This window comes from Barbatula barbatula (genome assembly GCF_947034865.1).
Source record: "Barbatula barbatula genome assembly, chromosome: 21".
Classification (NCBI taxonomy): Eukaryota; Metazoa; Chordata; class Actinopteri; order Cypriniformes; family Nemacheilidae; genus Barbatula; species Barbatula barbatula.
Genome location: NC_136784.1, coordinates 2334590 through 2405444, shown reverse-complemented (window position 1 = coordinate 2405444; position 70855 = coordinate 2334590). Strand labels below are relative to the sequence as shown.

The following is a 70855-nucleotide window of genomic DNA, read 5'->3' as shown; positions in this document are numbered from 1 at the left end:
CCAGGACATCTGTAAAAATAAATCTGCATGGCTCCTCGGAGATAAATCTCATGCATTCAGACAAACATAAATTCAAGGTTTAGGTGTGAGTTTGTAAGGCCGCCAACCTAAAGAAAATGCACTCATCACGTGCTCAGTCAATATCGAATGTTTTCCTGTTTTTCTTGTCTACTTTCTGTTCTTGTCATCTCCCTCTCTGTGAAGTGAAGCAGCGATCCTGATCTATCGGTCAAGTTAGCTAGAACTTATGTGTTTGTATATGTTGTGTGTGTCTATATTGAAACTTATTAACATATAGACACACAGAGGTGTCATGCCCATCAGTTTTGCATGATCAGTTTTGCATGCATCCTCTAAATGACACGATTGAAGAAACTGTATCAGTTACATCAATCTTCATTTTAGGCTTTGATGAAATATATTTCTAAACATACATCAATAAATACATAAAGAATTGACACTTTTCATCATGTAATATATTGCATTATATATTTTTGTTTGATAATAGAATGAATTTTATAATCGATAATAAATCTGAATTAAAAGCAGTTTAACAAAGGGTAAGCTTTTACTTTTGTGCTTGTATGCAAACAATGACGCAGGCTGATGATTCAAAGGACCCGCGGTCAGGACCCAATTATAATAATATGAACGCAGTCCAGTGGGTGCAATCGAACTAAATGTGAAACCGACCTTACAAAACTTATTTTGCATTTAACCTCTGTTATAAACTCAGAGATGTGGATTCGGATGGCAATTTTTCAGTGGGTGTTGGGAGAATAAGACAGACATTCTGGATACGGACGGCAATAAAACCACCATTTACCAAATATCTTAAGATGCCCATTTTGATATAACAATTTGTGTTATCATTATCTGTCCCAGTTTTTCTTAAAGAACTGACTGATTCTTTTAAACCTGCATCAGTAAAACACCCATACAGCCTCCTTCGGTATCAGTAAATCTTTATTTTACTCACAAAAGTATAAATGAAATGCAGAACAGAGGTCAAAGCAATCTCAGAAGACCTTCACTATTCTCAACAACTCTCAATGCTGTGACTGTCAAGAGCACAAAGTATCTCAACGTATCTCTCACTAGTTCAACAAAGTACCTGTTCAATAAGTTCAACAAAGTACCTGTTCAATATCAACTGTATATCAACAATATATTTTTTGTTTATTTATTTATTTTCACCGAACACATTGCCCTGGGCCTGTCCCATGAAGAAATGTCAGTCTATGAACACATTTTTTTTAAAAGGGATATAAACACGCGTGACAAAAAAGACAAACTTTGTAGGATTTCTGTGAAATAAAATGCATAATCCTGACGCAATAATACGCAATTAATGAAGAAGGGATGCCTCTTTATAGAACATACTTTATGTTCATTGTCATGTGTCCATTTATGAGGCGTTATAGATGTGACAGTCCTTAAAATAGCCCTTAGCTGACAAAGAAAAAATCATGCACAAATAAAACAAAAAGATCTCACGTGGGTAGGCTATTTCTACCACCAAATGTTCATATCTGTGCTGTAACCATAGTAAAAACCGTTGGTAAAAACATGATTTTTTCATGGTAAGGTTGACACGAAATTGTCCGTTTTTGTTGTTGGGTGTGTGTGTGTGTGCGTGTGTGTGTGTGCGTCCGCCGCTCGCTGCCGCAGCCACTGTCAAGCAGGAAGCACCAAAAAGATGATTGACATGTGCTTGCAATGCAGACATGTTGTATCCACCTAGACATGTGACGCAGGTATCGTGCCTGTCTGGCTCGAAGATGGGGTGGTCCTATATGGTATCCTATAACCATGAGTTTGTTCAGCTATGTTCATGGTACAGGCCCCTTGTTTGGCTCAAAACTTGAACATTATGTTGCTGTCTGCTTGTATTGTATTTGGATATTGATGAACATTAAAACAATGTTCTGCGTGTTCAAAATTGGAGAGAGGCCAGTTAAGAAAATGTTGAAATTTATTGATCAGAAGTCTCAAACAATACAGCTGCTGGGTGAGTTCTCAGACGTAAAGTCTTACACAAAGAACCGACCACGAAAAACAGTTTCACAGCTTTTTATATTTCACGACGGGTCTCTTCTCCGGTTAGGACTCATCCAATCAGCTTTCTCTTCTTTGTCCTGTCTCAGCCAACCAGGTCACACTGCTTTGCTCTCGAATCATCTGCAACACATTATATAGAGGCCACCACATTCCATGGGGCTTCGTGTGTAATCTAATCTATACATACCGTTTCCTGTGGAAAAATACACTCAAAGTCACCCTAACTCTTGGCTAACACAACTCACACACTTGGTTATATTTTCAACATATTATGCACAGTTAGTAATCAATAATGAAATCATAAAGCATATTAAATGTAAAATCACGTTTAAACCACAATAAAAATCACAATAAAAATCCTACAATATCTGTATGCTAAGTTGGCAAACTCAAAACTTGACAAATAACTGAGAAGACCTTCAAGCCCGAGACACGTTCGTAATTTGCTACAATTCGGTGATGCTTTATATTTATTGTGTGTTTTAACTAATGTGTGTCTGGCGGGTTTAAGCCAACTCGAAGGCGAGTGAACGAACGTCTTGCTGTCAAGGTGGATTATGGGACTTGGGACGGACAACTGAAGCGTACTGGCATGCGCATCAGAGGTGTTGCCGAGTTTCGAGATACCCTGACTGCAGATCGAGGCGTGGCTACCCATAGGGAGGGGCTACCTGTGTTACTCCGCCCACATGCCTTTTCATTGTTAAGTGACATTGATATTCTGATCCACACAGTAGGTGGCGGTAATGCACCTTAACGTTGGATGCCACCTGCCATAAAACAAGAAGATAAGAATAAGAACAACGTGACTTTTCAATTAGTTTCCATGGTTACGTTGTTCCTGTTCGGCGAGTACATCTTTCATTTATCTATTTAAATATAACGCTTAATTTTAAAGTTGCGCTTTTAGGGTGTTGCGGGAAAGGGGAAGCGCCGCCGTCTTGAAGGATTTTATGGCTGCACAGAGGACCTAGACTGCTGCATAACATGCCAGGGGGGAGTGATGGGGGATGAATTATGTACAATCAAATGAACAGCAATCAAATCAGTATTAAATAAATATCAATGACATAATCATATCGTTGCATGTTATTTACAAACAACTCTAATATTGATACAATAACCCTTGTCATTATCTAGTAAATTCATAATTTAATAGCTTCTAAAGACTTGACACTCTTGATAAAAACACTCATCTTTTATTTAGATATTACTAACATGAGTAACCTTAAAACATTGTAAATAAACAATAACCTCATTGACATGATGATTTATATTTCATAATTGCTAAAAATGTGACGATTTATAAGCGGTTAGTTAATTCTTACATGTGAATGAAACGTTTTCCAAACACAATTATCAAATTCAAAGTGATAAAATGCACTTGTGTGACTGGAAAAATCATGCACTAAAAAAAACTCATGCTTTAACATCTCGAGGAGAGACATCACGTGGGTCTCTGTACCACCAAATGTTAATCGCTGTGCTGTTTGTATAATTTCCCGTTTGCCGTGGCATTACTTTGCCACTAACCAATGAAAAAGCATGTGGACAGAGCAACGCATTTAGCCCCTCCCTAGGTGTAGTCAAGCCTCGATCTGCAGTCTGCAGACATGGAGTTTTCTGTGCAGAAACACAACAGGCAAATGGCTGGGGACAATGGATAGTAGTGTTGCAAGTTAAGAAAACGGATCCATTCCTTATTATTTCTAAGGTAATATTGTTGCTCCACACTCCAGTCCGGTAGTGGGAATTAAAATGTATTTCTAAATCCCTTTTCACAAAAGTGCATCGTTCTTTTTTTACTATACACTCTAAATGTGGTGTTTTCCTTTTCAGCTGTTGGGTTCTGAACCATCCAGCGACAGTACAGGAGAAAATATGACCAACTACGAAAAAGTGATTTCATCCGCAATCCTTTTCAGCATCATCTTTCTTTTCGTGTTTTTCCAAAACGCTGTGATATTCAATTCCCTGCAAACATCTGATGATGATGATGATGGAGGAGGTCTGTGCGCTTGTGATCAATGTGTCAGAGATCTGAATGATGATGACTGGTTCTTTATGCGCTACAACCCAACAATTCCAACAATGCTGAACAAAAAGAATAGCGTGTTAAAGAAAGATGTCTATAGATGGTGGAAAGTAAGCAAATTCCCTTTTATCTCTAATATAAAATATGATGTATGTATTTTGTGTTTCGGATAATTGTAGGGTTTAAATAGACAAACTCTCAGTCAAGTGATCTAAAAATCTAAAATGTCTAGCCGCATCCACAAGAACTGCTGCTAAACTTGATGATGTCTTTATACATCTGTAGGGTCTGCAAATTGACGGATCTAAACACGTGTTCATGGATTTGGTGGACACATTGTTTGCTCTCTTCCCAGATGAAGAACATTATTCGGACGCTAGTCTGGATCGCTGCAGAACCTGTGCCGTGGTCGGAAACTCTGGGAATCTTTTGAAATCCCATTACGGTGAACAAATAGACAGCCATGACTTTGTCATAAGGTAACAGCTACTTCTTTAAAACATTTACATCAATCCATATTTAATCCAGTTGTGCTTTACAAGAATGACAAAAAACACATTTTAGAACAAACAGTTGATTGACAGAATTGATGATGTGGGGGTGAATTTTAAACCCTTTGAAAGAAATGTATCCTTGTCAAAAAATACATGTCATTGTAGATAAAGCTTCCTTGTAGGTTACAGTCAGTGGTGGACGAAGTATACACAAACCATGTACTTGAGTAAAAGTAGAAATACCCAGGTAAAATATTACTCAAGTAAAAGAAGAAGTGCTGCCTTAAACTTTCATTTGAGTTAAAGTAGAAAAGTATTTGCCTTCAAATGTACTCCAGTATCCAAGTACTATGATTTGTTTTTATGGCTATAATGTCCTATTATCACTTTTGTCACAAGACTCTTGCTTAACTCTAATTTCATTAAAGACTCTAGCCTCTAATGTCACTCTTGGCACACCAATCTACTAATAAAATTACATTCATTAGTCAGACAGACACTGATGTCTATTTACATTTTCATAAGCCCAAAACCTTGAAGCCAAACAATTTCCTTTAGAACAAAATTAAATAACAGGACTTGAGAGCAGTTTCGGTTTAACATTTATTTGTAACAGTAATCCAAGTTTTTATTTAAACTTAAACTTGCAATGGAACAAACGGATCGTAAAAACAAATATGTACTTATCTAAGGGGATTCACTGAACCGTACAGCACATTCTCGCTAAGAGATTAGACATTTCTCCACTTTGAATTCTTGAAAGCAGACTGTTGGTTATGTAAGTATCAAGCCCATCTTCATTCCTGATAAATGAGACAGGTGTATTCCTCCTCTCTCATTCTTTTTACTCAGAGAAGGCACTTTTAAATGAAAGACTCGTTCTTCTTTTCAAGAAAAATCGCTTTAGGTCATGGGTGTTGTGGCAAGTTAGATTCGGTAGTTTCTTCCATGATTTAACTTATAAAGACATTGGCAGTCAAAATGTTATACTGTTGCAGAGAGTTGCACTGAATCTGATGTGATGTTGAATCGTATGTTCGCGCTAAGTAGATAACATTATCAAGGCGACAACAGGGGCAAAACAAGCTAAAAACAAAGAGTGCGCTGTGATTGGTGGCTCGTTTTACCAGTTAAGTTTTTATTGACTTATAAATAAAAACGAACGAATGAATTTGAAAATGTAGTAGAGTAAAAAGTAAGATATTTGACTTTGAAATGTAGTGGAGTTAAAGTAAAAGTCTCCCAAAATTGAAATACTTGAGTAAAGTACAGATACACAAAAAACTACTTAAGTACAGTGACGAATTACATTTACTTCGTTACAGTTTACTACTGAAATAGCTGAGCTTTATGACAGTATGATTTGAGAAATGTGCCATTCTGGTTTTTAGGTTGTGGCCCTCGATTAAAGAGAATTGGAACAAAGTGTCAGTGGAAATTGTTAAATATTTATCTCCTCCTTTTTCACAGGATAAACAAGGGTCCAACGAAAGGTTATGAGCGGGACGTGGGGTCTAGGACCACCCACAGGATTATGTACCCTGAAAGCAGTGTGGACATTGATAAATCCACCCATCTGGTTCTTGTGCCCTTTAAGATCCTTGATCTGCGCTGGCTCATCAGCATCTTCACCACTAAACACATCAAACGGTTAGACAATAAATACCACAAAAAAAAAACCTTGAAAATATGGCTTTCTAAAAACAAACATGTGGAAATTTTCCTTAACCACAACTTTTGAGAAACAGAACAACAAAAGAACTGGGACACCCCTAATTATTTCAGTTTTTCTCAATTTGGCATTTGTACGTGTTTGAGTAAGACTGTCATTTTTGTTTCATTTTCTGAACAAGTAAAAACATCTGGGGTAAAGCAGGACGAGACAAACGTGCAGACCTAGTGATGTTAGACTCTTGAATGAATGAACAAAATAATGGCATAGTCATACTCTGCACGTTTTGCTGTGTTTGCTTAGTGCAAAAGACTAGCTATGCAAATACTGTAAATGACAAAAACTTATCGGCCACTTCTGGGAAAAGTCAACAGGCAGAGGAAACCTACATTGTTTGGTTTTTGAAAAGCCGAGGTGATCGTTTCATTGCCTCTATGTGGCAGTTATGCAGCTTATTTTGTTCAGTCCAGAAAAATCACCAGCTCAGTCATAGACGATGGGGTTTGTTCCCTATGGTAACTGCTACTACACGCACAATTGAGGCAGCAAACAGCTCCTCGTGGGACCCCAGGGGCGTGGTCAGGAGTCGTAGCACGCTCAGAGAACGTAAACGTTGGTGGCCGACTCGATTCTAAAGCAGTGATGGCACAATATTTGAGCAACGGCTGGCTCGTCTGCCACTACTTCGGGTAATGTACATAGCAGAAACCCTAATAAATCCTCAGTTTTACCAACGTCTGTACTTTCGTAAGGACAGCGTCACTATGAATCTGAGGGGTCATGTCTCCCCTTCCGTAGTGCCATCTGCTCGCCTGCATGTGCTCACAATTAAACAAAAACATCAACACAGAGAGAAAGCAAAGACACGCTAGAAATGAACCCTGACATTAGGATGGAATAAAACCTGTTTTTTTTTCTTTGGCATTGCTGTAGAAGTTCGTTGAAGGCCAACTATGTGTATGTGGCTTGAAGCGACAGTTCGCACAAAAAGAAAAATAATTTGTTCAATCATGTCTTTCAAAAGATGACTGAAGGGTACCAAGAATATGATACAAAAGAATGTGTTTTGAGAAATGTCTCCAAAATGCGGTTTTGTGTTCAAAGGTCAACAGGGTTGTTGGGTTGCCATCGTTCTTTAAAATATCTTCTTTTGTCTTCTGCAGAAGTCATACAGGTTTAGAATGACAAGAGGATTTCATTCATTTCTGGGTCAACTATACCTTTTATATTTTTACCTTTCGTTTGAGACAGAACACCTGCTAAAATCATATTTCAGCCTTTATCTTTGATGCTTAAGTTGTTTTAACCGAATGATCTTCGTGTTCTGCAGCACGTACACTAATGTGAAGAGTACTCTAAATGCTGACACGGACATGGTATGTACCCTTAAAATCAGTCTTATGCTTTAGATTCATCTTATTTTTATTGAATAACTACTCCATTATTCTTTAAGGTGATGATTCTCCATCCCGCATTTATAAAATACGTTTATGATAACTGGTCACAAAGGGACGGCAGATATCCATCTACAGGCTTCATTACACTAATACTGGCCCTTCACATCTGTGATGAGGTAAAATCCCTTTCCCTCTCTGATATTTGATTCACAGAGTCTAATGTTTGCTTTGGCGAACTCTGAACCTCTCTTGAACCAATTAGATTAAAATAGATGATCGGAGTATCTCTCACACAGGTTAACGTTTTTGGATTTGGAGCAAGAAGGGATGGAAACTGGCATCATTATTTTGACAAGACTTTGGCTCACTTTTCCAGAGGTAGCCATGGTGGAGACTTTGAAAATAAAACCATGCATGAGCTTCAGTGGAGAAACAAGATATTCCTGTATAAAGGGTTATAAAATATATTCGTAATTAAAATGGGGTGGGCTAGTATTGTGTTCACCGTTTCAAAAAAGATGTGCCAAATGGTATTAGATCATTTTAGTTTGTTTCAGGGTGTCCGCGAGGTCTTAAAGTATTAAAACTTGATAAAAAAATTGAGAATATCAAGTCCCTTAAAAAGTATTAAAGTCTTAAATGCCATATCCAAGTTATTAAATTGTGTATCAACTTTTCATACTTGTCCAATGAGGTCACATAAGTTTGCCTGAATTGTAGGCGAATGGGAGGTTCATTTGCACCCGGTAGTTAAACAACATTGTTGACTAATGGGGACATGCAAGGTTTCGTGCAAATGGTTGTAGGTTAAGGAGTTGGTTCCATGGCCGAGGGCAAATGCTGGGAACAACCGTGAGGTGTAGCATGTTGATGAATTATGAAAAAAGCTTTTAGTCTGCTGTTTGACATTCAGTTGACACAGTGGATTTCTTTCTTTGTGGCATGTTGTCACATGCTAACCCAACAACTATAGGTGGATTTACATGGATAAGGGTGAATAAGCAGCTTGGAGAATTATATTTACAGTATATGATTTTAGTGTTCGTTCAGTCCTGTGGTGTTTGGTTGGGTATTCAAATTAAACCTTAATGCCATTTTATGATCATCCAGCTTGTAGTTGTTGCACGTTTCTCAATGATTATTAATGTCTATTCTACATTCTTGGCACTCGTTTTGTTTAACTTTTTGTCTAATAAGTCTCTTTGTGATGATGTCACACAGGATTTTGTCTTGTGACCCTTTGCTTTAGTGTAGGCTAGTGTCCAATAATCACACGACATAGATGTAAGAGAATAACAATCTAATTGTTTTTCAGAGATTTTGCTGCCACATCTTATGCACCAATGACACCCTCCAATGTTAATTGAACAAAATGAGCTGACATGAAATCATTAATAATGGATTTTAAAAACAAGACCCATACACATTTAAACTGCTTTAAATGGCGTGACACAACGTTATCGATGTATCTTTTCCATTATACGGTATATACTGTTTTTGTTTAATAAAAATGTTTCTGAAATGGATGCTGAAAAAGCAGCCGGTACCAGAATAAAATAGATGTTCCTATATAAAAAGCATTGAAGTTGCTTGAACTCAACATTTCAGCAAATTTGGTTTATTTTGATTACATTTGTGTTATACGATGGGTTTTTTCATCTTTTTAAATGTGGACGAAATGTAAGTGACGGATGTGTATTTACTGTATAGACACACACTATGCATACAGACTTTGTCTCTGAGTTCTTGAATAATTGGCCATTGTGTGTGTTTCTGTAATATTGTATTTGTCTGCATGTGTAGGTGGGTAAACATTCAGTAACACAATTATTAAACAAATCTCAAATATCTCTCTGTGTGTGTACACGCATACACCGGCGAAGAAAATAGGAGAACATTCAAGAGACCATTTTTCAGATTTTGAAATGTAGACTATATGTAGGTATGTGTATAGATAAAATGATAATTTTTGTCTAATTCTGTGAACTCAAAATATTAGAAAAGATACTCTGTATATTTTCAGACATCAAATACTGCAAAGAAAACAAGTTAATATTAACTTTAAAAGTTTTTTCTACGTATTTTACACGTTCCAAAATTAGTATGTGATAACCTGGATTTTTATCACAGTTCATCATGTGCCTTATGCTTTCAGTATTTTACATTTCTGTAGGGTTACCTTTTCACTCCTGAGGTTTGATTTTAATGAAATTCAACAGACACTAGATTGGAATGCTGATGTGAAAAGAAATTTTGGAATGCTCTCTTAATTTTTTTTCCACTGATTCGGTCAAATGAATCCATGTAAGATCAATAACAATGTTTTAGCATGACATTTGATCCAATAGATGTGTCAATGTATATATGAAATCACGGGGGTGGTTGATGACATTCAGATTAATTTACATTTACATTTAGTCATTTAGCAGAGATTTTTTTCCAAAGCGACTTACAAATGAGGTAAACAATGGAAGCAGTTGGCACAATTTAAGAACAACAAAAGCCTAAATGCAGATTATTCCACACACATGGAACCGATCCAGAGAAGGTACCATATTGTTTAGGGCGAATCTACAGGACCGGGTGGTGCTGATAACATGATCCGGGAAGTTTACACCACTCCCAGGTTCTTGGCTGTTCTGGAAGATGTGATGGTTGATGAGCCCAGTTGAGTGGAGAGGTTGTAATGAATCCCGGTCAGTCGGGATTACAAGCAGTTCTGTTTTTGCAAGGTTCAGCTGCAGGTGATGGTCCTTTATCCTGGCTGCTCTTTCCAGTCTCAGGGCTTCGATGACCAAGAGCAGCGCAGTCTCGGTGGAATGACTGATCTTGAAACCAGACTGGTTGCTGTCCAGGAGGTTGTTTTGCGAGAGAAAGGGGGAGAGCCGTTTAAATACAACACATTCCAAAGTTGGGCAATGAAGGGGAGGAGAGATACCGGTCTGTTGTTATCTAAGAGTGCAGGATTATCAGTGTTTTTTTTCAACAGTAAATTACAAATGAGGGTACATGCACTACAACCATTTTATTTTAAGCACGCTTAAAAAAAGCGGCCATAACACACAGAGCTTCCGCATCAACTCATGTTAATCTTGAGTAATGACAGAATAGTACCACACCCTTCAAACCAAGGCGTGCTTTTCCGGGAGAAGAAAAGTTGTTACGTAATGATTTTTCATGTTAAATACTTTCAGAAACCTGTACAAACACTGGGGGAGTGTATTGAGCACAGAAATACCGCGTCATACGTCCACAACAAATTTTTTTTAGGCAACACTAGCTGTGGCCTAGCGGTTAGAGCGTTGTGCTTGTGATCAGAAGGTTGCCAGTAAGAATCTCAGTGCCAGCAGGTCATGACTGAAGTTAACCTTACCCCTGATTGCTCTGCAGTAATGTGCCACTTTAAAAACTACTGGTAAGTCGCTTTGGATAAAAGCGTCTGCCAAATGAATAAAAGTAAATCAAAGTTACCTCATCACTTACCATGTTATCTGTAAGTAAGTTTGTTTTTGGACCTTTGCTTTTTCTTCTGGACAGATGCCAGGGTGTGAATAGTTTTCTTTTAGATGTTTTGTTTTCTTTGCAGGTATGTAACAACAGAGAAGCAGGAGAGACGGTTGGTTGTTTGACCAAAGACAGGGTAGATAAACAATCGCAGGTCAAGGTTAAAGAGGGTTCAAACAGTAATTAAAATGTACTACGGTCATCTAAGACAGTGGTTCCCTACCTTTTTACATTTACATATATTCATTTGGCAGATGCTTTTATCCAAAGCGACTTACAAGTAGTTTTTTTACAGTTTCACATTACTGCAGAGTAATCAGGGGTAAGGTGTCTTGCTCAAGGGCCCTTCAGTCATGACCTGCTGGCACTGAGATTAGAACCGGCAACTTTTTAAGTAATGTGCTCAACACTGTTTATTTTAACTGATGCAAAAAGTTCAGAATAACTAATAAATGTGACCGTAGGTTTTATTTCACAAAAGTATTAAGACTGTGACCTGCATAACTACATTCCAGTGGTGCTTGGGCACAGCCATGCTGGGTTTTTTTTCAAGCCTTTCAGTGCATGACTTTACAGGAACAAAAGCAAAATACCAATTGACTTTCCTCTTATATTTGTTATTTGAATGTATTTTGCGGATATGTATTGCTTAGGGAGCTAGAGTTCATTTTACACTAATATTTTGTGTTTGTGTCATTTGATCTGACTACTACGAAATAATTAAGCTCACATACATTGTCCAAATTTCCTTTTTTTATTGATATTACTTGAGATTAATCCCAAGTAACAAATGAATTCACGAACCTGTCAAGGAAGAAAAACATGTGCACAGATGATTATTTGACTGTAAAGTATATAAAGAATAGAGTCGGAATATGCTTCTTATAACATAATTACTCTTTCTGCACACATTCCGTATATGGCATATGTTTTCTTGTCTGTGTATAACAAGATATTTTAGAATGCCTTAAACAGGGATCAGTCCCACAACCTTGTACTTGTCTTAGATCATTGTTTCCCAACCCTGGGTACGTGTACCCCTAGGGGTACGTGAGCAGTCCCCATGGGGTACGTGGGATGATTCTCAAAACAATATAATCATGTTATAATTTTTTTTTATAAAAACCATTCAGTTAAGTCACCCGCCCACTGATTCTCAGCTCGCTTGTCCGTGGCCGCGGTAGTGTAACCATAGCAACAGGCAGTACATGTTACACAGACACGAGGGATTGCACGGGCCCGAGCGATTTCACCCAGACGGGGAACGAGGAAGAGCACGACTCACCACCGTGCACTGTACCCGGCGCACCGAGACACTGTCTGTCTGTTTATTTTTGACTCACCACCGGCCTACCCTTTAATATATTCCCATCCGGGGCATTGGGAGAACCGGAATAGTTGTGCGTGTGATTTCTCTATTTGTTACACAGTCTTAACACCTAACAACGATCATGAAACAATGCTGCAATAGTATTTTTAGTAATATTGACACTAAGTTAAATATGAATCGTCTCTATTAGCGAAAGGATAGAATCTTCTTGAGTCAGCACACCAGATTTTAATACACTAAACATGTGTTTAAATAATTGCATGACTCTTTTTGTGGATTTTAGCTTTGATTTATTTAATGACAAGATGAAATTCAAGTTGAACATGCATGTTTCCATTTTCTAAATCAAAAGTGTGTGTTCAGTACGCCAGCAGAGTCTGAGCTTTAAACTTTGTTTTGTGAGCCACATGATCTCATGAAAAAAGCCATTAGTTATGGCATTTAGCGTCTTTGTTCCAAAGGCATTTATTGAAATTACATTGTGATGACAAAACTACTTTTTTCCTGGGAACACACAGCACCCGATGTTACACCAAACAGATAAATTGGCACAATTTTGACAATTGCATTATAATGACCACCGGCAGATGTAACTGGGACACTTTATCTAAAAATATAATGACCTCCTGATAATATTTAGAGATCTGTTTCTTCACAGGATCCCTTCACTGCTCCGGGCTACGAGACATTTATTCGGAAAAACCGGTGCAGCATTGGCTGATCGTTCAGAAGTTTGAATGTTCAGTGGTCCACTCCTCAAGATGTTTCACAATAGTCTTCCACACAACTTCCACACCCAAAAAAATGCATTCTCTGCTTTGACGTGCCCATGTACCCTACGCCGTAAAACTGGGTAACTTAAAATACATTACAGCATGTGTATGCAGGTGTTAGCAGTACAATATGCTCTGGTTCCATTTCCTGAAGGGTTGCATGACACATTATCTTCTTATGAACACCTGAATTTTGTTTTCAAGGTAAAGGCGCATTATAGTGTCAAATTCAAAGCTGCCGCTGTGAGCGCCGGTGCGGAGGTTGGGCCCGGTTTTCTCAAAGTAGTGATTCCAGTTTCCATACTGATCGGCACCGAACCCAAATGCAGAAACCTGCATCGATATTTAGAAAATGGTCAAATTCATTCAATAGAACGAAAGACAGAAAAATATTAGATCAAGCTGATTTCTATATAGAAGATTATTTTCATTATTATGTAAGGTATAATGTACAGGCAGCCGGTTGTTATGGCAGAAATAAGCCCCAACAGTGTGATGCGGGTCTTGTATCACACTGAAGGGGATTATTTCGCGATAACAACCGGCCGTTTATAACGTGGCTACAAATTTGTCAAAAAAACTGTCAAAATGATTTTTGAGAGGTTGTTATCTGCTTATATCGAATCTGCAAATATCACGATTGGCCAAACAGAATCAAGCATTTCTACTAGCAGTGTAATAACTAGGTTTATTATATTTATATATTTTATATAATGCTTTCTATATTATTTATATATTTTAAAGAACTACCTGGTCACAGAAGTGCAGGGCAAATACAATTGCGAGGAAGCCAGTGGATGGATATCGGCCACGTTTTAGCAACCAAATCTCATGGACGTATTTTATAAAAGCCGGATGTAGAATCATCACCTGAAAGATTCAATATTTGAAATGGCTGAAATAAACTAGAATTGCATTAACAGTGGCAAGCTCAAACATTTCTGTTCTTTAATGTCCCTGTTTAAAAATATCCTGCCCCACCCTTACATCAAAAGGCTCTTATTCATACCCGAGCAGGTTATGCTACTGTGTAAAAAACAGAACACAACAACACCCACAAATGTATTCAGAAGCACATGTCATACTTTTAAAAGCATTTTGATGAACTTGACAACATGGTTAGACAGGATCTCTGACTGGGGTGGGGTTGCACAAAAGCATAAACACGTATTTCTGATTTATGGACTGTCACCTACTTTTAGCAGATGGAACAATGGAGCTATGAAAAGGACAGCCATCACCAGCCCCTCGACAGAATGCAAACTATAACTTCAGACTGAGAACTCACCTTATGTCTGTTGGCAGTTACACTCGGCTTAACGTTGATGTAAGTGCTATAAAAACAAAAACACAAACATAAAATGATTTTCAATTTGTATTTTTTATTTATTATTAAGTATGTACTTAAGAAAAAGTATCATTGTGGTTTCAATAGTTCACCCGAATTGCAAATGAGTTTGCTATATGAGTAGAAAGTTGAAATGGGACAAACCCATCAAAATAATAAAAAGGATTCAACTTGAATACTACAAGGAAAAGTCGTTCTTATTCATGTTTATGTTTTAACTTGTACTTTAGAACCAGTTCAGAAATGTAACTTTATATCAGAGAAATTTCACTATTCTGCATCCAGTAAAGTGTAGCACGTGTACGCCATTAAATGTGTGATTGTCCAGTTTAGTGTATTTTAGCATTTTTGCAGAACTCAAATGTACAAAAAGTACATTTTGTCAAAAGACCAAGAAATTGCTATAGTATCTTGTAACGAAATTGGGCCAAAGGTGCATAGGATGCCATGTTTATTTCTATATTATAGTCTATAACATTGCTTTTGGATGACTTTATTGCTGAGGTCTTTTTCTGTTTAAATTCAACACACACTGAACCGATTTGGCTCAGGTATCGGAAAAAACCCAACATGCGCTCCAGCTTTTGCGATCAACAAATATTAATAATGGGTCAAACTGTTGTTAACGTATGCTTTACATATACTTTACATCCCACAAGCATATATTTGAGTAAACCCAAAACCCATCTTTTGCCTAAAACTAGTTTGGATTACTGTTTTGCCTCCCCACATACAGTATCTTTAAAATGTGATCGGTTGATAGGAATGCTGTTCCGGGAACATGACGAACCAGATAATATATTCTCTTGTTGTTATACCACAGTAAAAGTATTGTAAAAATGTTCCCACGAATCACTAGCGGTGCTCTAGACTCATTTTCCAAACTGGTTGCTCTGGTGCGAATCACTTTCTCAGTTGCTCGATTTTTTAAAATAATCATAATGACCTTGTATATTGATGAATCCTTCTGTTAATTTGTCACTCGGTCTTTTAAAATAGTCGATAAGTTTTATTTAAATATGCACTGCACGGGTGTAGGGAGGGGCGTATCGAACCTGATTAACAGGCAGAGTTTTCACTGGGTCAAAAATGGTCTTCGGTGTTGGGTGACAACATGGTCATTCACACCTAAAAGTACCATACCCATTTTGGTCGCAGTCTAGAGCCCTGACTAGACCATTACAATTCTGTGAACTGAAGCCAACACTGTGGAATGATCTCATGTAACTCTCCACGTCATATTTAGTTTTTTGTCTAAATGTAATGGCAGTGTTTTTAGGCCAGCTACACTGTCCTCACCGTGTGATGTTTTTAGTGGTGAAGGCACTGATGAGCCACTCCATGTCCAAGATCTTAAAGGGAGAAAGTACCAGGTAGGTGGAGTTGTCCATATCCACAGCGCTCTCAGGATAGATCAACCGATGAGTGGTCTTGGAACCCACATCCTCCTCAAAACCTTTGGTTGGGCCCTTATTTATCCTAGTTTAACAATAAAAGCAAAAAAAAAACACAACAGGTAAGAACTGATATGTTTATGGCAGTGACATATCTCAACTTCTCAACGTATTCATACCTAATGACAAAGTCATGAAAATCTATGAGTCGTCCATAATGGGATCCTTTGAGGTTTCCAGAATTTCCAAGCACAGCACAGATTCTGCAGCGATCCGGTCCAGCATCAGAGTAGTGTTCTTTACCTGGGAAGAGCGAGAACAACTTTGCCACCACTTCGGAGTAGTTGGATTCGATTTTATATTTCTGAAGACCCTGCAATGTTATGTAAAAGTGACTTCAGTTTCACGAAGGTTTCTCTAAAACATAGGGATCAAAGTATTGTAAAAAGCACTGTAACCCACTGCTTCTTGGGGCTTATTGCTATATTCCAGTAAGAAGAATACCTTCCAATACTTCAGGACACTATCACTAAGCACATGATTTCTCCTGGTGAGCAAAGGTGGGACAGAGACGTTGTAGAGTTCATTGAACCAGTGACTGTGGCTCTGCTGTCTGACACAGTGAGTACACGCACAGATCCCATCTGAGAAGTCGTCCAGGGGTTGGAAGACCAGAAACATGCAGACTAGAATTACACATATGACCAGTGTAATATAGTATTTCCCATATCTAATCCTTTGCATCCTTCCCTAAGTTCACCCCTGCAGAGAAACAAACCAACAAATAAACAAACAAACAAAGATCATTTTGGAGTGTGGTTTAATATTATAAACTAACATTCACAACAACAGGTGAAACAACATGTTACAAGTGTAACAACAATTTAATTACGTTAAGTACAGTAAATATATTTCTATACGAATATACACATTAAGTGGATATATATATATATTTGATTAATGAAAATAATAAAATCAACAGACGGTCCTTAGCCTCCTCGTTAGAGCGCCTGTTTCACACTCTCAAAAACAACTCTTCACTATATGACGTCAGCAACAAAATAGAGGTAGGACTATACTGACTGTCCAATGGCCAGGCATTTTTAGTCCTCACGTTTCACTCAGATACACGGCACGATATGGAAAAGAAGTCAATAGGGGTCATTTGACACGGCTTTAACAAATATTATTGTTTGCTTTAGACGTAATACAATGTGTATACACGATTTAAGGTTTAAAAACGCTGTATTTTCCACATACCGAGCATGTTTGTATCTCCTCTTTGCTCCGCCTCTCTGAAACGCGCTGATATTTTACAAAGCTCGTCCCTCTGAAAAGCGAGGCGTGTTATGATTGGCCAGTTCACTAGTGCGTAGTGATTGGTCGAATACTGCGCAGAAATGTAACGCCTCTTACCATATTCGGAACATCAGGTTTCAAAACTACTGACAGGTGATAAAATGGCATCGATCCATCCTTATCAATTCGAGCCCGAATCTGATGCGGATAATGAAGATCAAGCCGATACAACTTTGTCAGCGTGACTCGAGCAGGATGTAAAGGATTGGTTAAGAGTAATTGACTATAAACAAACAACAAAATACATCACACAGAGTTTGTGTGAGATAGAAACAAGCTTGCATTACAGCAGGGAATGGTAACAAAATAAATACCAAGAGTGATTCGGCCTTCTTGATCAACCAGTGTTACGCCATGTCTCGTTGCATCTTTTACATCTTTTGTTCTGACACTTACATTTTTGCAATTTTACGTGTCTAATACATGCATGGGCAACTTATAACAGACCAAAGAAAAACATGTATTTCCGGCGAATCATCCCGTAAGTGCTTCGAGTTTATGCACCCAAGCTCGCGAGTTATTAAACCATGATCGTGTCACTGTATTATAAGAAATTACTTTTAAATGCTGGTACACTGTTAAAATAGAGTGCGTAAATATTTGTTAGTAAATAAGATACCATAAAAAGCTGTACTATCCTTCTCCAATGTTTTAATGGGTCATTTTCAATACTGCACATAAGCCAGTTCACTAGTGCGTAGTGATTGGTTGAATACCGCACGGAAATGTAACGCCTCTTATAAACAAACAACAATATATATCATACAGAGTTTGTGTGAGATAGAAACAAATTCGCCTTACAGCAGGAATGGTAAAAAAATAAATACCGCGAGTGTTTCGGCCCTTCTTGATCAACCAGTGTTACGCCATGTCTCGTTGCGAGTCAACAAAGACAATAAACCTCATTATAAACACCACATTTGTTGCCTCTAGTTGCATAATACATAATTACTGATTATTAGGACTTATGTTGTCTTTTTTTCCACGTTGCACGCGTGTCTGCATTTGCAGATCACACAAAGAAACAACAACATCAAACTTACCTCGCGTTAGTCCGTACCAAAGTATTTTACAAAAGATTTACAATCGTTTACAATCATTTCACAATGAAACACACATCGTCTGTGCGACATGGCTGCGCCTGCAACGGCACAATGAGATTTACAAGACCGCCACCTAACTTGCGTTTAGATTTTGGGGGTCTTAGTCTAATCATACCACGAACTGACGTAGAGTCGACGGGGTGTGGTTACACGAGGCGTTTCAGGCAGGTCTGGGTGAGCATTCGCTTCTAGATAAAATACATCTTTTGTGCCGACACTTACTTTTATTGCAATTGTACGTGTCTAATACATGCATGGGCAACTGATAACACACCAAACACAAAGAAAAACACGTATTTCCCGCGGATCAGCCCTTTAAGTGGTCAAAATCAAGAAGTACCATCAGGTTGCGGTCCCATAAACAGAACAAACCTCAGGTTAAAGCCCCTTGCACACTGAGTCCGAGATCTCCGTCCGTCATAAAAAAATCGGATTTTCGGCGTTTTGCAATCCGTAGTAAGCATCTCGAGAAGCCTTTTTAACCATTCAGAGAAACGCGTGAAAACGAGCGCCAAATAAGAAAAAACGCATAGGAAAATGTCGGACTGCATATATGCGCAAAGACATTAAGACCAAAACAGCAGTGCTGCCAGGTTCATATCTTAACTTTAAACAGGCGGTAATACGCTCGTTTACATTATTTATACGAAAGCGTTGAATCCCGATACTCTTGTTAGACTTAGATACTGCTGTACATCTGCGTGAAAGGGCCCATAAGGTTCATTCAAACCACAACAAGACCCCAAAAAACTCCCAAAACAAGCGATTTCTCCTTTCGCGCCTACCTGCAGGACGACGGTCACTGTCTCCAACACACGAGAAGAATCCACCTGGGTGTGTTCCTCTTTAGTGACCTTTATTCGTGGCTCGTTTTATTACAACCCTGCTGTAAAAAGTGTATGTTTACAGAACCAGCACAATTGTTTGGGGATTCATTCTAACTTACATTTGTGTGATCGTTTGATTGGACTCAAGAGTGTATTGTGTTTTTAAAGAATGTCGGCTGGGTGAATATTAATGGGTTCAGAATACTGATCTCCATGTTACTTTACTGCAGATGAGGTTTTAAACTCGCTGTAATCTTAGACGCGCCCATATTAGCGTTTACGACCTACGTTTGCGCATGCGCAGAACGATCGGCGTGTGACGAAGTAGCGCATAGCTGAGGGTATGCATTGACGTCACTTTGCCACGTGAACACGCCGGGACACGTTGCCCTGAGTGGTAAAACACGCAGCCAAATGGAAGAAACAAAGAAGCGGGGACAAAAACACGCAATTATTTGCTGAAATTACAAGCAGCTGGACTCGACGGTGATCTTTACGACTCCCCTGTGACTTATAAAGGAATCAGGTGCATGGGCGTCGTAAAGGGGGGAAAGTTAGGACAATTCCAGTCAGGGGCCCCAACAAAAAGGTAAAAACTAATAAATTTTTAATTATATTATACACTATATAAATAATCATCATTTAGTATATTTAAAATAATAATAAAATGAATGATGTCTTTTATTTTACTTATTTTGGCAATAAAAGTTAAATATCCCCAATGGACCCCAAAAGTAAACATCCATATTGACCGAGCACCCCCCTGTGTCTGCATGAAATGGTTCGGTCCTGCCTCAGCGCACTCGTCATCAGTGACGTGTTTAGTTGCAGAAAGTCGCGTCGCGTCAGAAACAGAGACAACTATGTTGCGTAGTAACAAATCTGGTTTTCAAAAAAGAAAAAGAAACAAAATTGAGAGACAAAAGAAAGGGTGTCAATCTGTAACCCAGTTTTTTACCAAGAAAGGTGTGTAGCATTCTGTCTGAGTGGTATTAACCTTTTGTCCATAGTTAAAAAAGCTAGCTAGCTGCAGGCTAGAGAGTGGAGAGTGAATGTGAATAATTATCCAAAAAACATAATTATGAAATTTCGATTCACCGTTGGGCGCCAAAACGTCTGAACCGGAAGTGGCATATTTTACTAGAATGGCCATAACTCGTGAACCGGTTTAGCAATCTTCACGTGGCTTGTACCCTATGTGTAGATTCGCAGTCCGGGGTCACAGTAAAAAGGAGTTGGCGTTTGGCCACTAGGTGGCGCTATATTATACATGAACTTGAAAAGGGCTATAACTACTAACCGTTTGCCCGATCGACTTATTATTTGGTATGGTGTGTCTTTGTGCCATGTACCACGACTGTGTAAAAGGACAGTGGCGTATCTAAAGAAACATGGCAGTCATCGGCCAATGAAGTTTGAGCACTCATTAGACCGGGTTAACGGAACTCGATCGAAACGACACTCGCTGGGCTTGTTCGACTCATGGTCCTGAAGGTCTGTAAGAAATATGAACTCATTCGTTCACCGGGTGGCGAAGTAACGCTTTTGGAGTGCATAAACAATTGTATATCACGTGACATTTGACATATACTCAAACTATTGTTATCATATGATAGCTCTTCTCATTATGAACAACTTTGCCTCTGGACATGCTTCTGACGATTGAACGGTTTGTGAGTTATCGTTGACGATGTCAAAACCCTACTTTCGCGAACTAGTCCTAGGTTTTTCGACCGATTGGATCCAAACCAATGCAGATAAAATCTCTGGAGTGTTAATGTAAATAATTATCAAAAAAAGTTGAAATTTTCTTTCACAGTTGCTTAGGGGCGTAAACATTTTAAATAGGCGGAGCCTATTACATTAAAATGCCCATAACTCGAGCACTATTAGAGATATCATCATGGGGCTTGGAACATATGTGTAGACCATCACTCCGAGATGATACCGCTGCGTTTGGACACTAGGTGGCGCTAAAACAGTAAAAATGGTAAAACTGACACATCTTTGGTTGCCTTAACAATTGTGTATCACGTGACATTTGACATTTACACAAACTATCGATATCATATGAAAGATCTCATAATTCCAAACAAATTTGGCTCTTGAACCATTGATGTCTATCAAACAGTTTGTGAGTAATCTGTGATGATGTTAAGAAGCTGCTTTTGCGAACTTGTCCTAGGTTTTTCAAGCGATTTCAAAATTTCCACCACAGTACATTTCTCTGGACTCTCTAGATCAATAACTATCAAAAACATGTTTAACTTTTTCATTTGCGTGACCATTACAGGGTCCTTTATTATATTCAAGTGAACGGTGTACCTGAAAGCTCGCTACTCCTTAACAAATAATCCAATTGTCTTGCCATTAAGTAAAATCATACATCTTATTACATTAAACAAGCTTGTTAAATATGATGGTGATCGGTCAAAGGGATACGTTTCCTGTCTCACAGGAACAAGGTGTTAGACATATAATGCATTGAAGATTAAACGTTGCTTCATATTTACACATCTATAAATATAGAATATGTCTGGCTGGTTGTAAGATGCTGTTTTGCTAAACATAACACGCACCTTTATTATGTACACCAGTTTAATTGCATGTAAACCAAAAAAGCTACTCAGCAGTCACATGGCAGCAACTCAATGCATTTAGACGGGATCATTTCTTAAATGGATGTGACCAAATTAACCTGAAAAAATGATTCCCCTCAAGTGTACTATATGTGCATATGTGTGTAATCATGCGTAGTGTCTATGAACCGTTGCTGAGCGTATCTATAATTTTTCAGGCGTTGGGAGTATCGTCCACTTGGGTGTTTTAGGATGAGAGTCCTCGGCCTACTTGATGAAGGCAAAGCTGCTTTAGATGCCTTAAAACTGCTCGAACCCGCTAAATGCTGCTTGCAGCTTTAATTTTCTTTGTTCTTACTAGGTAGAGTGTCTTTTTATTTTGGCCTTAGCCCCCTCTTGAAGCTTGAAACCCTCCCAATATTTTGTTAATAAAATAACTATTTAGCTTCCTTTGGCATCTTTAGTCTTGCAGCTGACACACACACACACGTCTTGTTTATTATATCCACGGGGACAGTCCATAGGTGTAAATATTTTTGTACTATAATATACTGTAAAAACGGTATATTATCACCTACCCTAAACCTTAAGAACATAGACGTTTTGCATTTTTAGGTTTTCAAAAAATATATTGTTCTTTACAATTTATAACCTTTTTTGGGGACCTCAAGTTTGGTCCTCACGGTGACACGAAACGTGTCCCCATGAGTTGATGTGCATTCAGGTTTAAGTAGCCACCAGGGGCCTGTACCATGAAGCTGGTTTAGGTGGCTAGCCAGCTATGTTTCAGTTTAGTTTGTGCCAACTTTGGGATTTAGGTACCATGAGAGTAGCTTGGCTTTAATCTGTGTTCGTCGCCATGGTATTTTACGCTGCACGGCTAACCTGCTCTGGGTCAGATTATGTTCTGGATTCAAGATCTCAGACTGAAGTTTGACCAATCAGCTGTGAGCAAAGAAACATATAGGTGACGTAACTGACTCACAGTGCGTGTTAGAATGGCTTGTTATTTTTATACTGTTTAATAAAATAAAAATACTAATATAAAAATATATATTACAAATATAAAATCAAATATTGGTTACTATATAGGTAAAATCAGATTTTACAGATTTGCTGGCTTTTCCTTACACTCACATGAAAGTCAGTTTATTTACTTATATTCCACTTTTATTGTATCACATGTATTTGCATTGCATTTTTTACATTCTTGTCTGTGGTGCAGAACACACCGCTATTTTATAATTCTGAGCTCCGTTGTCTTTCTGCAAAAAAATAAACATAGCATCATATCAGACTAAACGGAGACCAACATGCAACCAGTCCGTGTTATTTTTGGGGCAACTTGTTTGACATGAACCATCAGTACACGGTGCATGTTACATTGATTTTAAACACGTAAGATGTCAGAGTTTACAATGCAGAAGCTTTGCGTGTCATTTGCCTGTCAAATTAGCCGTTTACAGCTTTAACAAATTTGTACAAAAGTTCAGAAATATATGAGAATGAACTTTGCACGCAACTCCTCTCATGTGTACTCGGAAGGGAAATGATGAAGCAGATGTAAGGTTAACTGCTTCTGCTGCCTGAATAGATGTTTTTTGTCCGCGCGCAGGTTAATATGGCAATATGCGGGAGCTTCAATGAACAATTGTTGTAATATTTCTGTACCCATGCCTTACATAAAAAAAGTTGCCCGCAAGGACACGAACCCCTTGTAGTTCCACCGAGGACCCCACGGATCCTGTTTGCCTACAGCACTACAGTAAATATGTGTGCTATATAGTCGTTTAACTTGCGCATTAACGCAATCAGCAGTGTTTCTGAAACACTTCTCTCTTGCGTAGACAGCAGAAACATATCACTCCATGACTGAAATTCATGTTTGTGTTCATATTTTGGAAATCACTTTATCCATTTATAATGCGATTGGTTTAGCCATGCTGACGTCACTCGTTCATGTGCACGCGCGCGCAAACTAATCTCAGCTTCAGGATCAAAGCTTGAGTTGACGAAGAAACTCCATGAGCTGCTTCATTGTACCAACAAAGCTTGATCTCGTTGGTTTGGTTTTGTCAACCCAAAACTAATCCAATTACCCTGAGTTTGTTCGGCTTCATTCATGGTACAGGGGTCCGTTCTTCGTACGTCGCTAACTCGGTTAGCTGGATTTGATTGTTGACGATTTGGCATGATCTTGGATTGTTCGGTTCTTGGACGCTCATCCTGGACTTGCTGTCATAGCAACAGGTCCGTAAGCTTGAACCTGCTCGGGAGCAGGCTTACTTCACGTAAACAGGATTGCGGCTTTATAAGCGGAGGAGATAGGTAAGTCTTTCGCAGCCATGTCTTGTCCATTTTTACGACAGCAACCTGTTGCGGAAGGTGCGAGAATAATTCGCAGAGCTTTTTGAATTAATAGACAGGATCATCTAGCGCAGCGCGATAGCGTCACTGTTGAGAGATACCGTTTTTCTCGTAAGGGTGTTATTTATATCATTCATTTGTTGGAACCACACATTACGTGTTTAACACGGAGGAGCCGGGCTTTAACAACAGCACAGACTGTGTGCATTCGCAAACTTTACCTGGCGCTCAAGCAGTTTTTAGGGTTTTTTATTGTATTTCTAAGCCACTTAAGACCACAGGTTGTAAAGCAGGATTTTCTAGCTATTGCAGGTACATTTATAATTGTTAATGACATGCAATCATGATCATGCCAATAAGTATGAATAACAGTATGTGTCCTTCAGGCTTCCCTAACGTGATTTGTGCCATAGACTGCACACATGTCCCCATCAAGGCCCCCAGGCCCCAATGATGGGGATTTTGTGAAGCGAAAGGGCGTTCATGGTGTAAATGTGCAGGTAAATTACAATTTATAATATTCCAGATTATTACATGGGAAAAAAAGTAATGAAATCAAAAAGTATGCAGTTGACTGACTAAAATCTCTTAGATGGTGTGTGACTCTATGCTCCATGTCACCAATGTGGAAGCAAAATGGCCAGGATCAGTGCATGACTCAAGAATTTTCAGAGAGTCACATTTATGCACATTATTTGAACGTGGTAAGGGAACATACATTTCAAGCTCACAGTATTATACACAGTATTATGCTGAGCCTAACAGAACTGCATTTTTCCATTATACAGGGGATTGTGACGGGATCCTGCTTGGAGACAGGGGCTAGGCCTGCAGGCAGTATTTTGACGCCCTTGCCTGAGCCAAACCCTGGATCACAAACCCGTTACAATGCAGCTCTAGCCAGGACAAGGGCACGCATTGAAATGACCTTTGTGCAGCTAAAGGGAAGATTTCAGTGTCTGAAAAGTCTGAGGGTTGCACCTGACAGGGCCTGTGACATCATTGTTGCATGTGCCATATTGCATAACATTGCCACCATCAGAAAGGAGAGGACCTCTGTGGTGGGGGTCATAGACCGCGGAACTGGGGGGGCCAGGGGGGGCCACGGCCCGGGCAACTTTTGTACTCTGACAAACTATCTGATATGAATAAAAGCCTAAGTTGTATCCGTGTTTTTACGAGCCAAACAATACTAGTCACCACACAGCTTCACTCACTCTCACCAACTGCTGCGATAAAAAAAAACTCACACTGACTACTGCATTTTGATTTGAAATTAGTGTGCATTGTTTATCAACTACGACGTTACGTTGACGTAGTTACTAGGTCTGTCATGTGAGAGCATCGTCGCGAGCTAACAGCGGGCACCTGTTTAACCGCTGGCGGCATTACCAGGCTGCGACAATGAAGGGACAGAAGTCAATGTCAGATTTTTAACAAATAAACTGGCAAAACAAAATGAGCAAACTACTCCAGCTTCCACTGTCGCCTCAACAACAGACCCGGAGCGTCCATCTCCACCACAGACTCAGACGAGCCCGCTAGCTGCTCTCCTCCGGCTTCAAGCCAAGCTACCGACAGCCACTGTACTAGTGAGTGCTGAACAACAAGCAAGATCAGTTCAATATCAGTGGTTCAAAGATTTTAACTGGCTGACATTTTGTGACACGAGCGGAAAACTTTACTTGTTTTGTGGGTGTGAGTGTGTGTCTGTGCGGCTCTGCACATCAATCTGATAATAATGTCTTGACTTGTGATGATAATGACTATGATGTTGATTTAGATTCAAGGCAGCAAGATGAGTTGTGGTTGTGGACTGTATGTACTTTATGTGTTTGCTATAGTTTCATCTGTGCGTTTATGTGTAAATAGGCTTGGCCTGTTGTGTGTGAATGTAAGTGGGATCAGAGGGGTTAATCTGAGGAAACATGTGTGCGTGTTCATCATGTGTGTACTGTAGATGTGACTGTGTGGTGTCAGAATAAAATAAAGTGCTCCGCAACGTTATTTAATATATCAGTGATATTGTCTGTTTCAATGCATTTGCGCCCCACCCCCTCCGCGTGACTTGAAATTATGGCCCCCCCTTGTTCAGATGCGTTCCGCGGTCCATGGTGGGGGTGTTCCCTGATGATGACCTCCAGCCAGTGCACTTGAACCAACCTAGTGGCAGAGCTGCACGGGACAGAATTGTGGAACACCATTTTTTTACTGAAAAAAAGACAAGACAAATATGCTTAGTTTCTTGAGTTGTATTTAAAAGATTATTTCTAAAGAAAAGCCAGCAAGTCATATTTTGCCTGCAATAAGAGATAGTTATGGAAAGTCAGCAAAACTACTATGTGTGAAATAGTGTATTAGCACTTACTCTGAAGCAACTCTATCTCCAGTGCAGTTTTTCTCTCTTTCAAGTTGTCGAGTTCAATTTCTCCTCTAATTTCTCTTTTTTCACCTCAAAATACTCTATTTTTGGTTAAAGATGCCGCTTATATAGGGAACGGATGTCACCCTGTGTAATTTTGTGAAAAAAAGGGTCAAAACATGCCTCATGCAACAAAAGACAAAAGTAAAAGTAAAACACTGCCCGCCTCTGTATCAGCAGTTCTTTGTGCAGACTGTTCTGTGAGCCTTTCTGTAGACCTTTCTCTAGGTGTGGACTCCTGCAACTCATGTTGCAGACAGAAAGAATAGGTACACAAGTATATACAAATTATAGTTAAGTTATTTATGCACTTACAGGTTCTTCCTACAAAGGACAGTCATCTGAGAGGATTTCTTCACAGGACGTGCAATGGAAATAAATGGGTATTACAAAGTGTTGCACTCTTGGGGGGGGGGGGAATAATGTCATTACAATTAACTACACTGTAAAAAAATTATGTGATCAATAACTCATGGCAACATATTTTATATGAACTAAAATTTTATTAGTTTTCACTTTCACAAACATTTGAAATGACTGTACCAAATTCATTTAATGCAGCAACAAACCATTTTACAGTATAAGAGAAATAAAAGCTCATTTAGCCTAAAAGTAATGTAGGTGTTGCTGCTACTGGTCCATGGCTTTGAGGAAGAGCTGCCCCCAGGGATGCCCTCGGTTGGAATTCAATGGTATATTGTGGGGGTGCAGGACCACCACCTGTAATCTTTCAGCCTTTTTCTTGGTGGCTGTCATAAATAGACACGTCATTTAACAGTGGCTTTTAAAATAAGGACTGTATAAGAGGTGAAGGCTACCATTTTGAAGAATATTCTTGTACTTCACTTTTACTTGTTCCCATGTTCCACTGGGTCGGTGGTGGCTCTGACATATGTAAAATATGAAATAAATAAAAAATACTAAAATAAATACTGTAGAAAGTGATAGAAACATCTGACATGGACACCACTTATGCATTTAATTATTTTGAATTAAACGTTCAAATTCGGCATAACCTTCCATTAAAAGCTCTTGTTCTGCTTGAGAGAAAAACTGGGCGTGTTCTTTAGCCATGCTGAACGGCCAATCACAGCGTTTCTGATCATTGTTTCTAGTATCGATACATATCCCCTTTTCAACAAACGCAAGAACGAGCAATGATCTCAGATAACTCAATCCAGCGATACTTATCATAAACAGCAGATGTATTCGAAGAACCCAATTAGCCGGATCATGATTAGCACGATGATATTATCTTGGATGTGTGTCTTTTGATCTCGGATGTAATAAGCGACGTACGAAGAACGGACCCCAGGACAAGGACGGACACACACACACCACACACACACACACACACACACACACACACACACAACACACACACACAACACACACAACACACACACACAACACACACACAACACACACACAACACACAACACACACACACAACACACACACACACGCACGCACGCACGCACGCACACACACACCGTATTTTATTTCTGTTACCAGCCTCCTTTGAACACAAGACTTATGAGGGTCGTAACAGGTACAGTGCCATTGTCATAAAATCTTCGGAAAAGTATTTATTTGAATGTTAAATAATCTCAAGTTCAAAGCCTTAAATATTAAGAGGCATGTAGTTGCTAGTTTAAATCATGCAAACATGTTTTTATTACTTAATGGTGTGTTTATTGCTTTAACAAAGAGTGGCAAACAAGGTACACACTTCTTTTCAGTTCATAATTGTTTACATGTTCTTCATTAACAGTAACCAGGGTAAGCTCGTGACATATTACAAAAATACAGAAAAAGTAATGCGTGGCATTTTTGTTTCATAATCAAATCACAATCCTGCAGGTGATTCACTTATACAGAATACTGTTGAAAAATACGTCAATTTAAACTAGACTCTTATGCAACACGAGATCACCCTGCAATCATTTAAAACTACAATATTATATAAACATTTTATGCAGTTGATTTCTATATTCCAGATGTCATCATATTATGTAACTTACACATGTGCAAAAACAGCTTGACATAAAAATAAGATGCCATAAAAACGCAATGGCCTTTTTAAAATTATTCTTACCATTACCATTATTTACATGTCTTAGACCACTGACATTTTAATCATAATTTATGTGTAATTTATATTTTACATTTGAACTTTTGTACACTGAATAAATATAGTTTAATATGCCAGTGTAGGCCTAATCCAAAGCACCCTTCACTTAAGATTTGACTCCCTTCCAAAAACATCAATTACGGACTTTTTTTGTGCCTCTGCTCAAAACCTGCAAACTGTTCAATTCAAAAGAAAAGAACCCAAAGCAAGATGTATTTTAAGCTGCAACTATTCTGCCGAACAATATACATTGTGATACAAGAATATAAAAGGTCATTTAAGTCCCAAGATGATGGAAGAAAAACTTTATGATAGAGGTCACAGGGCGGGTATAAGGAACAAGGAAGAGTCAGTTCCTGGGTGAGTAAATGAAAACAATTCCCGCCTTTTACCGATACCCTTTATAGATTGAAATCTTATTTCTCTGAAGAAGTTCATGTATTGTTTTGTTTTCATAGTCTCCACCATGCGGGCCTGCTTTAAAGTGAGTATTAGTTTTATCAAAGTAATGATGCCAGGCTCCAGCACTTGAAGCTCCGAATCCGAAAACATTCACCTGTGTATTACAGAAAGTGATCAGGTATGCTATTTCATGTCATATCACTGAAACTTCAAATTAAAATTGAATTTGTAATTCTTTGTCAAATTGCATGTGTTCAGTTCAGCTTAAATAAGAATAAATGATGTAACATCTTTTTTTGTGTCCTTCACTTGAAGAGTTGTTTTGAAAATATGGGGAAGTATGACTACAAAATATCATTGTGTTATTATAAAGATTCATTTACAAGCCATTTACAAACTGAAACTTCCCTTTTTACGAACGTAGAAATGGCAGCAGTAGTTTTACCTGATCACAGATGTGCAGGGCAAAAATTAATGTTATGAAGCCAGTGGATGGATATCTGCCATGTTTCTGCAACCAGCTATCATAGACATATTTTATAAATCCAGGGTGGAGGATCATCACCTTGAAAAAAAGAAAAAACGCATCAGATCGTGTGAAATGTATACCATACTGTAAGTTGCTTTGGATAATGACTCTGAGCTACTCACCTTGTCCTCATTTGCATTTATGGAAGGTTTCACCGGCATATATGTGCTGTGGAAAAAATAGACGATAAATTAATTTAGCAAATGTTTTATGTATTTCATAACTATAATTCAGATACTAACCGTTTGATGTGTCTAGTGGTGAAGGTACTGATGAGCCACTGCATGTCCTGAATTTTAAAGGGAAAAAGCACTAGGTGGGTGGAGTTGTCCAAATCCACAGCGCTCTCAGGATACAGAATCCGGTGGGTGGTCTTAGAACCCACATCCTTCTCAAAGCCTTCTGTTGGACCCTTATTTATCCTGAGAGAATTAAAGACGAATGTTAAAAGGTCTTATATAGAGCCTGTTGTGACAGTGTGGCTATAGAGTCTGAAGGTAATGTTTTGTTAATATATAGTTTTCTTTCACTTGATCTTCAACTCATTTTGTTCAATGTTGACAATGTGCAACAAGATTCAAAACACACAAAAGACAGCCAAGCCCACATTAGCCGTGTATTGTAACAATACCCAAACAATCTCCACAGTCTTATGTAACTGTTGGTTGTTTGAATTGTTCCCTTATAACCTAACCAAAGTTCATCGAAATATCATTGAAAGATACGGTAGCTTGATATTTAGTCCAACACTCGTATTTCATGAACCCAAAGACATTATGGTGACAAGGAAACATGGTGCGGTTAATTCCTAAATTATGTCAACACTCTAAAAGTGTTTCTCTTAATCGGGTGGCTTAGCATAAGCAATGGTTACAAGACATGAGCTGACTGAAAGCCTATATTGTTAACTTATCCGCAGTGCTTGGTGCATGTTTCTGAACAACCTGACAGGTATGTGCACTTTTAAGTCTCATTTTATTTGAAGCTTCAGTAGGTCTAGAGCATGGACATGCATACAAGGTTGTCTTTATTGCATGATTCAAACTTGTCAAAGACAATAATGTAGGTATACCTAATAACAACGTCGTGGAAATCTATAAGAGGACCATAGCGGGATCCGATGAGGTTCCCAGAGTTTCCCACCACAGCGCATGTCCTGCAACGATCCGGGCCGGGGTCCGCGTAGTGGTCTTCGTCTGGAAAGAGCGTGAAAAGCTGGTCCACAATCTCTGTGTAGTTGTCTTTAGGTGATGAATGTTGCAGTCCCTGAGAAAAGATCAAGACGCCTTAGGGCGGAATATTTTGGAACGGGTTTTCTTGGCAAACAATTCATTCGTGATAAGATCGTCACGTTTAATGCCTGATTTGTATTCACACAGACTAAATATTACAACCCGAATTCCGGAAAAGTTGGGGCGTTTGTTTAAATTCGAGTAGAATCAAAACTAAAGGAATTTCAAATCACATGAGCCAATGTTTTATTCACAACAGAGCATAGAAAACATAGCGAATGTTTAAACTGAGACATTTTACACTTTTATCCACTAAATTAACTCATTTAAAATGTAATGCCTGCTACAGGTCTCAAAAAGCAAACAGTTTTGAAAGGATTCAGCTGGAGAATATCTAGTGATTAATAACTGTGTTGATATATTAATAACAACTTTTCCGGTATTCGGGTTGTACATTTTACTTTACAGAATATTAAATAAAGAAATTACATGATAAATATTTATGCAACGTAATGCACTAAAATATTGTTTATACCGTGTGTTAAGGTCACTAAATATCTCAATGACAACAGGTGTGATGTTAAATCAGAAATTCACTTGTTAAAAATCTTTTGAGACTTACCAACCACCATCTGTAGACGTCTTGGCGTAACACACTATTTTTCCTATTGAGTAATGGTGGAACTGTGGGTTGTGACGATAAACAAACCATTCATCCTCCATAAAGTCCATTACACAAGTCTGACAAGAGCATGAACTCTCCATGTATAAATTTTCCTGTCTGACGCTAAAAAGCATCGGTGAGGTTGTGGTATAGATAACAAGATAGGTCGTAAAGCTAAAAATACAGCGATGTAACGAAGTCCCCAGTCTGTTGAACACAGTCATCTTTTGTTTCTTTGGTGCTGGACAATGTGTTTTGTTAATGGAGATATACATTTATTTGAATGACCGTCTCTTGCTTAACATCCGTTCCGTTCCTCTCTAGATGATTGTTTGATGGTTAGTCATTCCCTCTGACACCTGATGTGTTTAACTCGAACACCTGTCACGGAAGCAGACACACTTTACAGTCGAATTCGATTTAAGTGCGGTAATAAATCAACATTGAGATGAGTTTGACTACCAACCGACATAAAAAAACGAATAAAAACAAGAAACAAGACAAACAGATCAGAACAAAAGGAAAGGTACATTTTTTACGAGTTACAATAAATATAAGTCAAATATAAATTACAATAAATATATTTGGATAAAAGCGTCTAAATGACTATGTAAATGTTAATGTAAATATAAACTAATCGAATTTACCAATACAAACGATAATAAACCATTCCATAACTACAATAAATAAATATAAATATAAATACAAATGAAAATAAACCATAAAAATCGAGTAGCCTACTATTTGAATCGAAAATTAAAGATTTGATTTGTAACGTGAAAAAAAGCCTCATTGTTAAAATAATCTTACCTAGAGTAGGGTATATCATATTTTGTGATGTTTTAAGCAGGTCCCGTGAAGGTAGGGTGGTCGTCAGATTCGTTTTTTGGTGGGCTATCCTACGCTTTCTTCCTCATCGCTTGGCAACTAATTCTTTATAAGTGTACAGGATTGGTAGCCTATGTATTACTCGACCTGTAGAACCCGTTTTAACCCGTTATTGCCTCGTCGGTAGCACATTTTAGATCACGTCTTTAAGCTTAAAGACATTACGTCTTTTTTAAATTGGACTATGATTAGCAATCAGACGAAAATGGCTCACCAGATGACTCAAGCAGATGACACGGATACAAATTTCCAATATTTCTTCATCGCTTTGAAAACCAGTGTGTAGTATAAACGCACTATGTAGGAGATTGTGAGCGGTTTCAGAAAGAGCGAGTCTCACAAATAATTGTTGGCACACTACATTTTTCGACAATTCGGCTAAAAAGTGACCAACGGCAACGGGATCGATTGACTTTATCAGCAAAGTTACGTAGCCTAACTCTGTCACATTGTCAGTGCGTGATCGCAAAGTGGATGCTTTTTATTTCTAATAATTATTCTGCGACAGTTTTAATGTCCTTATATACATAAATATTTGCATTGTAGGCTAATTCATTTAAGTCATCTCTTCATGAAAAACATCACAGTGGAAGTAAAATGCGGAACTGTTTCTTTTCAACTGTTAAATAGCCTAAATGTCACTCTTCCTCTTCACAATGAAAGATCTAGCTGTCCCCCCCCCCTCTCTTTCTCTCTCCCCCCCCTCTCTTTCTCTCTCTCTCTCTCTCTCTCTCTCTCCTCTCTCCCCCCCTCTCTCTCCCTCTCCCCCCCTCTCTCCCCCCCTCTCTCTCTCTCTCTCTCTCTCCCCCCCTCTCAGATTCAGATTCAGATTCAAAAAAGCTTTATTGGCATGATAAAAAAGTGTTTTTACATTGCCAAAGCAAGAAGATTAAATATAAACATTATGTATAAAATAAAATAAGAGTATCCTATATAAGAAACAATATGTACACATCAATACAGACATAAAAGTGCGAAGTATTGACAAAAGTTCTTAGTGAAAGTGACAGTGACATGATCCTGTCATAAGTGTCAGTTTGTGTGTGTTGTGTCAGTGTTGTGTCAGTTTTGTGTTCTCTCTCTCTCTCTCTCTCTCTCTCTCTCTCTCTCTCTCTCTCTCTGCCTCTCTGTCTGACAGGTAAAAGTAATAAAACGTGCCTAGTAACAATTTAAACGCTTGGATGAATACAATTTTTTAATTGTACGATTTGAATACTGCTTTGACACTATAATTAGGCGACATAATTATGATGATGGATGATAATGAAAAAGATACTAAGTAGACACCCCAAAGAAAGTCAACTCATTGACAATAGGACGATCCCTTCCTACCGCACTTACCAGTTGAAGTTTAGCGAGCATAGGCCTACATCTCTGCATAAACCAGGTGCTCATTCATTCAAACACCGGACCCTCAAGTGTGAGTATGACTTTCTATCACAGCCGTGCCGAAACTCTTGTGAAATTTAGGCTACTGATTATAAATTACTTTTTGTTTGCAAATGTCAATTGTATTTTAATTAAAAAGTTAAATCACTGTTTATTTACAGACTAAACGGAACATTATTAAAATCTTCTATCTATTAATCTATTATTATTAAAATACCTATTGTATTATGAAAATACTTTAAATATCACAGAACCTTGCTTGTTTTATCTGGCGGTCTAACACAAAAAATAGCTCTAGACTATTTCTGTTTAACACACGCGTCTTCAGATTAAAAAACTGTGAGATTTATGTGAGATATTCTAGCTACTGTTTTATCTTTTTTCCACAATATATCTCGTTATTTTGATTTAGATTCACGCCACTGTTTTCATGAAAAGAGGAAATCTCAGGTTTTTATGTGGCAGTCACTCCATATCCACAGAGATCAAACACAAAAAATGTGCTTTTTGCTGCCAAACTGGTCTGCGCGAGTATTCTCAACCCCCATGTCTCTACAATGTTCTGTAGCTGAGACATAAGTTTTGCTAAACGGTTGCTAGGCTAATGTATTTGGTTGCTATGGGAGTGGCTTAGCATCTGGTAATTGTTAATGCTCTAAGCTATGAGTGAAACGAACCAACTCCCATGTTTCTACGGTGTTGTGATGCAGAGATATAGTTCTTGTTGAGATGTTATGTTGCAATGTGCATAGTTTCATAGCTTAATGCTGATACTGTGACACTGATTGGTTGTCTGAGTTAAATGAGCCCATCCCCATGTCTCTACGACACTTTGCTTCAAAGATATCCATCTGGACTTTTTTTAATGGGAGTCTATGAGATCGGTTGCTGGTTGCTGTAAATGTTTGCTATGTGCGTGGCTTAAAATATTCATTATGATCATGTGACAGGGTTGTATTAGAAAGTTATTCAACCCGGGACATTTCACGCCTTATATGGCCATGTTTCCTGTCAACGGGGGCCTCTTGCGCCCAAGTTGTACAACTTACACCCCATTATGATGTATCTAATTAGATGCATGTTTCTACGATATCCTCGCTAGGAGCTACGACCCGTCAAAGTCGGACGCGAAGTTAAGTCAATGGGATTTTTTTCGGGTGTTTTTTTGTCCCCCTATCGCTTATAATAGTCATAGCACTCCATTCCTCAATGGGCCGCTCGATTTGAGCCCTCATTCCTGGGTCATGGGTATTTGTGTCCTTCCCTGAAACAGCCAAGTGACTTTCTACAAGCTACATTTGAAAAACCTCTGATTGAAGCCATGGTTATGCACAGGACATGGCTGAAGTCCGGTTTTCTCGCTCAGTTTGCTCCGTATATTTGTCACAAGATAAATCATTTACACCATAAGGATCATCCACATGCCTTTAGCTTTGCAGGTGTGGTTTTACTGTTGTCTTTTCCGGTTGAGGTTGAAGTTATTGCAGACACTACTGTTTTGAAGAATCATCATAATGTTTTCGGGCCACTGGGCACCACAGTGGTTAGATTGAGACCACAATCATCAAAGAGACGAGAAAAACATGAGGGCGTTTATTTCCTACATGTACAACATGTATTGCTTAAGATGGTCAAATGATATCCACACACGAAACTGGCATTGCGCAGTTTCTTTTCTTGAGGAAATAGATGACAAAAATATAAACGTTCAAACATTATTTTCATTTATGAACACAGTATGACTTTCTTTAGTGAGAAGGATCTGATGCAGCAATAGTTTTAAATAATTTTATGTTTTAGTTTTAATAGATTTAAAGCAATAGTTCACACAAAATTCTTCCATTGTTTCTTAGCACATGTGTATACATGCAGAATATCTATGAATGTAATGTTTTAGTATGATCCTCTGTGTGAAATCAAATGCTTGCATCTTTAGTATTAGACTATGTAGTAAATGTGGGTGTGTGTGTGTTTTCTATAACACTATAAGGAGAATGACATCTGGAGGGTGACGGGAATGAAACACGGATGGGGAGATTACGGGAAACGAGAGGCCGGTGCCAAGGACGCGTTCCTGAATATCAACATGTAATGAAACTTGTCAATAAACTGTTTGTAAGAATGGTGTCGTAACTGTAGTCTGCATTTACATGCTCGCCGTATTTTGACACAGACTGGTATTCTCTGGATATTGAAAACAAATAGCCCTTGGATTGTAATAATTTATGATCATTTGTTTTTATTTTGACAACTTCACTCAGGGTTTTCAAATAAAATAAGCACTTTCATAAAATACATTTATCAAAGTATCTTTTGTGTTCCACAGATTTTACCCAGCAGCTCCACACAAGAAAATCATGCAAACAAATGATGACAGAATTTTCTGTGTTGACTTAACTATTCATATAGGAATAATGTTGCTCACTACAAAAAGATTAGGCCTAAACTATGCACAGTAATGACGTCAAACGTATTCAATGTTTGTATTTGAAGCTACCACATGGTTCCCTCATATACAATAAAGAGATTATGTAATGTAAAGAATTTGTCAGGGTAACCTTTTGTTCAGGGAAGTTGCTGTCATTTTTTTTGTTCGTCTTTTCATGTCATGTCATCCATGCAGTCTGTATAAAAGGCCACATTTTCATTTATGACGCACAGTGAACTGGGGTGTGTATAGCAGGTTTCATTTTTAAATGATCTTTAACATCCCTTATTATTGGATGTCTTGTGAAGATACATCATTCGTAGGTTTTTGTGAAATGTATGTACATTCTTTAAGTGCCATTTGTTTTATTTCATAAGCGTGATGTAAACTATTAATAAGGTCCTTTAGATGATAAATGCTTGATGCATCCTGGTTAAATTAAAGTGGCCTAATGTTCTTTATACCGCAGACATTTACAGATTTAGCCTTAAACCATACCTGGAGTGCCGTTAAAAGGAATAGTTCACCCAAAATTCTTCCAACAAAATGTTTACATGCAGAATATCTATTAATGTAATGTTTTTAGTATGATTGCTTGGAAGAAAATGCATTCATCTTTAGTGTTAGACAATGTAGTTGTCAGGGTTTACCCGTTGTTCTCTATTTGGCCACCAGGGGTCCTATTGAGTGTCATTAATTGCATCAGTTTCACCTGTGTCCTGTTTATGCAGAGTGTATTTAAGCTCTCTGTTTCCTTTGTTTTGTGCTTGGTGTTTGAGTGTGTGTGACCCATCCGTTGCCCTACTCAGGTTATTGATGCTTGTGACGTAACTTCAATAGCTGTACGAGCTGAATATAGTGTTGGACTTTCCTTGTGGAGTCTTTTTGAGTTAATTGTATCATTTATTATTTTTTTGTAGCTTTGTGAAGCATTTTCCCTCCATTGTATTGGATACAACAAAGTTGCCCTGTGAACTTTGGGAAATAAATTGCCTTCTGAGATCTGCTTCACCTTTTGGGTTTTATCTCCACCTACTGGGTCATCTGGTAGAGGCAGACTCTCACACCAGAGACCCGAGTTCAAGCCTGGTTCCTGACAGTAGTAATGTAGACTATGTGGGTGGTTGTGCGTGTCTTTTATATCACAATTAGATTTTACTACAAGGGCGTAATTTTGATTTTGAAATTTGAAACTTTTGCTCCACTGTCTATGGCTATCTGAGCAAGATCAGTTTCCTTAGAAATGAATATGTTTACACCTATTGTTGACTTATTGCGTGCTTACACACTAAACCAACAGAACTGATGTCCCGCACAGATAGAGACAGAGATAAGATCATTTCCACTTGTTCCTGTTGAAAATGACGTCCAGAAGTGCATGTCCTGTGCTGGTCTGTGATTAAGCGCGTTAACCTTTTTTCGTAGGTATGGGAAGCCGAGCAACCCGATGAGGTTGTCTGACTCTTCTTCTGGGTCAGTACACCTAGAAACAGAAGTAAACACTTGCTGCTAGTACACGTGGGGATGGTCATTAATGAAAGCAACTGATGTTCCACCCGAACAATAAAATACTATACTTTAAATACTTAAAGATAATTGCCCTTGCAAGAATTAGCAATGGTTTTATCAGGGATCAAATGATAAGAAAGGTTAGTCTTCATTCTTCCAATTCCCTTCACTACTATGTAGGGTGGAGGGGGGTAAGATGAGCCAGTGGGTAAGTAACATTTTAAACTTTTTATCGCACTTCTTAAATTCTTCTCATATGATAATAAATTGATGTATTTTATAACTACAGGAAGACACTTTGGATAATAAAAGGGCGAAGTGCAAACCATTACTAGTACTTAAACTATAATAAAGCCATGAATCATTTTCATAGGCCTTTATGTGATTTGATTGTCCTTAAAGATTCAAACAAAACTTTCAAAGACAGTCATGATTTAGAAATAGGTCTACACACATTTCAGGTTGCCCCACATTCTATGCCAGATTTCATTTCTGAACATGTTGAGTACTCCACATCTAATTTCCAATACTTGGGTTAATGTTGTAGGCCTATAAAAACAGATCTATTTTGTTTAAACTTCTCAAGTGTTGAAACGTTTTAATGTTTACACTAATAGTGTTTAATTCTAAGAAATGTTTTTAATTTTTTTACAACGTTTTAGATGTTATTTAATTAAGGATATGAACAGGAATGCAGGAACTGCGGATAATAAAATGCGTCTGACACGCAGTTACTGGCACAGATAACAAGTTCACACAATAATAAATTGTCAACACGTCAGTCGAGTTGCTCATTCAAAAAACCTGTCTGACATGTTGAATACTCCAGATCAATTTTCAATCTCAAGCGTTCAATATGGCATGAGTATGGTCGCTGTGCTGCGAGCCAAACTGGCAGCTTGTCTTTCTTGTGTTATTTTGATGTTAACAGCAATTCCCTTTTTCACTAAAAACACCGTAAAAAACCCACGGTATACGTCACTGTGAGTTATATATAAAAGTTATACATACAGTACATCTATAAGTCTATAAAGTTTACTATGTGTATATAATGGAAATGTGTGTATTGTATATTGTGTAGGCAACAATTGTCTATTATTTATTGTATATTGTTGTTTATGTGTAAGGCTGGTGCCAGGATGGTAGGATGGCATCGGCCATGCGCCTTTTCATGCTCCCTCAGGACTCATGCTCCCTTGAGGATCACACCCAGGACATTTTTTTATCTTGTTCCAGATACAAACCACCGAGATAAGTCACTGATTGTTTTTCACCAAGCCAGTCCAAATGATCTACTCAAGACACAACTCGCTCAGTTTGAACCTCAAGGGAGAGTTGTGGATTTTGTAGAGTTGGCCCTGGCGTTGAGCGGGTCCGCCTTCACCGTGGGTGAGGTGGAGGTCGCCCCGAAATATTACTGGGGGGCAGTAAGCAAGCTAAGCCCATTTTGAGGGTGGCCACCCTGCTCATTATGGCTGACTTACCTGAGCCCTTCCACAAGATGGGCGCCAGTCCAGAGCCCTTTCTGCACCTCCATGTCATCCAGCACCGCCAGCCACGGCCAGACTTCCTGCTCTGCCGCTTTTGCCTCCAGCTCCTCTTCTGCACCACCGCCCAGGCCTGCCTCTACATTAACAAGTGTATTTTTACATAGTCAGTTAGGATTTATTAAACATATAAAATCAAATCAAAATAAGGAGTTTGTCCTTATAAGCATTTTGGGCTCAATTAAGACATCTTCCCCATTTATCAAATATTTGTTCTTTGCCTCAACTAATTTCCGATCTTGCCTGTAACTAATACTTAAAAAGCACACTGAGACATTGAATAACCTTGAATTGATTAACCATAACCTGCACTCTGCCGCATTAGCTACAACAGTATGGCAAATACTTATGTTCTACATGCCGCTGCTGTGAATTAACAATGGAAAGAACCAAATAAAACCCCTTAATTCGCAAAACAAGTTTTAACGCTCGTTTTGATGCGGTTTTTCATCTTGCCAAATAGTTCCTGCGAATATTGGGCGAAGGAAATGCATTTGTCGAATAGGGCACATCACTGCACTATGAGACGGATTAACCCGATTTACCAGAGTACTGATCTTGTTACACAGCATCAGAAATGTTGTTATGATCATAAATTCCTGAGCAAACTCATCAAAGTATTTCTGTAATTTATTTTTAGAACTGTCACGGCATCCACAAAAGCACTGCATTTATTGTGTTTCGTAATCGTGCTTGCACAAGTATTATTATATATGAAAAGTATTATATTCAGTGGCAGTTTATTAGGAACGGGTGACTAGTTGGCTGGAAACGATGCTTATTCAAAAATGTTTAATGCTATAATCCAATTTTGCGCATAATCCAAATTTCGCAACTGGATGGAAACCAGGCTACAGTTTCCATCAATTTAACGCGCATTTGAACTTAGATTTTAAACTTTGATAAATCTGAGATTATCTTTGTGTGTCCTTTATCGTTTCGTTTTTTTACTTTGTTATGCGCAATTTCAATACATTTAAAAAGTTGAATAGAAAACCGTTCATATATTGCCCATTCCGTTACTTCAACCCAACCCACTAATTTGCCGGATCTAATATTCCCACTTATTCCACTCATTAGCTTAGTTGTTTTGGATACTCCGGATCAATTATCAATCTCAAGCGTTCAATATGGCATGAGTATGGTCGCTGTGCTGCGAGCTACGAGCCAAACTGGCAGCTTTTCTTTCTTGTGTTATTTTGATGTTAACAGCACTGTAGCATGTCTCCACCGCATAGCTTCAAAAACATCAGCAGCTCCATCTTCTCTTTTTCACTTAAAACACCGTAAAACACTGACGATATACGTCACTGTGAGTTATATATAAAAGTTATACATACAGTACATCTATAAGTCTATAAAGTTTACTATGTGTATATAATGGAAATGTGTGTATTGTATATTGTGTAGGCTACAATTGTCTATTATTTATTGTTGTTTATGTGCAAGGCTGGTGCCAAGGCGTCCACACCAAAAGGGCACCCCATCCTGCTTCACCCAATACAATGACCTCCCCACAGGGTTTGCATCTTCATTTGAGATAACCTACAACAATGAATGATAATTACTAACTCACACCTTCACATCGTTTCTCTTCTCCCCCTCATAAACTGGCTTCGACAAATACCATATCTTTCATGAACAAATACGTCTGACACGCAGTTACTGGCACTGATAACAAGTTCACACAATAATAAATTGCTGTCGGTATGTATCTTAGACACGTCTTAGACTCGTAGATTCATCTTTGAGTATTTGATGTTTTGTTTTTGTATTGGATCTTTCCTTACCTGGCTGATAAATTGTACTTGTAAATACATTTCCTTTATCTGTTGTCCGGTCATTAAATATCTGATCGTGTTCCCAGTTGTTATGCTCAATGTATTTTGGATTATTTAAATTCCTTTTTCCTTCATTTCTTTTGTTATTTGATACTTTGTCTCTTTGTTTAATAAACCTTATGCTGCACTTGGATCTGCTTCCTGTCTAGTTACTCCTCATTACAGAACAACTGACCAACTATGGATCCAGCGGTAGGATGGCACCCGGCCATGTGCCTTTTCATGCTCCCTCAGGACTCATGCTCCCTTGAGGATCACACCCAGGACATTTTTGATCTTGTTCCAGATACACACCACCGAGATAAGTCACTGATTGTTTTTCACCAAGCCAGTCCAAATGATCTACTCAAGACACAACTCGCTCATTTTGAACCTCAAGGGAGATTTGTGGATTTTGTAGAGTTGGCCCTGGCGTTGAGCGGGTCCGCCTTCACCGTGGGTGAGGTGGAGGTCGCCCCGAAATATTACTGGGGGGCAGTAAGCAAGCTAAGCCCATTTTGAGGGTGGCCACCCCGCTCATTATGGCTGACTTACCTGAGCCCATCCACAAGATGGGCGCCAGTCCAGAGCCCTTTCTGCACCTCCATGTCATCCAGCACCGCCAGCCACGGCCAGACTTCCTGCTCTGCCGCTTTTGCCTCCAGCTCCTCTTCTGCACCACCGCCCAGGCCTGCCTCTACATTAACAAGTGTATTTTTACATAGTCAGTTAGGATTTATTAAACATATAAAATCAAATCAAAATAAGGAGTTTGTCCTTATAAGCATTTTGGGCTCAATTAAGACATCTTCCCCATTTATCAAATATTTGTTCTTTGCCTCAACTAATTTCCGATCTTGCCTGTAACTAATACTTAAAAAGCACACTGAGACATTGAATAACCTTGAATTGATTAACCATAACCTGCACTCTGCCGCATTAGCTACAACAGTATGGCAAATACTTATGTTCTACATGCCGCTGCTGTGAATTAACAATGGAAAGAACCAAATAAAACCCCTTAATTCGCAAAACAAGTTTTAACGCTCGTTTTGATGCGGTTTTTCATCTTGCCAAATAGTTCCTGCGAATATTGGGCGAAGGAAATGCATTTGTCGAATAGGGCACATCACTGCACTATGAGACGGATTAACCCGATTTACCAGAGTACTGATCTTGTTACACAGCATCAGAAATGTTGTTATGATCATAAATTCCTGAGCAAACTCATCAAAGTATTTCTGTAATTTATTTTTAGAACTGTCACGGCATCCACAAAAGCACTGCATTTATTGTGTTTCGTAATCGTGCTTGCACAAGTATTATTATATATGAAAAGTATTATATTCAGTGGCAGTTTATTAGGAACGGGTGACTAGTTGGCTGGAAACGATGCTTATTCAAAAATGTTTAATGCTATAATCCAATTTTGCGCATAATCCAAATTTCGCAACTGGATGGAAACCAGGCTACAGTTTCCATCAATTTAACGCGCATTTGAACTTAGATTTTAAACTTTGATAAATCTGAGATTATCTTTGTGTGTCCTTTATCGTTTCGTTTTTTTACTTTGTTATGCGCAATTTCAATACATTTAAAAAGTTGAATAGAAAACCGTTCATATATTGCCCATTCCGTTACTTCAACCCAACCCACTAATTTGCCGGATCTAATATTCCCACTTATTCCACTCATTAGCTTAGTTGTTTTGGATACTCCGGATCAATTATCAATCTCAAGCGTTCAATATGGCATGAGTATGGTCGCTGTGCTGCGAGCCAAACTGGCAGCTTTTCTTTCTTGTGTTATTTTGATGTTAACAGCACTGTAGCATGTCTCCACCGCTTAGCTTCAAAAACATCAGCAGCTCCATCTTCTCTTTTTCACTTAAAACACCGTAAAACACTGACGGTATACGTCACTGTGAGTTATATATAAAAGTTATACATACAGTACATCTATAAGTCTATAAAGTTTACTATGTGTATATAATGGAAATGTGTGTATTGTATATTGTGTAGGCTACAATTGTCTATTATTTATTGTTGTTTATGTGCAAGGCTGGTGCCAAGGTGTCCACACCAAGAGGGCACCCCATCCTGCTTCACCCAATACAATGACCTCCCCACAGGGTTTGCATCTTCATTTGAGATAACCTACAACAATGAATGATAATTACTAACTCACACCTTCACATCGTTTCTCTTCTCCCCCTCATAAACTGGCTTTGACAAATACCATATCTTTCATGAACAAATACGTCTGACACGCAGTTACTGGCACTGATAACAAGTTCACACAATAATAAATTGCTGTCGGTATGTATCTTAGACACGTCTTAGACTCGTAGATTCATCTTTGAGTATTTGATGTTTTGTTTTTGTATTGAATCTTTCCTTACCTGGCTGATAAATTGTACTTGTAAATACATTTCCTTTATCTGTTGTCCGGTCATTAAATATCTGATCGTGTTCCCAGTTGTTATGCTCAATGTATATTGGATTATTTAAATTCCTTTTTCCTTCATTTCTTTTGTTATTTGATACTTTGTCTCTTTGTTTAATAAACCTTATGCTGCACTTGGATCTGCTTCCTGTCTAGTTACTCCTCATTACAGAACAACTGACCAACTATGGATCCAGCGGTAGGATGGCACCCGGCCATGTGCCTTTTCATGCTCCCACAGGACTCATGCTCCCTTGAGGATCACACCCAGGACATTTTTGATCTTGTTCCAGATACACACCACCGAGATAAGTCACTGATTGTTTTTCACCAAGCCAGTCCAAATGATCTACTCAAGACACAACTCGCTCAGTTTGAACCTCAAGGGAGATTTGTGGATTTTGTAGAGTTGGCCCTGGCGTTGAGCGGGTCCGCCTTCACCGTGGGTGAGGTGGAGGTCGCCCAGAAATATTACTGGGGGGCAGTAAGCAAGCTAAGCCCATTTTGAGGGTGGCCACCCTGCTCATTATGGCTGACTTACCTGAGCCCTTCCACAAGATGGGCGCCAGTCCAGAGCCCATCCACAAGATGGCCGCCCTTTCCAGAGCCCTTTCTGCACCTCCATGTCGTCCAGCCCTGCCTGCCACGGCCAGACTTCCTGCTCTGCCGCTTTTGCCTCCAGCTCTTCTTCTGCACCACCGCCCAGGCCTGCCTCTACATTAACAAGTGTATTTTTACATAGTCAGTTAGGATTTATTAAACATATAAAATCAAATCAAAATAAGGAGTTTGTCCTTATAAGCATTTTGGGCTCAATTAAGACATCTTCCCCATTTATCAAATATTTGTTCTTTGCCTCAACTAATTTCCGATCTTGCCTGTAACTAATACTTAAAAAGCACACTGAGACATTGAATTACCTTGAATTGATTAACCATAACCTGCACTCTGCCGCATTAGCTACAACAGTATGGCAAATACTTATGTTCTACATGCCGCTGCTGTGAATTAACAATGGAAAGAACCAAATAAAACCCCTTAATTCGCAAAACAAGTTTTAACGCTCGTTTGATGCGGTTTTTCATCTTGCCAAATAGTTCCTGCGAATATTGGGCGAAGGAAATGCATTTGTCGAATAGGGCACATCACTTCACTATGAGACGGCATAACCCGATTTACCAGAGTACTGATCTTGTTACACAGCATCAGAAATGTTGTTATGATCATAAATTCCTGAGCAAACTCATCAAAGTATTTCTGTAATTTATTTTTAGAACTGTCACGGCATCCACAAAAGCACTGCATTTATTGTGTTTCGTAATCGTGCTTGCACAAGTATTATTATATATGAAAAGTATTATATTCAGTGGCTTCTCTTACTGATATTTAGTGGCAGTTTATTAGGAACGGGTGACTAGTTGGCTGGAAACGATGCTTATTCAAAAATGTTTAATGCTAAAATCCAATTTTGCGCATAATCCAAATTTCGCAACTGGATGGAAACCAGGCTACAGTGTCCATCAATTTAACGCGCATTTGAACTAAGATTTTAAACTTTGATAAATCTGAGATTATCTTTGTGTGTCCTTTATCGTTTCGTTTTTTTACTTTGTTATGCGCAATTTCAATACATTTAAAAAGTTGAATAGAAAACCGTTCAGATATTGCCCATTCCGTTACTTCAACCCAACCCCCTAATTTGCCGGATCTAATATTCCCACTTATTCCACTCATTAGCTTAGTTGTTTTGGAGGAGGTGTGGCTTTGGATTGTGATTTGCGAGAAGGATTGTGTGACTGTTCGCGTCGCTCTGACACATCAAAGGATCTGCCGGAGAGGAAGGACACACTTTTGGAAAGGTACAGAATCTCTGAACCTAGAACGTGTATATTTGATCAGTTTTTAATCATTGTTCTGAGTCTAATTTTTGTAATTATCTCTGTATAGCTGTTTAATTCAATTCAATTCAATTTGATTGATATAGTGCTTTTCACAATTTGCATTGTTCCAAAGCAGCTTTACAGGGAAAAATAAATAAGAAAGTCTCCTTGTGGTTTATTTAGCAGATTTTGCATTAAGTGAATGCTTGGCTGGAGATGTGTCTTTAATCTAGATTTAAAATGGGCGAGTGTGTCTGATCCTCAAATAATATCAGGAAGGCTATTCCAGAGTTTAGGTGCTACGTATGAGAAAGCTCGACCCCCTTTGGTGGATTTAGCTTCTCCGCGTCAGCAACACATAGAATATTTCGTAATTTGGCAACATTTCTTAGGTGGAAAAGACAGTAAATCCTTCAACTTGCAGTTTATAATCAGACATATTCGGTTTGCTTGTCTTAATAAGTAGGGTCCGATAAGTAGCAGCACGGGTCCCAGAACCGATCCGTGAGGTAATCCATAGTTTACTTGCGTTAGATTTTAATCAAAGTGATGAATTTTTTAAGAAACCCACTCTAATCTAAGGGTGATAAAAATAACAAACGAAGAATGTGGTTTCTTTTGTTTAAAAGCAGTTTAAATATTGTTTGTCCATATATTCGTTACAAAAGATGTACTGTGAGCCATCACATTTAAGTGGAAATGTTGGCACTGGCTGGCAACTTTAAAAAAAGGCCGGTCGTGAATGAGTTAAGGATCTATCCTCACACAACACAGATTATTGCTACTGGTTTTATCAAGCTGTTTATCACACAATCCATGAGTCATAAAATAATAAATTTTTGTACCTTTTTTAGATTCACAGGACTCTTCTCATGACAAGACGCAAAAGAGTAACAGAGGAACCGGCTGGATTTCTGTGGGTAACATCATACGTACCCACAGTGCCATAGAGATCAAAGACACAAAATGCTACTTTTTGATCCAAAACTGTTCTACGTGGTCATTCTCCTGTGCGCTGTCATCTTCACTATCACAATACCCAAAGCCCCTTACAATCATTTCAAACATTTTATCAACAATACAGTAGCAGAGCGTTTCTTTGAAAAACAACCATGTGCGTGTCCGGAACGCTGTTTGGCTGCAATGAACAATTTTACCGAACGCTTCAGAAAAGATATTTCACCTGTGCTGTCCCTGAAAAACAGCGAGCTCTCTGAAGAAATCCAAACCTGGTGGAAGGTGAGCACTGGTCCAAACATCCTCTGCGTGTTTCTTTTGCTGGGATTTTTCCCACCACAAACGCATAGCATTGAAACATTCTCAGTATTTGTTAACATTAAATGAGCACCGTTCCATAAATTATTACTGGGTTAAAGTGGGAATTATCTTATTTCCGAGAGCACGTGAAGTCTGCATTAGTATACCTCTAGACAATATTTGTTGTTGACTTTTATAATGATTCAATAGGAGAACTGTAAATTACTTTTGGTATCTGTCCACAGAATCTACAGTCGAGCAGGACCAATGCTAAATACCAGGAAGTGATCAAGGAGCTCTTTGGGGTCATTCCCGGAGGGGGGAACTATAGAGATGCTGGCCCACATCGCTGCCGAACCTGTGCTGTGGTGGGAAACTCTGGCAACCTTTTAAAATCACACTATGGCCCTCTTATAGACATCAATGATTTTGTCATAAGGTAAACTCTTTTACTCTCATGACTTTAATGACAACTTTTGAAACTGTTCATCATAAGTGGACAATTTTCATATCATCAGGATGAATAAAGCACCAGTTGAAGGCTTTGAAGAAGATGTGGGATCGAAGACCACACACAGAGTTATGTACCCGGAAAGTGCGGTCCATCTGGATAACTCCACCCATCTGGTGCTGTTACCCTTCAAAATGCTAGATATCCAGTGGATCACCAGTGCTCTAACCAACGGAACCATTAAGAGGTGATGATGAAAACAAATCAATAAAGTTTTGTAAAATAATTGTGTTCAATTTTGATTTCTTGAGATGTTTGATTCTCATTTCTCAACAGAACACGGTTTAAAGTTATAGACAAACTACAAGCCAACAAGGACATGGTGAGATTGCATTGATTTGGTGTTTAAACCATAAGCCAAGCTAGTTCAACTCTTCATACATAATATAAAAGTATATATAACATATTTGCTTTGTCATACAGGCGATGGTTATCCATCCTGCTTTTTTGTACTACGTGCACAGCACGTGGCTGCATATTAAGTCTAGACATTCATATCCATCCACTGGTTTCCTGGCTCTGATGTTTGCACTACACATCTGTGACGAGGTAAATAGTTAAGCATCCGTATAATCACTCACAAGTTTTTATCAGTCGTCGAGCAGGTTTTCTTTTATGTTGTCTTTTCTGATTTAGGTCAATGTCTTTGGATTTGGTGCAAACAGTAAAGGGACCTGGCACCATTATTTTGAACCTTCGCCAAAACGTTTTAGGGGCACCGGGCGCCATAGTGGAGGGATTGAGACCACAATCATTAAAGAGATGAGAAAATGGAAATTAATCACTCAGTACACAGGATGGTGAGAGACTGGGACTTGTATTGATTTTTTACGTTTATGATTTACACCCGAGAAGGAAGTCGGACTTTCATTTTATCTTTAAGGTTAAACTGTAAGGATCTGTCAGTCCGTGATTAATTTTCATGCCAGGGTGTTGCATCAAAACCCTCATCTCATGTGTTTTTTTCTGATTTGTGTTGGGTGTGATTCGAACTGTCATTCGATGTAAAGCTTTTCTTTTAAAGACTTGTCTTTTATCTTATTGCCTTTAACCTTATTATTTCTTATTCTCAGGTTGGGTAAAGTAAGTCAAGTCCCGCCTAAATTATTAAGTATTTCAAATACTCACAATTTGGTCGGAAGACTCCTTTGTGGTATGTTCGTGCTCAAAGTCTTAAAACCGTAAATGAAGACCTAGGTTGGCAGTTTTTGTAATCAATTATATTTCTTTTAATTGGTTACTTTTCTTTTTATAACAAACTTTTAAAGGCAAGTAATTTTCAACAAATATAATACTAAATACAATAACTACGGTTTCAAACCAAGGTGTATTCAGCTTCCTGGCTTCTTATCTTCAGGTGGGCTTCTAGCGTCTGGGTATACTGATGGTCTTCATTATCCGAGGTGGCTGTCGGTTCATCTGTCTCTTATACCTCGTAGTGTCCTTGAACTAACTTAAATGCGGGGTGTTCGATTTCCGAATTACACTTGTAAAGTCGGACCGAGTACCAAAACACCTTGTAGCTAATCGACAGGAAGATGCACTGTGCACAAGACGGACATTAGTCCAGCTGACGAATGCGAAAGCGAAAGATGGAGGTAGGGGTGTGTTTGTTTTGGTAATTGAACATCAACAACGGCTAAGATAAATCAGACACCTTCCCTTTAACCAACGATTTTTGGCCCTTATGGCTTGCCATACACTCTCTCCGGTCCTGTTCCCCCCTTGATTTCTCCCTATTTAATGCCCTTGTGTTTTCTGTCCTGTGCTGGTTCATTGTGATTTGTTTGGTGCCTTGTCAGTCTAGTCCAGTGTCTAAACCGCTGTCTGCACCTGGGTCCTCTGTCTCACCACCCCGATCATGACAAAACTCATCCATGGACTTGCCTTCATCCTTCAACAGCACATGCGCATACAACTGTCATGTTTCACTCTTCCTTCCACTGGTAGCCCCACCCATTCACGAATTATAATTACTCTGGGTCTTGCCCAATGCTGTATAAGCCCTTAATACAACATAAATGAATAACAATCTCGAAACCAGTTCAATACATTTGATACAGTTTGCTTAAGATATAAGCAAAAACAAATACATTTGCTTAAGATATAAGCAAAAACAAATACAAGCAGACAAAGTAATTGCACTTTCTTGACATTATATAACACCTTATCTATATCATAGCTTCCCAGAACTATTTTATACATTGAAGGTGTATAAGGTAATCATGCTATTTGTATTTATCTAGAGGTTTTTGTATTAATTTGAGTAAGCCCTCTTCCCAAGACAAAACAATAATTGGTTTAAAGACATCTGGTTTCCAATGACCTACAGCAATGGTTCGTTCCGGTGCAGTCATAGTGTCATTCAGTTACATGTTTAGATGGCCTCATATTATTTTGATGAATCACTTTATTATGTTTCTCACTATTGTAAATCAGGTTTTACAAAATGTAATCCATGGGGCATTAATCTTTGTTACTACCATTATAAAATTGCATTTAATATAAAAAAAACAAAGAAATGAAAGAAACACTGATGACTTTACAATTCAGGTTTTGCTACATTCTTGTGGGCAATGTTACATTCCATTCCTTCAGCACAGCAGGAGTGTCACTCATTCAAAGACATCGAAAGCATGCTGGTTACATTATATTTGTCTAGTTAACAAAGGATTTCACTTGAATATCTCCCTCTCTTGTATTTCTTGATTGTACGTATTAATATTTTTATGATAGTATTACATTTGGCATTACATAATTGGCATGTTTTTACAGGTTGGAAGCTGCCGTTTATTTACAACTGATTTGGGGGAAAAAGCATTTTGTACAAAGTATTAAAACATTTTTAAGATGCAATGCAATGCACTTATCAAGTAGGAAAACTAAATTAAAGGTTGATTGTTATATAACATCATCATTTTGCCAATAGAAATTGGTGATAGCAAAATCTCTGTCAAGCGGTTAGGGTTGTTTGCACAGATATCAAGTAGCACACTGTGTCTAACTGTGAATACAATATCAACTGTTCCCGTAGGCACATATAATATAATGAATAATCATCATAACAATCAAACTAAATACTATAGGCTGTAGAACACTTTCTTTATTAACTCCAAGCAAAAACAATTAACAAGCACCACATTGACCAAATTGTCTAAGGTGTGCTATCTATACAATACGTACACTAATCCTCTTCTCTCAACAGGTAGTGGTCTAGCTTTTGTGAAAGTAGTAACTTTGTATTAGCACCTATTGTACTATTGCTCTTTGAATGACATATCGCTTATTGTTCCCTGAACTCTTTGTAAGTCGCTTTAGATAAAAGCGTCCGCTAAATGACTCAATGTAAATGTAGATTAATCATGAAGAGAATGTTATTCTATTAACAAATAATTTGATTAAAAACGTTTAGAGGTCTGTGTTCTTGCATGCTTGTCAGAATCACATTATTCTTTCTATTTCGTTCCTGTCATGATTCTCGAGTGGTGGGACAAGGACAGGGGACTCAGGTCAGACAGCGGTAATAATATTTATTAAATATTTAATAAATAATAAAACAAAGTCCCACGTGGGGGTAACATAACAAAACATGACATGGGTACAATAACAAGACAGGACTAAAACTACCTACACTTAAACAAGACTAAAATAAACTATAAACATGAACATCAAAACTACACTAGACTAAACTAACAAGGACACGTGAACACAACCAGTGGCGGCTCCAGACAATTTTGATTGAGGGGACAAGTGGGGGGTCCTGGTCATTTCAAGGGGGGTCTCATGAAAACCAACAAAAAATACAGTGCTAATAACCGCATAATTAATTGCTAGTAAACAAATAAAACAACACAGCATATCAACAACTTTGTTTTTAATTAATTTATCGATTGTAGTTTGTAAACAATATGCTCCAACTTTAATTGCCATAGCCACACCCAGTCCGCTGCTAGCCATATTGGTGCCCTAAGCATAATTCCATTATTATGTCCCCCCCCCCACCCTGAAATAAAAATTTTTTTTTGCTTTTTATTACCAAACACATAAATCAATACAGTAACCCAATAACAGCATCACAGTATGAAAACTTAAGACCACTAAATAGAGAAAGTAAAATCTTCACAGCTTTGCTGACTTTGTAAACATATGTCGAATAGCCAACACACACTACACATTTGAAAGTGCAAACTTTTCTTCAGTAAACAGAATAGCAAAACAAAAAAACTATCAATGTTTAACAGTAAAATCTCAATTCAGATTGCAGGCTGCGCCGAAATTAAAGTTATAGCAACATAGTTTGCTAACACACGTCAGCAAGTTCGAGGCGCATTACGATTAGTAGCAGCACATGTACATTTCCGGAATTAAAATTGATAGCAGTTTCTTCTTCTTTCTTTTCTCTGATCTTACATTATATTGACATTTATTCATGAGTAGTTTCTACAGTGTCACATTACTGCAGAGCAATCAGTGGGTAAGGCGCCTTGCTCAAGGGCACTTCAGTCATGACTGCTGGTACTGAGATTTGACCGGCAACCTTCTGATCACAAGCCCAACGCTCTAACCACCAGGCCACAGCTGACCCAAAATGAGCAAACTACTCCAGCCTCCACTGTGGCCTCAACAACAGACCCGGAACGTCCATCTCACCACGGACTCCGACGAGCCCTGCTAGCTGCTCTCCTCCGGCTTCAAGCCAAGCTACCGACAGCCACTGTACAAGTAGTGCTGCGAGGGGATCTCACAAAACCCAATCAACCTCAAGACCCTTCTGTGCTTATGAAGACCAAAAAAGTACAGGGGACTGGGTCATAACAACGAGCAAGATCTGTTCTGTATCAGTGGTTCAAAGATTTGTTTCAGATTGTTCAGATGCGTTCCGCGGTCCATGATCCCGGATATATATATTTGAATATATATTAAATATTTTTTAATCAGGAAGGGGGTGGGGGTCAAATGGGAACAAGGCGTTTTTTGGAAGGGTCCTTGAGACCCCTCTTTCAATTGACCCCACGCATGGAGTTTGATTGACAGGCACACCGACCAATCATAACGCCGATATTATGCACCCCCTCTTCAGTGTTGCCAACCTTTCAGACTACAAAGAGAAAACAAATGTAGTTTTACAAAAACCAAGAAATTTCCCTCAAAATTACACAAAATAAAGATCATCTCTGTCACCAACTAAGTTAAACTATATGTTTGGCTGTAAAGGTCTGTCGACAAGTGGTTCCCAAACCAGTCCTGGAGGATCCCGGTACTACATATATGTTGTCTAGGCAGCAATGGCTACTATCCTGTTAGTATGTCCCAGTGCCATCATATTGTTTTGCTAAACACTAAAATGTTTTTACCTTTCCATAACCAAAAACAGTACATACTTTAAGTGCATAGTAGTAGCAAATGTGCATTTTCTCAATTTTGCTATTAAATGACATCATCACGCATGATATCACAACTTAATTTAGCAACTTTTTCCAACATTTTACTGAAAATCCTGTTTGCTATTCGCCATTTGACAGATAATCAAACCATAGATTTCAACCGCTTATGCGGTTTTAAAAAGGCCTTCGCGATTGCTGCTGTCCGTCACACTGTACAAAAGTATTCCATCTGATGCAGATTGATGAAGATTGATGTCCTTTGAATTTTCACCCTGCTTTCCATGCACACACTCAGATCAAATTGGCTTTAAGAATGAAAAGACATCTTGCCACTTCTGTTTCTTGTTGTGTATGTATTTAGTCATTCGAGCTTTGTGTATTTTTTAATATACAGACACTGGTTCCTCAGTAAGGGAGAAGTTCAGGCCAATTAATGATTTACATTTTATATAATGGAAAATGTTTGCTCATGGACATCTGTAATTGTTGGTGATGTACACATAAAGCCTGCAGGGGGCAGCATCAGTCTACAGTGGCCAGGAAAATCATTCTCCTCGCCTCCTATTTTGTGGTTTGACTTTGAGAAAAAGTGAGTTTTTAAAGTTGTCATTTGGTGAAATTATGAGTAGTAATAGTATTAATGATGAATTACACCGAATATGTCCTACAAGAACAGATTATGGTTCTACAAGGTTCCAGGACACCAACCTCTTTGGAGGCCCGCTCTGATATTTTTGGTTGACTTATTTTCTAATAATGGCAACTTTATATCTCAGTATATCCCTGAAACTAAACATTTCTCAGTTTTTTTCTGCAACCATTGATTATCTTATCATTTAAAAATTTGCATTCCCTTTATTCATTTGATGTGAAGCAGTATTATTATGCGCAGTTGAAATACACAGACCAAGACTAAATCTGGAATGCTTCGCCCTTGTGTGAATCCTCATTTTCGCTTGTGTTGCAATAGAATAGTTTTAGCATAACTTAACGATATAACAACATAAAACAACAGCTGTTTTCTTTGTTGCACAATAAATGTTAAGTAAAAATAGATGCTTTTTATTTGTACAAAAGCAGTAACGTCCTTTAAATCCATAACATCTTGAAGCTATATTTTACTGCTTTTGTTGTTTGTTGGCTATGCGTTGTGATGCGGTGACGAGAAGAGACATATGATAATTTCCGTCCTAAAACAAGGGATTGGGCCAATGGGCCAAACTGGATGGCGCAATCGTGAAGCGTAAAATGCGTATTTCAAGTCATGATCCGTCCCTGCCTAAATCGTAAAAAATAAGGGGTCACCCCTGTTGGCTTTCGCTTGGCAAAATCTCACAGAAACTTGAAACATTTAATGGCCATCATTTATATAGAGAGAGACGTTCATAGGCAATCACTAAGCACTGCTCACAAACACACCCCAAAACAACCCAAACTGATGGTGATTTATTTCAGTTTACACTGTAAGACAAAAACTTCCATCAAATGATGTTCCTTATTTTTGATTGCTCCAAACAAAAGCTATTGGAGCAGAAATACAATGGCAGCAAAAAGATGACCCTGATGTCTGTGAGCGCACAACCTCGTGAGATCTCAGGGGTTTACATGTGCATTATTGAAAAGGAAACGGATCTGATTCTCTCGTGTTGAGAATTTCCGATCATACAATCCATCTACCTCTGCTATCTCTGCTTGTGTAACCGAATAAGTCTCGGTCAATCATAACACTATAGACATTTTTGTGAAGTCCGAAGCTGTCGCTTATATTGACGGTAATCACTATTGCTCAAATCCTGCTGTATTCTTGCTGAATGCTGAACTAACAATAGCTTGTGTATAGAGACACAACCATGCATGCAATGCTCAGTAAAATGAGCCCATTCCCTTGAATGCAATTTGGGGCACTTTTTTCTTAATCTTATTCATTTTCTTTTGGCGCTTATGTGACAGAAAGTAATGACTTGTCAGAGAGAAAATGAATTTATTCAGTCGTACACACTTTACAGGGTGTAACAAACAAGTCTTTAGATCCCTACAGTGATTGTGTTGATGGATTATGTCTCATGATAATTGCATTCAGCGACTAAAAAGTGACATGAATATAGACCTCTGTTGAATGACGGAAACAACCCTGGTTTAATGATGGCGCTGAAGAACTGACTGAATCAGAATAAGTTAACCAAATATCTTCATAATTGAAATATAAATGTAAAATAAATAAAAATACAATAATAAGTAAATAAACAAAACTTAAAAATCGGAAGTGCCCGTGTCTACATCTTGCATTTTTATTTATAAAAAATAATAAAATGATGGCAATGCAATTTATTGAGATATTAAAGCCCTATACCTACCCCTAACCTTTCGCTTACCTTTAGTTAGGAATCATGAATTTTATGTATGTCTCTAAATCAATTTTATTGAAAACAAATGCCTTTATGATCTGTAAAGTAATAAAAAAGTTGACAAAGGTTTTCAGCGGATTACAACCCGATCGCTATACAGAATTTACACATTAAGCCACTGAATCGCGGTTCAAAATGGCGTCAATCTTACACTTTCTCTATTCAATCAGCTAGTGTAAATAGTCTCTGTCAACAAGGCGGGCTATTTGTACTCAGTATAAATAGAAACTAACTCAAAGGCCACAAAAACTTGTAAATGTAACAACAATAATTTAAAGCAGTATTACACTTTTTGCTTGTGTTTTTGAGCTTTATTTCCTATTTTGTCTTTGACCCATAATCACATGTCACACTTTTGGTAGTGCATTCAAGGTTCACTTTTTTAAGCCCATTGGGTTCAAACCCAAAACCTTTCGCTGACCTTTTAGACACTTCTTACCAACACTTTCTTAAACTAGTAGGATTGAGCTTGATACAAAATAGATATTCAACAGTTACAAGATGCAGAGCAGATCTATCCATTTGACTTTCCACTGGATCTTTGTAGCTGAGCTGTGGTGAGAGAGGCCTGTTGTAGAATGCCATTATGTCCTGTATCATGAGAGGGGAAGATAAGATGAGCAGAGAGAGTGAAGATATCACCGACAGATCAATTTGAAATGTAATGGAGTGAAGCCTTGAGATTGATTTTGTTGCTTTTTGTGGTGGTCAGTAATTTACTTGGAGCGATTTTGTGCGTGCGTGCATACGTGGCACATTCGCTTCTCTGTTAAACCTGGACTTGTTGCTACAGGTGAGATATGAACAAATCATGATAAGCTTGAGAGAACAATCACATGTTATTTTATCAGCAGTAACACATTTAGCCATTTTCTTGCCTAGCAGGATTTAAACCCGGCTGAAGCTTTGCACCTTCTATTTTACACGGTTTTGAAACGTTTACATCCAGAATCCACAATTGGCTTTCAAAGTAGACATTTGTAGTTGATCTAATAGAATAATTGTTGGTTAATGTTCATGTCTTTTCAAACCTGTGTGACTTTCTTTGTTCTGCAATTACAAAAGAAGATATTTTGAAGAATGTGAACAACGTCGAACCCCATTGACTTCTATAAAATTTCGAGACTTTTCTCGAAATATCTTCTTTCTTGTTCCACAGCTGAAAGAGACATGCACGGGTTTTGAACAATATGAGGGTGAATCAATTTTGGGTGAACTATCTCTACCAAAAAGCAAATGGGTCAATGCTCCGTTTTAATTGGATCCACCAATTCGTATTTTAAATGTATATAGCATTTTATTGTACTTCAGGAAATCTAGATATCATCTTGCCCTCTGGTTTAGCTCCCGAGCGCTGCCCTGCCCGATTTATGTTTTGTATTAAGTAAAGGCGAAGCTACTCATGTTGTCTCCCTCTATCAATAGCAGATACATTAGTGATATCTACCATGTGCGAGAACACTATTCATTTACCTCGACCTGTCCCTGCAGGGGTGCACGAGAGCTTGTAGGAGGTAAAGAGCTGTATCCACTTACTCCTCGCTGGGACCCGGGCGTCAGGCTCTCGGTAATCGATGCTCATCGAATGGGGGGGAAAGGACGGGCGGTGCACAAGAGGGAGGATAGGACGGATGCCAGACAGGAGAGGATTCAGGCTCACAGACTTTGTTTCCCTAATCTTGCAAAACTAGAATTCTGTCAATTATCTTTTGTCAAGTCTTATCCACGCTGCTTTGTATTGTGGTTAAAACGGACGACCTCAGACCAAGAAAAGAGTGTCTGACTGATTTAAAAATTCATTAAAACCTAATGAACATGGATGTCTAATATTCAGTTAACATTTATTAAAAGTTCACATTAATAGTTGTTCTGTAACTAAACTGATACCTGATAAACCCTTAAATGTAAAGATGCCACAAAAGGTTCTTCCCAACGGTGAAATGGTAAAACCATTTTTGGTTCCCCAAAGAATAATTTTGGCAAATTTCTTTCTTATCTTTTCATAATCTGAAGAACATTTCGATGTTAAAAGCTTTTTTTGTGGAAAACCTGTATATTTGTCCATCATTTTCTTAGAGCAACAGTAGGTTGTTACTCTAGAGGCCCCTAGTGGACAATGTGGTGACGACAGGAAGAGCTCTAGGATACTAGCCCTGCTTGAGCATATGCAGTGTTTTTATTAGAATCTTTAGTGTTTGGTAGAGCTGTGCTAACATCCGCACCACCTCTGTGTATATGTGTGTGTGTTTAAGTGAGGTATTTCTTGAGGTTGTTGTGTAAGACTGGCTAAAGGTCGTTGTGTGGGATTCGTCAGTGAGGAAAACCTTGGCATTTATCACCTGCATCATCAAAAATCACACATACGCACGCACGCACGCACGCACGCACGCACGCACGCACGCACGCACGCACACACACACACACACACACACACACACACGCACACACACACACACACACACACTCAGCTGATGCACACAAAACATTTTATATTCAAACAGGCAATATTAAAAGACTTCTTAAGAACAATCAATCTGAACTCAAACACCGGACCAGAAGTTGCGATCGTTTTTATAGGCTACTTCGTATTCTGACACATTTCTGAGTGAAAAAGAATTTCAAAGGAGAAAACGAGTGGCCGTGGCTTGCATAGAAAAAGACTGACATTGATAAGCTTTTAACAATAATCGCTGCAATATTTTAAGCAAAAAATAAGAATGGTCATTTTTCATTTCACTGGGACTTTAAGTACGATCTGCTTTATCTCCAGTGACATTAGGGTTAGGGGTGGGGCTTCATTCTTGCTTTTTCATAACAACGCATTGTGCCGATTTGCATTACAGAAATTCATGTCCTCGTTCAGTTTTGGGGGCTGTGTTTACACATGTAGCTTGGTAAAATGTCATGTTTCACCATGCGTTCTGTTCTATTGTTCTCAGTTCAGTCGTCTCTCAATACAGGAGTGTGTTCTGTTTGAAGGATTTCTCAATGTTACTTCTGCTTATGTTGTGGTGTTTAGTAAGCTGCGTTGACTACAAGATTGACAAGACATGAAGGAGGTACTTAAAGTTCAAGTTGCACTTTTGTATTTTTACAGAATATATGCACTAGTTGGCGGACGTAATTCATTTATTTATTTTACTTATTGTGATAAGTAGTAAAGCCACCATGTAAATTTGCATGTAAAATTGACAATCTTAATTTTTATTAAAGACATTATTGAACTATTTCAAAATAAATGCAATATGCATTAACTTACAAGATACAATTGGAAAAACATATTTGTTTTTAAATTATTTAACAAACATGCATGGAAAGAACGCATCACTGCAACATTTGAAAGTGAAAAGCCTTGTTTTCCTTGCAGTACTGTAAACAAATTGAACAATGTTATCACAAACCATTGAAATGTGCACATCTGCAATATTTTAATTTCATAAATTGTTCCACCCTGAAGAAATCCATTGACAAGTTTTGCATTAGGTCTTGCAATATAATAGCTATTGATTTAGTTTTTCATTGCAATTGAAAATGCAGTTTAATGTTGAATTAGATCCTGAAGCCCAATTGCAACTGCAACGTAAAGGTCATGGGTAGATCCCAGGAAACAAATACCGTATACTGTTCAAATGTGTAGCTTGAATGCGCTACAATAAGTCGCTTTGAAAAAGAGCATCTTCCAGATGCATACATTTAAAAGTCAGGAGTAAGTGCATTCAATACTGGTGCCCATTGGGAGGACGCAAGTTCAAATCTCTTGTTCCATCGCATGTCCACACCCCCTCCTGTGTCTCTCAATAAAAAGTGATGCACAAGCACAAATGCTTTTTAGTGTTATGACTACCAACAGAGAACCAGAAAAGGTGTTCTGCTGTTTAACCATGTTGGCCAGGTATGATCGGATAACCCCTCCATCCTGAGATCCTGGCAGACAGGAAGCAGCGTTCCGATGGAGACTGTGCGGACTGCTGATAGATTGAGTGTTGGAAAGAGAGCAGGATTCACAGAGAGTTGATCCATATCACCAATCAATAACAACTGCAATACATCTCAGCATGCTCAACTCACAGCGCCGCAGAGAGTTGCAGTCATTCAGATACTCTTAACCTTGTATGTGGACAGGTTGTCGGAGCCCCTGCGGTCTGATTTTAATCACATCTTGTGGTTATTCTTCCTTACAAGAATTCAGTACCGTTATCAGGCAAGAAATTCTGTCTAAGCTGCTTTCCTGTGGAAAGTAAAGCGGCGCATACATTTAGTCTAAGTTTAAATCCGTTCATCTTCCTTGTGTGTTCGCATTTCCTCCAGTTGCAGCGTGCAGTTTTCAGTGCATTTCTGACTATCATGCGTAATGATTTTTCTACCGCCGTCATAACAAGACATCGATTTGACAGACTGATCCACACGTCCAATGAGATGCTTTTAGCCTGAAGCGTCTTTCTGATGCGGGATGAGCCTGTAATGCAATTTCACTGCATGTGAATGAAACAAGTTCACACACGTGCAGAATGTTTGTTCTCTTTGAACTTAATGTCACATTAGCAGGTTTAACAACCCTGTTGCTCTGGGTTGGTAAAACGTGACTAATCTGAAGTAATTATCTTTATCTGCAATGCCAGGTTCATATGATTAATGAAGCGTGGCTCCTTTAAGAGACACTTAAAGGGACAGTATAGCCAAATTGGAAGATTCTGTCTTCATTGACTCGCCTTCAAGTTGTTTCAAATCTGTATGAATTTCTTTGTTCTGATGAAATATATTTGGAAGAATGCTTGTAACCAAATTGTTTCAACTGTACCAAAGTTGCTTTGACATTTATTGGTTCTGTTGAACACTGTGTCACCATGTATGTGCATGTGCTTACCTAAATCCCCCTTCGTGCTTCGGCACGTGTTTCAGATTTGGTTTCTTAACCCTGTGACCTTTGTTTTGTTTGTAAGCCAGCATGCATCTGTAAAATAATTGAGGCGCACTCCACGACTTCTTTTGCCCTTTTTTCTCGCTCTCTCTTTATTCTAGTGTGCTTTTAGATTCCCGTTGTTCATCATGCATTGCTGCATTAGTAAGCTCTTCCCAGCCATCATAAAAAGGTCAGGCGGGTACAAATGATACGATTGTTTACTACACAGAGGTGTAAAATGAATGTAGATTGTAGAGGAAAAAGAATCTGGATTTGGGCAAACTTGATGAGAAAAATTCATATTGAGATCTTTAATAATATTGACTTTTGATTGCAAACTTGACAAATCTGAGCTCAGTTGCAGAGATATCTTCTGAAACTCTAATGACAGAGACATTTGTGACATTTCGGGCTCTTTTCTCAGAATATCAGAGACGCAGATGAGAATCTGTTATCAAAATAATGTCCTTGGTTCCCTCATCGGAGGGATAAGGAGTTTAGGACGATGTTCTTATACCTGTGTCTGTCTTTCTCTCTGTGGTGTGGTCAGTAGTTGAAATCACAGCTTCTCATTACTGATGGAGAAGCTTTCGGGGCAGAAAGCCAGAGGTCAGATCGATATATACCTTACAGCTCACGCACACATACACCACCCCACAGTGAGATAGACAACATCCACACTTTGTGAATGTGATGCTGTCTGAGGTTGAAGTCCCATCCACGCAGTAAAGCAGCTGTAAGCAATTAAAGCAAATGCAATTGACATAAATGTGTGTGCTTTGTAAGACTGAAAAGCATTTGTGGACATTGGTTTCTCACTCCTTTATTTTTTGTCTGAGATAGAAATTAAAGCCTGTTATATGTTATACTGACCTGGTGTCTGATCATGTAATAATTTGTGATGACTGTTGTCTTTTCTTTTGTCCCGAACACAGTTTGGGAGGAACGTTTCCAATTTCTAATCCGGTCCAAACTAATGCAAGTTTATTATTTAAATGTGTAGTTCCATTCCTCTGATTGGTTTATTCACAAAGCTGCCAGGACTCTGTTCACGCCTGGTGTTAAAATCTGTCTCTGGTGATCAGATCACATGCGCTCACGGAAAACATCACCAATCACACCTAAAAAAGGAAAGAGTCGCTTACAGGACATCCGTTGTTCCCACTATGGAAGTCAATGGTGGCCAAGAACTGTTTGGCTACAAGCGTTTTCCCAAATATCTGTGTTCATAAGAACAAAAACATTTATACAGATATGAAACAACTCGAGCGTGAGTAAATGATGACAATATTTTCATTTCTGGTTGACCTGTTCCTTTAAGTTCATGCATATGTTTTTTAGGATATAGGCCTATAGCTGGTTGCGTGGTCATGTAGACTTTGGACACATCCACTTCTTTTTAATATTTCTTTTAATATTTCGGCTTAACATTTGGCATTAATTGTGAAAGCCATTCTGTCAGAACTGCTTGTTTTGGTCATGTTTGCAATATATTGAAATCCATATTGATTTGAGTCTGCTGTACAGTGACATGAAAGTAAATTGGTTTGACTGAAATAAAAGCCTAGAGCTACATCGCCTAAAGACTAAATGAAGAGATATTCTTTCCCTATTACTGCTGCAAATTAGCTTCCAATTAATGAAAAGCGGTTTTCCTCATCTGACTTCTGTGAACCGCCTGAATTGAAGATAAGCCGAAATGATTTGATCAATGCAGCCTCCGGCTACAACGTGTTGTTTTCAAAAGCTTAATTTTTACTCCTGTTAAATACCTGGGTTTCTTGTAAAAAGCTGATGAGTTTTGGTTGGTTTATATTCTGTCCGATCTAATTACACTTGGTCGTCTTCCCATTTATTTCATGGGAATTAGTCGCCGTTTCTCTCTCTCCACATCCTTATATTTGTAACACTCCCGTCCGTTTCCCTACCTGTTTTTCCCTATGGACTTCATTTCTCACGATCCCGCACCCGTCGTCATCCGTAATCACCTCGTTTCCCGCACCTGTCAGCCATCATTGCCATCACCAAAGACTTTTTATACTCTGTGTTTCTGTTAGTCCCGGGTTGGTTATTGATTGTCGTGTAAAGTCTTGCGTTACGTGTACCAGTCTTTGTTTATTAAAAGATTACCTGTTTTTGGATACCTGGCTTCTCGTCTGTCTCGTCCGGCACGTGAGCCGTGACAATATTGACATTTCAACTGATGTAAAATAATGAAAAATAAATAAAACCAAGAACACGGTTTAAATATACATCTTCAAAATAACGCTAGTTTTTTAAATACATCTTATCTACAAGGTAGCACCTCTAAGTCGTGTGTGAGTTTATCTGTCACATGGGTAACACTTATGTCGATGTGTGTTCACACCAACATCCAGTAAATCACGGGGGTCTCTGCATTCCTCTGGCATTCCCGTTCGGCTGTTTCAGGGGGCGGATGACACTATAGTTCTGCGATCTGCTCTCTCACTTGTTATCTCATCACTCGTTGCATCACCGCTCATTCGCATAGATCTGTGTTTTACTTGTTGCAGCACCATGTTACCTCAAATCGCCAGTTGTCACAAAATAATATGAATAACAGTGACTACAAACTGGGTTTCTACTCTTTATATCAGCAAAGCTGTTTGAAACACAAAGTGTTGACTGTTGATTTTAAGCCGAGGAACGTAGTTGTTCATCGTATAGGGAGATTAGGAAGAACGTGGAACATTCCACTGAATACAGATAAGCTTGTTTCATTTATCACGTATTTCAGAATGCATGTTCGAATGTGCTTTATCTTCTCTCAGGTGCTGAAGCAGCACCGTTTCTAGGCAGAGGCAAACTAGGCAGTCACCTAGGGCACCACCAGTAGGAGTTTTAGGTTAAAATTAGGTTTCCTCTATATATATTTAGTCCCTCTTCTCCTCTCGTCTTGTGTAAGACCGTTGTTTGTTACTTCGCCCCTGGCAGATCCTAGTTTAGGATCCCAGTCCCCGTCTAGTTCTCGCCCTCAGTACAGACCTGCTTCCCCTTAGCAGCTCCCTAGCTTTTTTTCACTCCGTTTCAAAGTCTCCAGTGCATAGACCCGTTACGTTTCTGTTATTTTCCCCTGTAGTTTTCGTTGGCGTCCCGAACATCCCAGCTCTTCTCACTTTGGCATCTCTCCACCTGCGATCACCTCTCTCGTCTAGAGTCGGCCGGTGGGTCAAGGCTTCTCCCCTTCGTGGGTCAGTAAAATAATTTTATTTAGAATTTATGTGTCAATTTCGCTCTCCTGTCTGTGTGACTTAAAAGAGTAACTAACAAAAGCCTAAAGTCAGCTCTTCCACGAAGTGACAACATTTGTTTTTCAGGAAAACAACAATTCGAACATCAGTAGTAACCGACTTTATGATTATTTAGTGGAAATTAATGTCAATATCTTATTTTCTATTTTCCTGAAAACTTACATTTACATTTAGTCATTTAGCAGACGCTTTTATCCAAAGCGACTTACAAAGAGTTCGACGAGCAATAAGTGATATAACTTAACCGATGGAGTATGTTAACAAAATACAACCTAACAGGGGAAGCGATTTACTTTAACTTTTTATATTCATCTTCATTACACATCTCTCATTTTATTGCCATTTCCCTTCCAAAGAAATCAGCTGATCATTAATAAAGTTGCCTTGTCTAGTTATAGTAGTACGTTTGAAATTAATTCATTTCTTCAAATGCACAAAAGTTGCTGCACAACAGGACTGACCCTCAAAAAGGTTGAGTGGGAAAAAGTGTGATATTTCTTCTATAACTCGCAATCTATCAATACTCCCACATTCTCAGGCTGGAAGACTCCTCTGAGAGAGAGAGAGAGAGAGAGAGAGAGAGAGAGAGAGAGAGAGAGAGAGAGAGAGAGAGAGAGAGAGAGAGAGAGAGAGAGAGAGAGAGAGAGGAAGGAGCTAAGGCGGAGGAGCAGGGCCCTCCCTCCTACCTGCCTCCCACACAGCGAACACTTCCTGAAGATCTGGAGGAGGTAGAGGTGGAGGAATCACTCCAATCTCCGTCTCTTTAAACTCCGCTAATAACCTTCTTAAGCCGACCATCACAACTATTTTTAAGTATGAATACATCTTACTCCCGACCTCCTCATTCAATATACTTACAATGTAGATATCGCAGAAAGTGAAATGCTTTAGGATTGCCAGCTATTTTTCTAGCACACGACAAGAATTTAAAGTGATGGGCTTTTATGCTGTATGCAAAATCAGCTTTGGCCATAAGAATGATCCGACGACTGGTTTTATGCTGCTATTTTCAAAAGTGGGTTATTAAACCAATCCATATCAATCAACGTCTCTGCTTTCCGTCTCAGAGAGTGAATAATTTCAATTTTATTTTCTGCAGTTCCTGCTTTTTTACGGTGACTGACGCTAAATATAAGTGATGAATCAAGTCTCGTTTTGCGCTTTGGTCGCACAAAAGTTAAGTACTCGTGTTGGAATGGCACTGTGTCCGTCTGAGATGAGTTAAGTCAGCCTGACAACCTCAAATCACATGTGAAATGTCTTGAAATCAAAGCAGGGTGGTTTTTAGCCACCAGAACATTGCAAACATCACATCCAGAAGAAATGGTGATGCTCGTGACCGTACAAGATAAACCAATGTTGATTTGACATCTCAAAGCAGTTTCCAGGCCCATTTTTATGCGTGTCCATCACAGCATCACAGCGTTGATTCGTTAACCGAATGTTCCTCACAGATTTCGCTCAATATTCAAAGGAATTTACAGTAAAACTAATTTCACCATCTGCTGCCTGACAGGGATTTTTGACACACACTCCGTCTCTTTTTCTATTTTCACACTTCTTCGTCACTCTTCTTTCCTCAGCTTCAGGGTTTGATGGACGTGTGGATTTCTCCATCTTTTTTTCTGCTGCGCTGAAATCCTGACAGGCCTAGACACATAAGTGTCCCCTCCGGCCCCCATTCAGCCCTTACAATTGGAAAAATATGTTAATTGCGTTTGGAGTCATCTCTGGTTAGGCTGACTTCTGAAAGGTTGTGATTTTCAGGCGTATGCTCCTCGAGGAGACCTGCGCTTTTGAAATTTAATTAAGAGACAGCTTTTTCTCAGCCTGTCGTGAGGGGAGGACCTCAAACACAAATGTCCGTGGCGCAAAGAATAATTGAATTTTCGAGCAATGGGTTCCTTTTTTTCATTTTGCTGAAATTAATTCCGCAGAGGCAGTGAAGAATTTTGCGTCCTTTTGAAAACGGTAGTATCATTGTAATTCAAGAGTCAAAGCCTTTCAAAACTGGCCTGTTAGTAGCAAATACGAGGTCTTTAAGGTGCTACACACCTTTTAAAATTGCAAAATGAAATGCCAGAGCCCACACTAAACTACAAGTCTTAACGTCCTTTTGCTGGAGGTGACCGCCTACACGCTGCTTTAACACCGCATGAGTCGCTCCAGGAGAGACGACACAAAATGTAGCCTTACATTTTTCCCATGCATTTTAGCTTGAACTTTCTAAGAATGTGTAAGATAAAGTTTGATTGTTTGTGGTCATCACATCTTCAAGCTTTTCACCACTTTCTTTTCTCTAGTCTCTCAATTAATATTCCTTCAAACGCTGCTTGCAGATGAACTGGGATAGGATGAGAAAAGTGCTGTTTGAGAAAAGTGTCAGATCAGAATGTCATGTGACGCTGTGTCATTTTTCCAGAAGAGGTTCCGTCACAAGACGTATTGCATTGCATCAGTCTCACATTATATCTCATTTTCAGGGTTTTTAAATGGACATTTTTCATTCACTACATATCTTTATTACCTTTCATTCAGAACTACTTCTAGCAAAAAATAGGTCGATATATAAATATTTGTAATAGATTTCTTTTATTTCACACAATAACATTTTGATTCTGTTGCATGTGTTTTGTTCTAACATATGTGTAGTGGTCAAAAACGTACAGGAAGAGCTTGTCTCAGCTCTCTGTATAACCGAGCTCTTGGACAGGGCTGCAAAAATGGGAAAGGGGCACGGGAGAGAAAGAGGGAGAGAGACCATGAATGGAGAATGCCAAGACGGGGAAAGTGAGTGAGACAGTTGACCTTGTGAGTACTCCCAGCCTATAGGTGGCATTGATTTGTTTACCTGAATTGAGCTGACAGCTCCTCATTACGATTTCTTTTAAAGAATGAGAGAGAGAGAGAGAGAGAGAGAGAGAGAGAGAGAGAGAGAGAGAGAGAGAGAGAGAGAGAGAGAAAGAGAAGGTGTAAAAGAGAAGAGAGAGCGTAAAGAGGGTGAAGAGGAGATCAATGTCTGTGATAGATCAGGCTTTGAAAGATCATTCTGTTTGAATGGCCGTTTAACGGATTGGTGTGTGTGTGTGTATGTATATATGTAAATGTGTGTGTGTGTGTGTGTGTGTGTGTCTGTGTGTGTGTGTGTGCGTGTGTGAACCGGTTGGATTAAATAAATGTGAAAGCTGTAGACAAACTCGACAAAGCCTTACACACTATATTTGGTTTAACCCGAGGGAAAATAAACACTGGTGTGGGGGGATTTCATCACACAATGTATTTTAGTTGCAGAACATGCAAAGTGCTGAAGACACAAATGTGCAGTTTTCTCACAGATGTCAGATTCCATATGTCTCGCGTCTTATTGCTGAATTGCTTGACAGTCGTGTTCTTTCACGGTGACTTGGTTTAACTTTGATTTAATTGGATTTAATTCGCTCCGTCCAAAGTTCAAAAACTTTATGGAGCGTTTATAAATAAGCAGCTTTTGTTTTCTCTCACAGGTGGACGGGATCTTACTTATTGGCTGCAGCCTTGAAGTCATCTTGGGAAGATTCTGCTTATCATTGGGAATGTCGTAATTTCAGGATGAAATTTGTCTGAACTCTTTTACAGATAGACCAAACATTATAAAAGTTGTACTTTTACAACAAATTGAAGAACTTATTAATATGCATTAGCTGTGCGTAGTTTTTCCTAAATGTTATCAGTCTTGTGTCGTTGCAGAGAATGGGTCACAAATGTGTCAAACTTCAGCAGTGCTCATCAACACTCGTTAACGTTTTAAAAAGAAAAGTGAGCGATCCAGTTTACTTACATTTCCCACGATTCTTGTTCACTAGATCAGAAAGTCGTCTTTTCTTTATAATAGAATGATTGCCAAATGTCTTGCAGACAGCCTTGTACCTGATCCACCTCAACTGTCCTTGTAACCACACTCGTCGTTCCTGTTCTGGCCATAGGGAGCCAGTGTTGTCACTTCCAATGTATTCACTCTTCTCGTGTGCGCTTTAAAGAGCGACTTAATTCAGGCTTTACGCGCACCAAATTCTCCCGAGTGATGCGCGTTAACGGATAGAAAAGAAGGCACGTGGTCTGTTCCCGTGGTGGTGGTAAAACTTTACAATTATCTGCAGAATATATTACAGCACTTATCACTTGAATGAGACGTGCGAGACGAAGTCGTCGTGTATTAAACTTAAGTTACCCAAACGTAAACCTAAAAGAATGCTAGACGAAATAAAAGAATCAGATTCATTCAGATTCAGAAGACATTAAGCCCATTCTTTGTGCCTCATTACTTTTATCCCAGGAAGCAGGCACACTTGTGCAGATGTTTGGCTTTTTGTTTAGGGGACTCACGGCACCCCAGGGCGTCGATCATCTCCCCTCTGCTTTTAATGAGACTTTAGATATTAAATGAAGAGTTTCACGTTGCCTCCCTGCGCGCTCTGGCGCGGTAACGACCGGTGCGCGCGTCCACCGGGACAAATTCCGTCTCTGCGACCCACCTATCATAACCAACAACACAAACAGCAAAGTTTATTTATCGTTTTATGATGTGATATATTGCAATTAGGAGCAGGATAGAGACAAGCGACCATTGATGGAGAAGATTTATCTTGTGTCGAGACAGAGAAGAACAGCACCAGATGGCAACCATATCTATAAATAAGTCATGTTTCAGAGGAGATTGGTGCTTTTGTGCTCGGTTTTAATGGTCCCTTGCTGAGATTAAACCATCACCCTTAAACTACGTTAAAAACTTTTTCTAGTAGTGAAAAAGTTGTGTAAACACGGGTGTAATTTTTTGTTGATAGACCTAATGTTCACGCTTCTACTGTTTGTTTTATAGAAGCAGAAATGTTAAGGTGATGTTAGCAACCATTTCCACAAAAAATACTTGTCTCCATCCCCAACCTGGCATATATAACAGCATCTATCCATTCTGTGCTGTTAACTTTAGCTGTTCCCAGAACTAACCTCTCCATATTCTCAACCCACTGCTATCTATAAATAAACATTTCATCGATCGCTTCAAGCTGCCCATTCCACACACAGTAAACATACAGCGCATCATCTCGATGTTTGCTGTGGACAAACATAAAAGTGCTGATGTACTTTTTCCGATCTCGGAACCCTGTATGAGGGTTGTTGAAGACGGAGCGAGTTTGGCTCATCAGAACTTTGACATTCAATGTTATGCAACTTCCGCTTAGCCTGCGGTCCATACACCCACCTAAACCTCCACCTTTGCGTTTTCCATAATAAATACATTCAAACAACAGAAAAGTGCATGAGAAAGCCATCTTTGTCACATTGTCATATTGGGGATTTATTTAGTGTAGGCTTTAATCTTCATTTCTTTCAACAGGTATAAAAAACCTAAGGTAATTTGCGTCATTGGTGAACTGTGCATGTGATGCTCCTAAATTGACCTTTGACATCCTCACCCACATCTCCTGCACCCCTCCTCTGAAAATAAAAAGGGCACAGAGGTGAATAGATTTTTTCTCTTCCTTTGGCTGTATCTCTGTAGGGACAGCAATCTGAGAGCGCTTTTACCAAAACAATCCATTTTTCAATGACTGCATCTGGGAAACACACACACAAGAAGCAAACCAGTGTCGTTTTTTTCCCTTTCCGAATAAGCCAACACATACCCGGTGCAACAAACTCAAAGCACTTGATAAGTGAGCCGATGGTTTCCCAGTGGAACACTGACAGCATTTCTATCCGGCGTTCAATCTCTCTTGTTACTCTTGCATGACCTCATCAGTAAGTTCTGAGCTGGTGCCTTTATTATTTTTACATTCGTGACTCCTCTGAGTTAAGTTTAGACTTCCGCAGGCAACCTGTGGAGAACAGGCTTTACAATAAAATGTAAAGATCTTAATTTAACATACCTTGCTTTCTGTAGATCCAGAGCATGGTTCTGACGTGTCCCTCAAGGCCACAAACATCAGATTTGACTGGCGCTCAATGTTGCCCTGTTTTGACATGGAGACAGAGTATCCCTGTGGTTGGTAAGCCTTCTTGGGTATTCATGTTGTGGGTTCCCTGGAGATGTAGTGGGTGAAAAGGACACTTTGGAAGATGTAAGTCTTGGTCAAACAAGAAAGAAAGAGCTATAAAAGTTTTGTATGCATGTTGCGTAGTTATGCTTGAAGTGCAAACTTTCAACTTTGAGAACAATTTAAGAAATAAAATATTGTAACAATTGTAGGGAATCTATGCTTTATTTCCAGCAAGTCTTTAGTTTTTCTGAAGTGCTTTAGTTTGCATTTTTGTCAATTCAATTAGGCAAATACCTTAAATTTAATGTACGATATTCCTCATATTTGGATGAATTCCTTAAGCCCGCTGGATCATTGAAAGCAAATATTGTGCAAATATCCCCATCCCGTTTATCCAACATTGTGTTTTTACTTTAAACTTTGTCTCAGGAGTCATTGATAGCCATGTTTACCTGCAGGGAGGGATACACAAATCCCTCATGTAATTACTAACACTCTTGAAATTATTCTTTCCATATGTGCGAAGGTCTCCACAGATCACCACATTCTCCAGAAATTGCAGCACCTCGGACAGTTCTACCCGCGTCCCGCCCTCCGGGACTGATTGACATCAAGGTATCCGATATCTCGCCAGCCGCATCCAATCAACGGAGGATGTGGGACTTGCCGCCGTTGCCTGTGGATACAACAGGGGGAGCTTGAAAGCGCTTGTTTACTGAGGAGAGCGACAGTCTGACCGGAGGAGACGTGTGTGACGGACGCATTTCCCGCAGATGGGATAAAAGCGAAGCGCATGGCACCAGTTATCCACAACGTCGCTACAGACAAACACAAACTCCTGGTTTGGTTGTAGATGTTCATCGGTTGTTAATAGAATCTTTGGGGGTTTTCCCTTTCATGACTGGCGCGTGTCTGGCTTGCTTTAGGACAAAAGAAGGATATCTGTCGTTTCGTCTTTGCCCACAATCTTTTTACTGGACAGGACGCACTGGGTGAGATGGATATCGAAAAGTACCTGCCACAGCTGATGGCGGAGAAGGATTCCCTGGACCCGTCCTTCCAACACTCCTCGCGGCTTCTGGATCAAGGTTTGTCCCGCTGTATCCCTGTGAAACTCCGGAGCATCTCTTTTACGCAATGTTTTGTGCATTCGGCGCATTACTGGCTGAAGTCTAAAATAATAGATGATGATCCATTATTTTTTATTATCGTGTTTGCAACATCTTTTATTTTCGCTTCCATCAATATTTTAACGTACTGTTTGCTGAATGTAATCCCAAGTAGGCTATCCCTTACCTATCCGTTGGAATGCATCACAACAGTAAATGTAGATTCGGTGTTATTTGGATAAAAGTGCATGTTAAATACACACATGTGAATGTAATCGGCAAATATACTACTATTACTCAATAAGGAAAATATACAATTCTGAAAGATTTATAGCTGATAGAATATATAGCCTTGTTGAGCAATTACGCATTATCATTCCTCAAGAGCATAAGCTCATTCGCGCGCCTATTAAGAAGGGGAGCAGATATGAATCCAGTGAGACTCGAATCATTAATTAATCCGATTTA

General features: G+C 38.8%; 6 protein-coding genes and 1 long non-coding RNA gene across 12 annotated transcripts in view; 4 read left to right on the top strand and 3 right to left on the bottom strand.

Annotated features, from left to right (window-relative positions):
• Positions 1-3591: 3591 nt before the first annotated feature.
• Positions 3592-9509, top strand: LOC306910057 (CMP-N-acetylneuraminate-beta-galactosamide-alpha-2,3-sialyltransferase 1-like). The gene is made up of 7 exons (XM_079484277.1): positions 3592-3775; positions 3901-4206; positions 4382-4575; positions 6061-6240; positions 7593-7638; positions 7716-7835; positions 7956-9509. The coding sequence occupies exons 2-7, from the start codon at positions 3943-3945 to the stop codon at positions 8118-8120; spliced, it is 969 nt and encodes a 322-aa protein (XP_079340403.1). The 5' UTR covers positions 3592-3775; positions 3901-3942; the 3' UTR covers positions 8121-9509.
• A 3256-nt stretch (positions 9510-12765) lies between these two features.
• Positions 12766-19785, bottom strand: st3gal1l2 (ST3 beta-galactoside alpha-2,3-sialyltransferase 1, like 2). Of its 4 annotated transcripts, none has more exons than XM_079484664.1 (8): positions 19417-19709; positions 19256-19356; positions 16513-16770; positions 16188-16381; positions 15914-16093; positions 14555-14600; positions 14017-14136; positions 12766-13599 (listed from the first exon to the last, which is right to left on the bottom strand). In XM_079484664.1, exons 3-8 carry the CDS (start codon positions 16750-16752, stop codon positions 13435-13437), a joined length of 945 nt encoding a protein of 314 aa, XP_079340790.1. In that variant the 5' UTR covers positions 16753-16770; positions 19256-19356; positions 19417-19709; the 3' UTR covers positions 12766-13434. The 4 variants fall into 4 exon arrangements, with proteins under 4 accessions (XP_079340790.1, XP_079340789.1, XP_079340788.1 ...); XM_079484663.1 differs by having other exon boundaries at positions 19256-19353; positions 19417-19597; XM_079484662.1 differs by having other exon boundaries at positions 19256-19785.
• A 4042-nt stretch (positions 19786-23827) lies between these two features.
• Positions 23828-26264, top strand: LOC306910248. Its single transcript, XR_013788143.1, has 4 exons — positions 23828-24204; positions 24630-24743; positions 24836-24947; positions 25032-26264. It is a non-coding gene; the product is annotated as an uncharacterized lncRNA (long non-coding RNA).
• Positions 26265-28278: 2014 nt separating this feature from the next.
• Positions 28279-33108, bottom strand: LOC306910247 (CMP-N-acetylneuraminate-beta-galactosamide-alpha-2,3-sialyltransferase 1-like). The gene is made up of 7 exons (XM_079484666.1): positions 32437-33108; positions 31585-32007; positions 30803-30996; positions 29973-30152; positions 29853-29898; positions 29647-29766; positions 28279-29355 (listed from the first exon to the last, which is right to left on the bottom strand). Exons 2-7 carry the CDS (start codon positions 31672-31674, stop codon positions 29188-29190), a joined length of 798 nt encoding a protein of 265 aa, XP_079340792.1. The 5' UTR covers positions 31675-32007; positions 32437-33108; the 3' UTR covers positions 28279-29187.
• A 3041-nt stretch (positions 33109-36149) lies between these two features.
• Positions 36150-43891, bottom strand: LOC306910705 (uncharacterized protein). Its single transcript, XM_079485467.1, has 4 exons — positions 43609-43891; positions 41763-41904; positions 39325-39466; positions 36150-37814 (listed from the first exon to the last, which is right to left on the bottom strand). The coding sequence occupies exons 1-4, from the start codon at positions 43660-43662 to the stop codon at positions 37613-37615; spliced, it is 540 nt and encodes a 179-aa protein (XP_079341593.1). The 5' UTR covers positions 43663-43891; the 3' UTR covers positions 36150-37612.
• Positions 43892-45454: 1563 nt separating this feature from the next.
• LOC306910765 (CMP-N-acetylneuraminate-beta-galactosamide-alpha-2,3-sialyltransferase 1) lies at positions 45455-50709 on the top strand. Its single transcript, XM_079485581.1, has 7 exons — positions 45455-45511; positions 46387-46771; positions 47035-47228; positions 47308-47487; positions 47577-47622; positions 47724-47849; positions 47937-50709. Exons 2-7 carry the CDS (start codon positions 46499-46501, stop codon positions 48102-48104), a joined length of 987 nt encoding a protein of 328 aa, XP_079341707.1. The 5' UTR covers positions 45455-45511; positions 46387-46498; the 3' UTR covers positions 48105-50709.
• Positions 50710-69960: 19251 nt separating this feature from the next.
• Positions 69961-70855, top strand: part of khdrbs3 (KH domain containing, RNA binding, signal transduction associated 3) — an 86792-nt gene continuing 85897 nt past the window's right edge. Inside the window, exons 1-2 of one of the 3 annotated variants that reach the window (XM_079485670.1) lie at positions 69963-70119; positions 70205-70366. In XM_079485670.1, the coding sequence (XP_079341796.1) occupies positions 70276-70366 (91 nt within the window). In that variant the 5' untranslated portion in view covers positions 69963-70119; positions 70205-70275. Of the gene's footprint in view, positions 70367-70855 lie in introns of all 3 variants that reach the window. The other 2 variants (XM_079485671.1, XM_079485669.1) reach the window with 2 other exon arrangements.

Excerpts from the sequence above, each read along its gene's own strand:
- LOC306910057 (XM_079484277.1), top strand. The coding sequence starts at position 3,943 with ATGACCAACTACGAAAAAGTGATTTCATCCGCAATCCTTTTCAGCATC. Across the intron at positions 4,207-4,381 it reads ATGTCTATAGATGGTGGAAA|GGTCTGCAAATTGACGGATC; the intron begins GTAAGCAAATTC and ends ATACATCTGTAG. Across the intron at positions 7,639-7,715 it reads TAAATGCTGACACGGACATG|GTGATGATTCTCCATCCCGC; the intron begins GTATGTACCCTT and ends TTATTCTTTAAG.
- LOC306910765 (XM_079485581.1), top strand. The coding sequence starts at position 46,499 with ATGCTACTTTTTGATCCAAAACTGTTCTACGTGGTCATTCTCCTGTGC. Across the intron at positions 47,623-47,723 it reads TACAAGCCAACAAGGACATG|GCGATGGTTATCCATCCTGC; the intron begins GTGAGATTGCAT and ends TTTGTCATACAG. Across the intron at positions 47,850-47,936 it reads CACTACACATCTGTGACGAG|GTCAATGTCTTTGGATTTGG; the intron begins GTAAATAGTTAA and ends TTTCTGATTTAG.
- LOC306910247 (XM_079484666.1), bottom strand. The coding sequence starts at position 31,674 with ATGGTTTGTTTATCGTCACAACCCACAGTTCCACCATTACTCAATAGG. Across the intron at positions 30,997-31,584 it reads ACGTCTACAGATGGTGGTTG|GGACTGCAACATTCATCACC; the intron begins GTAAGTCTCAAA and ends ATCTTTTCTCAG. Across the intron at positions 29,356-29,646 it reads CCCTGCACATCTGTGATCAG|GTGAATGTTTTCGGATTCGG; the intron begins GTAAAACTACTG and ends TGTAATACACAG.
- st3gal1l2 (XM_079484662.1), bottom strand. The coding sequence starts at position 16,752 with ATGCAAAGGATTAGATATGGGAAATACTATATTACACTGGTCATATGT. Across the intron at positions 16,094-16,187 it reads TTTCATGACTTTGTCATTAG|GATAAATAAGGGCCCAACCA; the intron begins GTATGAATACGT and ends TTGTTAAACTAG. Across the intron at positions 13,600-14,016 it reads CCCTGCACTTCTGTGACCAG|GTTTCTGCATTTGGGTTCGG; the intron begins GTAGTTCTTTAA and ends ATATCGATGCAG.
- LOC306910705 (XM_079485467.1), bottom strand. The coding sequence starts at position 43,662 with ATGACCGGACAACAGATAAAGGAAATGTATTTACAAGTACAATTTATC. Across the intron at positions 41,905-43,608 it reads AAGTACAATTTATCAGCCAG|AGGCAGGCCTGGGCGGTGGT; the intron begins GTAAGGAAAGAT and ends TTGTTAATGTAG. Across the intron at positions 39,467-41,762 it reads CATCTTGTGGATGGGCTCAG|AGGCAGGCCTGGGCGGTGGT; the intron begins GTAAGTCAGCCA and ends TTGTTAATGTAG.